Here is a 72,089-nt window from a genome sequence, read left to right on the forward strand (position 1 = left end):
AGATACCTTAAAGACTTCCATAAGAAACCAGTACAAATGTTCAGCTGGTGTTGCACAGCAATGGGAGGAACAGAAACCTGTGGCAACTCTGACGCAGTCAATGTTGTGGAGTGATAGGCCAGTGAATTCCCATTATGAAAGAAAAACAGATAACACAGGATGATAATGAAGATAATGTGGCACAGAAAGATGCTCTGGAACTTTCTATAGAATGCCTGCAGGAAATGGGCAACAAAGAATACTCCCTCAGTTTAGAAGAAAATGATCTAAGAGAAGAGTTGCTTGATTTAATAGAGATAAACAGGCATATTCAGATCAATGAAAGAAATAGACTACAGAAAGTCAATACAATCCAAAAACTTAGAAATTTGCTAAAACAAATTAACACAGTAATTAGGACTATCCATAAAGATTCATGAGATATAACAGAAGTAAATAGGATGTTTTACTCTGTATCTAAATTAATAACATATAAAGTCTTACCACAAAAACATAGGGTAGTAAGGGAAAGGAATGGGAGAAATTGAATGTCATCATGAATGTATTGAATAGAGAAAACTATAAAAAAATTAAGACAAGAAGTGTCACTGTTAGAAGAGAATAGAAGAGGGCACAAATTAACAAAAATACTCATAAAGATGGAGGTGATAATAGCAATCCACAGTATCAGAACAGATTAGGATCTATTGTGCATTACCGCAAATAATAAACTACAAATCTTAGCACAAGCAGCAAACATAGAAGATATGCAGATAAATATAAAAGTACAAAATAAGCAGTTTATTGTTGACCCAAAAAGCTTTATAGAGAATTAGGAAACAGGGCAAAAGGAATTTAAACGCCACCAAAAAATACAGAAACTGATACATTTCGGAGAAATATCTCTGAAGATTCTGTGGAAAATATGCTAAATGGATAGAAGAAGTAAAAGAAAGAATACAAGTTCGAATGTACAGGATATGAAATGGGATGAAGTAATGGCAGAGACATTGAAACAAAGTTAAGAAAAGCTCCTAAATGGAAAACTCCAGGCCCAGATGTGGTACCTAACTTCTGGCTAAAAGTATTAACATCTTTACATGAACATTTACCCATGAGTAAGGACTATTTGTATGAACATCCTGAACAGAGACCAGCCTGGTTAGCAACAGGAAAAACAATGCTCCTATTTAAGAGTCAACCTGCAAGCTATCCAAACATTTTAGACCAACAATTTGCCTCCCAACGATGTATAAACAACACACTGGAATTGACGCAGACAACGTTTATAGTCATTCAGAAGAAAACTCAGTCATGGCAATAGAAGAAAAAGGGGAATAAAAGAAAGTCATATGCAACAAAGGATCATTTGATGTTAAAGTCATAATGAAGAACTGGGGAAAGAATCTAAGTATGGCATGGACAGACTATGGATAAAAGAGTGCTTAAAATGTGTAAGATACACCCTAATTTGATCAATTAAATTACAGTGACCATAAAACAGTTGCAAGCCACTTTGCATTTTGGCCATGATAAAGGACAAATTATTATTCCAGGGATAAAAAGTCAAAGGGAGATATTCCAGAGTGACTCTTTGTCACAGCTGCTCTTTTATCTTGCCCTTAACCCATTAAGCTGTCAACATAACAGATTAGGTTATGGCTACAATTTAGCTCCCAGAAAAGAACAGTGTAAAGATGTCAGAATTTATTTTTGTGGACAATTTAATGCTGTATCGTTCATCAGATGAGGAACTGAAAGCACAACTGCAAGTGGTCAAAACTTTTTCACATGATATAAGAATGTCAATTGGTCTTGATAAATGTGCAAAAACAACCTTTAAAGATGAAAAACTGCAGCACCAAGAAAACAATGAATGATGAAGGATCAGCAATAAAACACGAACAAATGCAAATAAAACTTAGCAAGAAATATTTTTAGAAGACTTAAATTAGTAATGAAAACAGTGTTGACATCCAAGAACAAAGCCCAGGCTATAAACCAATTTGCTCTTCCTGTCCTAAAATACACTGTTGGAGTAATTGACTGGCCCCAAAAGGAGTTGGATAGGTTGGACAGGAAAACAAGAAGGACCTCATCTTCCATCATTCCCCTGCTTCTCCAGTAATTCTTCCTTTTTTCCCTAACACTCACACTCTGCTTCCTATGTAATTTGCAAAAATGTACTAGTCTAATATAATGTACTAGACTACACTTCTTAAGTTTATGCATCATAATATGAATTTACTTCCAGTATTACTTTGTAATGTTACTTTGTTAGTCTGTACCATCTATATGATCCATCATAAGTATACAGAATTTCTAATGTATGCTGAACTTTTTTGTAATTATTTGCTTGAACTTTTTGCATTGTATAACTATCATTAATAACCTACTGTATTGAGATTGTTATGGAGCTTTTCTCCCCAGGACTCCATTGAAAACGGGTTCATTTTGGCCCAATGGATTATCCTGGTAAACCAACTGCAAATAAAATAAATAAAAAATAAAATAATGCTTCATGCTCATCAAATGATTTGCAAAAATCAGTGCTTACCAAGACTGCATATTTCCCGTTCCGAAGGAGGTATGAGACTCCTCAAAACTATTTACATGTATAGATCTGCAATTGTGGGACTGCATTCATATTTGCTGACCTCATAAGACCCAAATATAATGAAAGTTTAAAAACATGAGGAGAATAAGTCTAAGATAAATTCCTCACTTAGTTTAGCAGAAACATATCAGTGTCAAGTGGGAATGGAAATCAAACCAGAAGTAGATAAAACTGAGGCAGCAAATGAATGTGCCAAAAAAACAAATGAAAGAATATAGGGTGAAGGATCAGATGAGAAGGCAAGAAATGTGGAAAATGCATAAATATAGCTGCAAGTATTGAAAGCTCTTGGAACAACCTCATGCTGATCAGGATCAAATGCAGGAATGGTTAAGCAGAGGTGAATTTAAACCAAAAGACGAAAGGCTAATATTAGCAGCCCAAGATAGTGGACTACATAGATGTTGGTTTATAAAGTCCATTGGACATGTGGGAGAAACAGACAAATGTATGGTTTGTAAAATAGAATTGGAAATAGTTGCACATCTTGTTGCTGGTTTTCATATACTAATGGCAGAAGGACTGTACACTGAATGGCATAATAATGTGGCAAGACTGCTGCACTGGGGATTGTGCAAACATTATAATATTGAAGTAGCTGAAAAACAGTGGAAGTGTGAGCCATGAAGCATTATATAAAATGATGGAGGTTATATTACATGGGATCACCCATTACCAACTGTTCAAAAAAATAGATGAGGGAAACCAGATAAAGCAGTCCATGAAAAGAAGACAAAAGTAGCATTGATCATTGAAATTACTACACCCAGTGACCATAGTGTCTTACATACAGAGAGACACAAAGCCATAAAATAGAAGGATTTGCAGGCAGAATCTGGCTAAAAGTATTAACATCTTTACATGAAGGTTTAGCCATGAGTAAGGACTATTTGTATGCACATCCTGAACAGAGACCAGCCTGGTTAGCAACAGGAAAAACAATGCTCCTACTTAAGAGTGAACCTGCAAGCTATCCTAAAAACTGTAGACCAACAACCTGACAATTCCAATAGCAATAGGAGTAATGGATCTTATAAAAAGGAATTTACAATCATACTTAGATATGTTACCAATATGTGTAAATCCATATGAATTACAGAAAGAGTTATTATTGGGCACATTGTGGGTGTTGCGAAGAGCACTTCTGACTATCATCAAAGACTGAAACAATATTAATTTCATCAACTTTAATCATACTTTGATTTAGGAATGGGGTCCATTCCCATCATAGTATTGGAGACCCAAAATACTCGGAGAAATTAAAAAGAAAGAAACTATAACTAAATATTTGAAATCATTAAATGATAATGTGATCCCACCATACTCTGATACAAGAGTATCCTTCTGTAAGTTTGGGCATGCTGAATAATTTACTTCACTGCTCTCCCCCTGCCTTTGTCCCGATTGTTTTGATATTAGTTCGATATAACTACTTGCCTTGCTGCCAAGTTCCAGTCACATTGTTGTTAGTCCTGCCCACCAATCTTTTAATGTCCTGAGGGGTCAGGTGTATATCCTGAATGCTGATAGTCTTGCTGTTCTGAACTCCCACCCAAGGTGGGGTCACTATTATGGGAAATGACCACATATTTGGGATGTACAACCTCAGAAATCGGGATATTCCTGGACCCCTTTCTAACCTGATGACTCACTTTAGGAGGCCAATCAGAATTAAAATTAGAAGGTCAATAAGCAGCAGCACCTCTGTGCTCTTTCCCGTCCCTTTCTAACCTCTTCTTCTTTCTTTCCTTAATCTCGTCTACTTGCCTGTCGATATTATAAAAATTCCATCATATTTATGCTTGTGCATAGAAAATACACTCCCACTCAGTATAAGAATTATCTCCCAAAAGCTCCTATTTAAAAAAGAATTAAAACTCCGTGCCAGGCCCCAGCTTGACAATTATAGCCTTCCCAACCTAATCAGCTACTAAAATTAATCTCTCCTCTTCCCTTTCTGTTACTAAAATATGTTTTCATTACGGTGTTGTCTTCTTCATAGTTTAATTATACTTTCTATCAGCCCAACTACTGAAATTATCCTATTTATTCATTGATACATTTAATTGACATTAATAGTGTTTTTTTATGTCGTGTGAACCTGTATCTTAATTCTGTTTGCTCTTGACTTGAGTTATTGGGTGTTGACAATTTAATCAGTGGGTGCGAAAACCATGTAACTTATTACAATTGGTTTAATTTTGGACCACTGTATCTTAGTCTGGAATCACATCTTGTATATTACTGTACATATATGATCACTGTGTATTTGTCAAATACTTTGCATGACAATATTTGCTGTTTTGGAGCTTTTCTCCTCAGGTTTCCACTGAAAATGGGTCCCTGGCTCAGCTGGACCAACCCGGTTAACAAATGTCAAATAAAATAAAATAAAATAAATCCTGTTTAACAAAATTATTGAGGTCATTTACTTCCTTAATTAAATCTGTTATCAGTCGTTCATTATGTTTAATCATAACACCCAATAACTCAAGTCCTTGTCTGTTGAATGATGTCAATAACTATTTATAAAATTCCCTGTACTATTCATTCCAATTTGGAACTTGGTATACCTGAATCCTTTTGGGAGTCTACCATGATGTACACATTCCTCAAAAAAAAAAAAAAAAAACAATTGCCAAGTTGCAAACATTTCCCCTTTAACAACTTCTTCCTCCAAAAGTTCAATGTTCATCTCAACAGTCTGTCCATTACCGGATAGTGGAGATTAAACCAATTGTAACAAGGTACAAGGTTTTCGCACCCACTGATTAAAGTTATACAAATCATTGTATAGTTCACTACCACTCTGTCCGTTGCTAGTGTATGTCTCTGGTGGACCTCTGTCCATAATCAGCTCATGTGAATAAACACATGGTCCTGAAGTAGAAGGAAAAAGCAACCCTGAACAGGAAACCAACAAATTATCTTAGTCTGGAATCACATCTTGTAAATTACTGTACATATATGATCACTGTGTATCTGTCTTACCACTAAAATTACATTCTGGTGGTCTTCCCTGTAAACCATATCCAAGGGAAGTGTCCTCCATATTGGTACTGATATGCTGATTGAGAGGAGTTAACAAATTCAAGAGTTTGATACGTTCACCAACCACATTGGAGCATCCACTGCATGTCTGCATTGAAACTACTCCACTAAGTAACAACGCCAGTAATCCAGAAGCTGAATCATACACTTCTTGTGAATCCATGGTTTTAACAACAAACCATTCAACTGAAAACTCAAACCAAATCGCAAAAAAACAGCTGAGGGAACACAAAAACTAAGAAGAAACCATAGTGAATGATCCTTCTAAAAACCAAAATTTTAATACATCGAGCAGTTGCTAAGCACTTATAGGTAAATTCCATGTGCTTTCATCCACACCATCAACAGGACTTCATCAGACCATAAAATACCTAATTACAACCATTATTTAAATTAACTGTAACACTTTTGTAATGAGTGCTAAGCCTAAGTCCAATGATGCCCCTACGTCCAACTCTAAACCTACACCTTAGTGACATTAAAACCTTCCCATAACACTGCCACTACACAGGACAGACTCAGACACACAAACATTCTCAAACACACACAAACAGCACTACATCTATCCCCTGACCTAACTCTTACCGTAAAATACGCAAACTCACATACAAAAACACAACACACATCCTTCACTCATACTAGAGCCTAACCCTAATTCACATATGCACAAACATATGTGGTCTCACTCCCAACCCCACTTACCTGTATCGACATTCCACACCATTGAAATATCAACCATTCAGTCATCAGTACTGTCAATATAAAATCACACTCCTACATTGTTTTGGACAAATGTACATTCGGTAAAATGCAGGGTACCTATATCTATATCTATCTATCAATAGACAGACAGATAGATAGACAGATACACAGAGACAGACAGATAGATAGACAGATACACAGAGACAGACAGATAGATAGATGGATAGATAGATAGATAGATAGATAGATAGATAGATAGATAGATAGATAGATAGATAGATAGATAGATAGATAGATATAGGTACATTTCATTTGGTCAAATGTTCAAAATATCAAATGTTCTTTTGCTGGCTTAAGATATGGAATTCCCTTAATGTTTGCTTCTGTAAATACAAGATCACAGTACAGTGGGGAGTAAGAATTTCACTTTCACCACTATTGTGCAATCTTAGAGTTCATATATATACATAATTAGCAAGGGGTGTGGGGTACAGGGTGATTTGACCTTTGAAAAATATTTTTTTTCATAATTTTTGTTTTGATACTTTCAGATCATTTTTATTCATAAATTTTAGTGTTCAACATTTTGTTAGGCAAATGTCCTTTATTTCAAAGCACAGTGGGCATTCTGAGAAGCAGTAGTCCTGTGAGACACTTGTTAGGTTTAGATTTTCCCCATATAAAACTGGGAGACTGCAGTAGCAGCACTTTCACAGCCAAGCATATATTCTGCTAAGAACACATAGCTCTGAATATAACCCTATTAAAGTGGGAGAGGACAGCAGCAACTTTACACACTATTCCACTCATACTGCCGAATACACTCATATTCACGACGGAGGAGGGCAATAACAGCTCGGTGTGCTGTTAAAATGTGCACTCCTAATCAAGAAAAAGGATGGATGTTGAAACGTCAAAAAGAACTAAAATCTGTCTTTCAATAGAAGGAAAAGAAGAACCTGTTCATTATCAAAAACTTAATGCTGAGCCTTCCCAGAAAAACTCATTTGTTGAGTTAGGGAAATAAATCACTACAGAAACAGAGACAAGTAAGTGAGGTACCAGGAAAAAAATACTTAGTGAAAGAAGCCACTACAGAAACTGATAGGGAATAACCCTTAGAGCATAATATGAAATGTTATCAAGATTACAGGCACTAAAGTAATAAAGAATGCTTGTGTGGAGACAGAAAGAGAAAATACAATGGCAAAGAATTCACTAAGCAAAAAGAAAACCTAGTGAGAAACCTGGGATTCCAGTGTAATGTCTAGACACTGGCTAGTCAGAAAACTGTTAGCAGCAGGTACTAAGATAAACTGATGTTACTGTAGTAAAAGTTAAGGAATTTTGAAAAAAAAACAGAAGAAATGTGCTGCTAGGAATTGCCTTTTGTGGAGAAACAAATAGGAGAAGATCAAAGATCTATACCCTCCATTTATATCACAATATTCATAAATGTGCTCATGACTTAGGTTTGAGGATAAGGAATGAACATTTTAAGAAAACAAAATGGGAGGACTGTACATTAAGCAGAGACAGAGAAAACATAGCCAGACTAGAAGAAGAAAGTCGAGTAAAGTGGTTCTATCCTATTACCCGTATTTTAAGATAAAGAATGATGTTGTAGACAGAGTAAATATAGACAGAGAAGAGAAACTGCATTAACTGTTAGCGCCAAAGCCTTTTAGGGCACTTATGAAAAAACTGTGTCACACTTCTGAAAACACTTAGGGTTGGAGAAAACCAAAGCTAGAATGTTAGCTAGATTTTATTAGTCTGGGGTTAAAAAAAAGATTGCAAATTTCTGTGCAGCATGTCAGAATCACACAAGACTACACCACATCCAGTGTTCAGAAACCCATTGATACCTATCCCTTTTATGTCCAGGGAAATGCACCAGTTGTGCCAGTGAAAACAGTAAAGATCTTCAGTATACCACTTCAGACTGATGGATTAATGAAGTGCTTTAATAAAAACTGTCAAGTCTCTTCAGACAAAGGTCATAGAACACGATAGGAGTAACTGGGGTCAGTTGTTTCCCTTCCTGCTATTTGCTGTAAACGAGATACCATATGCTTCAAAAAGATTTAACCTGTGTTGTCCAACAGGTGGATCTAGGGCAACAATCCAACTTACCCAAACATTTAAACTGCCTCTCAGTATTTTTTGAATAGACTTTTACCTGCTGGACATGGTAATGTACCCTCCCAAACCTTGTGAAGTATGGTAAGTGGTCACTGTTTGGTGAGTGGCCTCTGAGCCAAAAATGTTGAACAACTGTGATTTATCCCATTTTGAGTTATTATATGGGAGACATCCCAGAGGCTTGTTAGACAGCAAAGGAGACTTGGGATGAATATGATACCCCATGTAACAGTAAAATAACACATTTCACAGACTTACAAAATAGATTAAAATTTGTTACACCAATAGTGAAGAAACATATGCAAAGGGCACACAAAATACAGTGTAGGTTGTATAACATTTTTTTTCTCAGGAAGTTTAAAATAGGGGAAAAGTGTTAGTGTCAACCCATTCTGCTGAAAATAAAATCATAAGAAGATGGTGAGGGCATTCTGAGGTAGAAGAGAAAATGAAAAAAGTGAACTTCAAAATGCAATAAAGTGAAAAAGAAAGTCCATAGCAGATATTATCACATAAACCTGTTAAAACATAAAGAGAAGACAAAGCTTCCGTAGTCAGCCAGTATGGAACCTGAGATAAACACCAACTGTGTAGTACTACAGAATTCTATCCGTATTATTTAAATCGAGGAAACTTTGTCTTAGGCCCAAAAAACAAGAAGTGAAAGAGGTCATACTAAGAAATTTACATTTTTTTGTTTTGTTTATTGATGCCCACTAAAAGAAATGTTACTCAGTTTCATATTGAAACAGTGCCAGAGAAAATTATATAGGGTACCAGACTTCCAGAAAAAAAATCAATAAGAGAGGAATTGAAAAAGATGCTTAAAATGGCAGTTATTGAGGCATCACAAAATAAATGAAATAACCCACTTGTTTTGGTCCTTATGCAGATGGCTCAATGCAATTTTGCAATAAGTTCCAGGAATTGAGTGAGATAGCCATGCTTAGCACTTAGCCAGTGACCAAATGGATGCGCTCATAGAGTGTCTAAGCAAATAAAGATTTGTGACCACTACAAATATGACAAGAGGTATTGCGAAATTCTCTTTACCCCTGAAGCTAAAAGTAGACAGCATTCTCTTCCCTTGCAGGACTATCTCATTAGTCTTATCCTATGGACTTTTTAAAGCCTCATTGATAAAGGTCTGAAACCTCATAATACATACTCAGCTAAAAACCTTGATGTGGTAGTTTATTCAGAAGAGCAGAGAGCAGGAGTTACATTTGACCAACTGCAGTCTGTGCTGAGGTCATTAAGATAGCAGGACTTAATTCCAAAAGTAAGCTCTTTTTAACAAAAACCCATACTTAGGTTATGTGATTGAAAGAAAGGTAATTGATGGATACCTAGCACTAAGTATTAAGTGATATCATTCCTATAGCTAGCAGGCTATTATAGAAAGTTCACCCTCGCCTTAACTGCTATACTCTATCCTTTTAGGGCACGTATGAAGAAACTGTATAGTCACATTTGTGACAGATCATATGAAAGGTAAGAACTCCATCCAGCTAAGGTGGACATTAGCAGGAAATGAGCCATTTAAACAACTGTAAAACATTTTGTGTTCAAAGCCAGTTTTGATCATCACTGACTTCAAGATGCCCTTTGCCATATATGCCGACACATCTGAAGTAGTGCCAAAGCTGTATTTATCAAGAATTACAAAGTAAAGAACATTCAGTCTGTTGTCTTAGCAAAGACTAAACAGGAAAGATAGAGTGTGCTCAGTCATTCAGTGAGAGTGCCTTCCTATTAAATGGGCAGTCAAGTCATTATAATAATAATTTTTAATTCATAGGCTCACCTTAATTACTGAACTTGCTCTCTTCTAATGGCTACATAAACATAAGGATGCCAGCAATAAACATGGCAAGTGATATTTATCTCTGCAACATTTCTTTTTTATGGTTAAGCATGTGCTGGGTATTAAGAACTCCAATGTATATGGCTTATGCATGTCCCATAACACATCCTATCTAGTAAAGAACTAGAGGTTCTATGCTGGGGTGTGTGTGGAGTAGTAAGTGTTAAAAAGCTGTTGGAATGCTGTTTTGGAGTGGAAAATGTCAGTGCCTTGTGAAAACGCTACTTTGCATTGAAAATACTGTTTAATGTTGAGCTGCAATGTACATAATGTATACTAAGGTATGCAAGCAGTGGAGAGCATGTATACTAAGATAATGCAAGCAGTAGAGAGCATGTATTACTAAGGTATGCAAGCAGTGGAGAGCATGTATACTTAGGTATGCAAGCAGTGAAGAACATGTATACTAAGGTATGCAAGCAGTGGAGAACATGTATACTAAGGTAATGCAAGCCATGGAGAGCATGTATACTAAGGTATGCAACCCATGGAGAGCATGTATACTAAGGTATGCAAGCTGTGGAGAGCATGTATACTAAGGAATGCAAGCAGTGGAGAGCAGGTATACTAAGTTAATGCAAGCCATGGAGAGCATGTATACTAAGATATGCAAGCAGTGGAGTGCATGTAAACTAAGGTATGCAAGCAGTGGAGAGCATGTATACTAAGGAATGCAAGCAGTGGAGAGCAGGTATACTAAGTTAATGCAAGCCATGGAGAGCATGTATACTAAGATATGCAAGCAGTGGAGTGCATGTAAACTAAGGTATGCAAGCAGTGGAGAGCATGTATACTAAGGTATGCACACAGTGGAGAGCATGTATACTAAGGTATGCACACAGTGGAGATCATGTATACTAAGGTATGCATGCAGAGGAGAGCATGTATACTAAGGTATGCAAGCAGTGGAGAGCAGGTATACTAAGGTATGCAAGCAGTGGAGAGCATGTATACTAAGGTATGCAAGCAGTGGACAGCATGTATACTAAGATATGCAAGCAGTGGAGACCATGTATACTAAGGTATGCAGGCAGTGGAGAGCATATATACTAAGGTATGCAGTCAGTAGAGAGTATGTATACTAAGGTATGCAAGCAGTGGAGAGCATGTATACTAAGATGGAGACCATGTATACTAAGGTATGCAGGCAGTGGAGAGCATGCATACTAAGTTAATGCAATCAATGGAGACCATGTATACTAAGGTAATGCAAGCTATGGAGAGCATGTATACTAAGATATGCAAGCAGTGGAGTGCATGTAAACTAAGGTATGCAAGCAGTGGAGAGCATGTATACTAAGGTATGCAAGCAGTGGAGAGCATGTATACTAAGGTATGCAAGCAGTGGAGAGCATGTATACTAAGGTATGCAAGCAGTGGAGAGCATGTATACTAAGTTAATGCAAGCAGTGGAGAGCATGTATACTAAGGTAATGCAAGCCATGGAGAGCATGTATGCTAAGATATGCAAATAGTGGAGAGCATGTATACCTGGTTAATGCAAGCAGTAGAGAGCATGTATACTAAGATAATGCAAGCAGTGGAGAATATGTATACTAAGGTAATGCAAGCAGTGGAGAGCATGTATACTAAGGTAATGCAAGCAGTGGAGAGCATGTATACTAAGGTAATGCAAGCAGTGGAGAGCATGCATACTAAGGTATGCAAGCAGTGGAGAGCATGTATACTAAGGTAATGCAAGCAGTGGAGAGCATGTATACTAAGATATGCAAGCAGTGGAGAGCATGTATACTAAGATATGCAATCTGTGGAGAACATGTATACTAAGATAGTGCAAGCAGTGGAGAGTAAGTGTACTAAGGTATGCAAGCAGTGTAGAACATGTATACTAAGGTAATGCAAGCAGTGGAGAGCATGTATACTAAGGTAATGCAAGCAGTGGAGAGCATGTATACTAAGGTAATGCAAGCAGTGGAGAATATACTGATATTGGACACCAGCAGAACACATAGTTACAAGGAAGGGTTTCAGCCCAGTACTGCATAGACATTTGCCTTTCATTGCACAGGTAGTATTATCTGAAAGAAGAATTTGTCTTTCAGAGTAAGGAAAGTATTTGTCGCAGAGTAGCAGAGTACTACAGAATAAAAGAATAAACCAAACCAAGCCCCTAGGAAAAAAAGGTTAAACAAGTAATGTGTAATGTTTTTAGCACTTTCACTTTTTTAAAACATTAAAAAAAAACAACGAAACAAGCACTCTGTACAAAACACTATCCCACAGTTACATGCTTAGACACAAACACCAATAGAATTCCTTTCATCCCATACTAAAGCCAAATATTTAAAGAAATACAAGTCTATGTGTAAACCTGCTAAACCCTCCTTAATTTAAGAATACATTTAATATTAATCCCACATATAAATCTTCACATTGCATCTGCCACTGTATTTCCTTAACTTCTAATAAACAATCTAAACTACCCTTTTTTTCCATCCCCAGGCATACCCATAAAGAAAAAAATAAACTAAGTTTTTAAAATGGGTACATGCTGATGAATGCCTAAGAAGGGCTGTAGTATTGTATTTGTATTTGATAGCATATGTATATTCATAATTTGCAATAAAAATGTTAACATGAGTATTGTATGAATAACAAAGGTTTTAAATTTAATTAATTTTTATTCATTCTATTTTTATCTTTTATAGAAGACTTTTGATTTAGCAGCTCCTTTTATTTTAAATAGTTGATTATTTTAAATACTTGATTAGCTTATTGTTTAATTATTTACTTAATATGAACGAAAAATGAAAGACAACGACCGATAATCTCACAGTCATGGACTCACCAATGAGTGCACGACCACCTCTACTTCAGATAAAATGTTTACTCCACAAACACGAATGAAGACCACAAGTAGTAAAAAACAAACAAACAGTTAAGCGCTTTCACCCACAAACACAGTGGGCTTCATCAGAACATTTTTTGCTAAACTTAACTCGCCTTATATTTAAAATTTGGCGCCAATAGTCAACAGATGCATAGCTTTCTAACATTTATCCATTTAAAGCATTTAAATCAATACCTGCATGATAATCAATATTTTCTAACTCGTCCGCGTCTACCGTATCCATTAGAGGCACTTCAAAAATATATGTAAAGGAGTGTGTTTCCACTAAAGAAACCATATCTCCTTCCAAAAAAACAAGAACCTAAACATTAATATATATTTCTATACACTTTAAAAATGTAAGTACTGAAACGAGTACCATAAAAAAGCAATAAAAGTCAATAAAAAACATTGAAAATCCTATCCTGGGCTTATAAAGCTGACAAATTTTGCATTAACAATATATAACAATCTAATAAACAAACAACAAAAGAGTATATAATAAAACTATTATATACCCAAAAACCCATCTGATGAACTTAATATAAGATTATGCTGTAACATAGGTGCTGAATTCACTTCTTGCACTATTGAAATAATGATATACTGTAATGTATAAAAATTAATTAGAATAGACTACAATAAATATAATAATATATATAATAAATAATGGATTAATTTAGTTTATTAATAGATGTTAAATGTGAGATACAATTAATTAAAATATGTGATTTCTACTAACACCTAAATTGTTATAACCCTACTGTACACAATTGTTATTTCATACACATTCTTTCATCTTTAAGAATTTATTTCATCTCTAAAATATTATTTCATCTCTAAAATAGGTTTACATGGGATATGATCATTGAGGCTTGGTGGAATAGCTGCGTCCAGCTATAATTGCCACCAAACCTCCTTGAAACTCAACAAGGCTTTGTGGTCACTCCCTCTGGGGTCCATATTGATTGTTTCTAAGATGGCAAATTTAAAATTATGCGTGTCCCCCATCTTTTCATTTTGTCTGTATAAGGCACTGGTGGAGTCCTTCTTCCTAATGTTATACACATGATCGTAAATTCACTTTCTAAAACACCTCTCCGTCTTACCTATATAATAACTTACACATTTACTACACTTGGCCAGGTATATGAGCCTTTTAATACTACAGTTTCCATGTTTAAATTTGACTATTGTCTTAAGTCCATTTTGGATAGTCATCTGTTCTTTTTCTATTATGTACGTGCATTGGTTGCATGTACCACATTTGGTGGTATGTGTTTTGTTTCCATTCTTAAAACCCTTCACTCCTGCTGAATCTTGTTCCAACAAGCTTTTAATATTCCTTCCCATTTTATAAACAAGTCTTGGTTTTTGCCCATTATGTCCAATAATGTGGAATCCCCTGAAATCAAATACCAAAATTTGTTTAATATGTTTACTACATTTCCTGCTACTGGGCTATATTGTAATATAAAAGACCTCTGGTGGAGAATTGTCTCATTATCATTCTTGATCCTAACTTTTTTAGTCTGGTTACTCTCGAATCCGGATCCTTATAAGGGTTTAAATTTTGTACCCCATTCTTGAATAACATATTGTCCTATATTTTGCATCATTTTCAATGGATACCCTCTCTCTTGAAATAATTCTGTTATAAATTTAATTTCTTACACCATCATGTTAAAATCTGAGGTCCTATGAGCAGCCCGTATGCATTGCCCTTTGAATATATTGTATTTCATATTTTCTGGATGACAACTGCTATATTCCAAATAATCATTGGAAAAAGTGTTGTTTCTGTGTATTCTGGACTTGAAGCTACCTTCCTTGTTGTGTATATAAGTGCCCAGATAAGCTATTCATCCTATACTATGGGAATATGTGAATTTGAGAAATTCACTACTAAGGTTAAGAAATTGTAAAAAGGCATCTAATTTTTCCTTGCTGTCATCCCATAATATGTAAATATCATCTAAAAATCTTGAATAGTGCTTGATACTCTTGAAAAACCTACTAGGAAATAAGATGGAGTCCTCCCAATCTAGCATGACCAGGTTGGCAAATATGGGAGCACAAGCTGCTCCCATAGCTACACCCCTGGTCTGCCTGAAGTACTCACCCTCAAAATAGATTAAATTGTTATCAAGAACTATAGACATCAATTCCAGAATAAGACATGTCTCATCCCAGGTCAAATTAGTGTGTTTGGTAATGCTGTTACAAAAAGCATCTAATCCTGCTTGTTTCGGAATGCATGAAAAAAGGTAACGTCAGTAGTGACAAAAATCAATCCTTCCTTCCATGCTTGTGTGTGGTAAGTACTTAGAAACTCCCATGAGTCTTTCACCATGTGTGATATCCTACTGTAAACATGTTTTAACCATATATCTATAAGTTTTCCCATAGGGAATGTTTTTGATTTGCTGCCTGAAATGATAGGCTGAAATGGGGGGGGTCTTTTGTATCTTTGTGTACTTTTGGTATGCCCACTAAGGTGGCTAATCTGGGGTGTTTAACTCTAAGGTAATTGTAAATTTCACTGGTAATCCTACCATCAATGTGAAATTCCTCTATATATGTGTCGATCCTTTGATAGGCTATATTAATCTCATTAATGGAAATTGATTCATAATTACCTGAGTAATAAAGAATATCATACATTTTTTGGTGTATTCAATACTGTCATATATGATTACACCACCCCCCATCCAGCTTCATCAGCCTAATGTTTGTGTCCTTTTGTAAAGCTTTTAATGTCTTCCTTTCATCTTCCATCAAATTACTTGTAAAATTTGTTTTTTTAATCTTATTGAACATTTGGTAAATCTCTCTAGTCACAATTTTCTCATATGTGTCCATCATAGGGTGACTGGGGGTATAAAAGTACTTTTTTTCTTTATCATAATGTCAATATTGTTTTTTTTTTTTATTATTAGTAATTACTTGGTGCATCTTTGGCTTGTCTTTAAATAAAATAGCAAGATTTATCTTTCTAATACATTTTTTGACCTCGCATAAACAATCCACCAAATCAAAATATGGGTTTGGTATGTATTTCATACCCTTAGCCAATAAATTGAAATGTGAATTATGTATTTGTAAACTTGAAAAATTATAAATGTTGAAGTTATTATATGTGTATATATTGTCCTTAACTACAATTCCATTATGTTGAACATGATTATCTAACACTTTATTTACTACCACTGTTTGTTCCTCCACCATTGCTTCTGTTTGGTTCTTATTGGTGTCTGATACTGCTGCTGATACCTGTTTCTGTATGGTTGTCCTTGCAGAGTTTCCTCCCTCTGAAAATGTGATTCATTGTTAAATTGTTGTTTACTATCCTGGAAATTACCTCCTGATTGTTCCTTATAGAATGTCTTATTAACATATGTACCTTTTCCTTTCTCCCTGCGCCAGTTGTAAACAGACCCTTGTTATAACGATCCAAATCTCTTGAATTTGTTTTATGCTTTCTTGCACAAATATTTTGTATCCATTTCTCCACTAAATTAAATTTAGTATATAATCTATCCCATTCTGAAAATAATAAATCATTGGTTATTTTGGTGTTAAAGGTTTCTGTTTCCTGTACTAATTTACAAAGTTTCTCATCATTGTATTTAATAAGCATTCTCATAAAATTGAAACCACATTCATTAAAAAAATTGATTAAATTCTGCACTATCATTGTCAGTCAATACTAAACACATGGGTACTTTAAAAAACCTCAGACCCATTGGGACTATTTTAATAGTAATACATTTATGCAAATATGCATTGTCAGCTTTAAGTCCATTTATTCCTTTCAATTTTTTGCCCAACAAATATATCATTTCTTTTAGACTCCTCATATCTTCCAAATTGGTGGGGATATCTTTCTGGTTCTGTGTCATTTTATCAAAATTATAATCAGTGGTTAAAAATGTATTGAATTGTTTGTCTTTACAAAATGTACCAACTCTTCCTGTATTGTCAACAGGGTGAGTATTGGAAAAAAACAGTACCTTTATTATGTTGTGTTGAGCTATTAGTAGCTGTAGAATATGTTTTTAATGGTAACACTCTCTTCGGCTTAGCGCCAGTGTGTTTAGCCTCTTCATCCACATCACAGATGGAAAAATCAAAAATAAAATCAGTAATGTTGATTTTACTACTGTTTAAAGGCTCAGTGATGTCTAAAACATTTGGACGTTTCCTTAGGACTACATCTAACCCCTACATCTTGTCTGTTTGGGATAGAAAAACTGTCATTGTCTATATCATTCTTTGCTTGATGTAAAGAAACAACTCTTCTCACGGGACTTTTCGTACGTCCAAGTGAGATATTCTGCTTCTGTTGTCGGCTATCCTGAGCAGATTTACTATTCCTAGTGTGTCCAAGATTAGCATTGTCTTTGTAATTACAGTTCAATACAAAAGGTGAATCAATAGCAGTACCTGAATGGTGCATGTTGTTAAACAACTCAAACAGTCGGCTGATTTCACCTTTTAATGATACAATCTCTTCACGTAATCTTGACATATCTTCCTTCTCCTCTGCAGTTTCTTTAGGTGAATTGACACCGGTGGTGTCCATGACTCTGTTGCAACAACTGAATATGAATGAAAAATGAAAGACAACGACTGATAATCTCACAGTCATGGACTCACTAATGAGTGTAGGACCACCTCTACTTCAGATAAAATGTTTATTCCACAAACACGAATGAAGACCACAAGTAGTAAAAAACACACAAACAGTTAAGCGCTTCCACCCACAAACACAGTGGGCTTCATCAGAACATTTTTTGCTAAACTTAACTCACCTTATATTTAAAATTTGGCACTAGTAGTCAATGTTAATAAGACATTCTATAAGGAACAATCATTTCCAGGATAGTAAACAACAATTTAACAATGAATCACATTTTCAGAGGGACGAAACTCTGCAAGGACAACTGTACAGAAACAGGTATCAGCAGGAGTCAGACATCAGTAACAACCAAACAGAAGCAATGGTGGAGGAACAAACAGTGGTAGTAAATAAAGTGTTTGATAATCATGTTCAACATAATGGAATCGTAGTTAAGGACAATATATACATGTATAACTTCAACATTTATAATTTTTCAAGTTTACAAATACATAATTCACATTTCAATTTATTGGCTAAGGGTATGAAATACATACCAAACCCATATTTTGATTTGGTGGGTTGTTTATGTGAGGTCAAAAAATTTATTAGAAAGATAAATCTTGCTATTTTATTTAAAGACAAGGAAAGATGCACCAAGTAATTACTAATAAAAAAAACAATATTGATATTATGATAAAGAAAAAAAAGTACTTTTATACCCCCCAGTCACCCTATGGTGGACACATATGAGAAAATTGTGACTAGAGAGATTTACCAAATGTTCAATAAGATTAAAAAAACAAATTTTACAAGTAATTTGATGGAAGATAAAAGGAAGACATTAAAAGCTTTACACCAGGACATAAACATTAGGGTGATGAAGCTGGATAAAGGGGGTGGTGTAGTCATATATGACTGTGTTGAATACACCAAAAAAAGTATGATATTCTTTATTACTCAGGTAATTATGAATCAATTTCCATTAATGAGATTAATATAGCCTATCAAAGGATCGACTCATATATAGAGGAATTTCACATTGATGGTATGATTACCAGTGAAATTTACAATTACCTTAGAGTTAAACACCCCAGATTAGCCACCTTGTAAAACAAAAAATTCCCCCACCGCTGTGGTGAACTGTCTCAAAGAAGAAAAAAAGCAGAAAACAAAGACAGTAAAATCACAAAATTCGGCTTCTTGCATTCAATGAAATCCATGGATTGGCGTTGGTTCAAAACCAGTTGCTGTTTAATGGTCAAACAAACAAGATGAATAAAACAAAGTCAAATAAAAGTCCCTTTAAATCTACACGATAAGCGCTTTTGATAAAAATCTTCTTCAGATCATAAGTTAAAATGGGACTAGCTTTCATTTTAAATAATATGTCTAATATGATTATCCAATCCTTTTACAAAAAAAACTACTTGCAACCAATCCATTCTGCTTGTTCTCCACCTTATTTGCATATTACAAATGCATACACTTCCGTTTCCTGCCTTTTGTATGCAAATCATTGCATGTAAACCAAGTTGCACTTTCATCCAATCATGAATGTCATAAAATTCATACACTTCCATTTCCCGCCTTTTGTATGCGAATCAAGCTGCATATTCATCCAATCAGCGATCTTGTAAGAGCAAACAGCAACCATTTGTCACTCTTGTTTACATCCACGTATTGACTTTATAAACTCTTCTCTTCACAAAAACTTTATCTACTTAAGGTACACACGTAGTATGCATCAAAAGAAAAATTAGGATCAGTCCATCTAGTCCACCTTCAACACATTTGCGAAGCCGATCGCTTCCATATTCAATTTTTAAATACACATCAGCGGTCCACAAATTAAGCTCATTTTTAACCAACAATGAAAAACCTTTGATGCTAACCTCTTTACAAAGGCTTGAAATTCCCTTTATAAGATCTCCGTATATAAATGCATGTCACCAGAATTTTATTAACAGATATCACAATAAAAATTATCAAACTTAATGTTGTCATAATTAAGAATAAGTTTACTACTTGTAAACACATCTGTTTGTGCCCAAGCTCAAAATAATTCCACTCTTTCTAAATAACTTCTCTTCATTTCCTTTATAGTATACGGAATGCCTGCAGATCACTACATGTTGGCAAGATATTAGTTTTATTTATCAAAAATCGTCACAATTATTGGGAAGACCGAACTGCCATGATGTTGCCATAGTTGGCAGACAATAAATAAAAATATATAAGTATATCAAGACGGCTTTTCTCACAGTGTGGACTTCTCATCATTTCCTTTATGATGACTTTTTGTTTATTGCATACAAGTAAATTTTATAGAAATATGTCGGCGGTTATTAAAACAAATGGCTTGCTGCAATATTGCCATAGAGAAGACATAGACAGTCAGTGGATACATCTATTAACTTTTCCCTTGATAGGAGCTTCTTAACATTCCCTCTTATGGTCTAATAATTCCTTTCTACAGGCAAAGTTATTTATGAAGGCATATCCACAACCATCTAGTTCCTATGATGTAAATAATGCTTCAGCATGGAGCTAAGAAACAGCAACTGGTTTTGAACCAACGTCAATCTGTGGATTTCATTGAATGCAAGAAGACGAATTTGGTGATTGTACTGTCTTTGTTTTCTGCTTTTTTCTTCTTTGAGACAGTTCACCACAGCGGTGGGGGAATTTTTTGTTTTACTGGATTTTTTTGCTGTAATTCTCCCTCCGCACATGGCTAACGATATTCCTATCAGGAATAAGAGCAATCATGCAAGTCTGGAATTCATTCATGGAACCAGTATGGACAGTATTGAAACTACTTTGAATCCATTGTTGAACCTTCAATTTGATACCAATGAGGCAGTAATGCAGAATAACACTCCAGAAGATTTAGATAATGCCAATTTTGATGCAATTTTTAAAGATGTTGAAACCATAGCTTACAAGTTAAAAAGATTAACTTGGCAAAGATATCACTTGGAAGCATGCCTCCATCATCGTATCATACCTAGGGGCATGCGTGTAAAATGTATGCCCAGTTATGGGAATCAACATCCTGCTTTGCTTGCAAGTTGGCAAGCCATCAACATAGAAACTAGTTTTTGTTATATTAAATTACTCCTTGAATACTTTAAACCGGAGGAAGAAAAAATTGCACAGTTGATTAAAGAAAAACAGACAGAACTGGAGAAGGTAAACTTAACTACTTATCAGATTAACAAGTTGGAAACACTGCAATTTAATTTGAACATCTATGAGTCTAAAGTGAAAGAGCAAAAAATTAAAAAGCTGAATAGAGATGTCATGGATTTTAAACAAGGCAGGATTTCTGAATGGCCCAGAGAGGAGCATCCAGAAGAGCAAAGGCACCAGATGACTTTTAGTAAAAGAACTAATATTACTAATACAGTTGTGAATTCCATATCAACACTGATGGCAGATGAGGACCAAAATATTAATCACTCATTGCAAGACCAACAAGGGATCATTCCAGATGTCAGTCCAGGAAATTCAACAGGAACAATGTTAACTGGAGCTATACCTAAGAAAAATGGTACACATTTACCTTTGAATACATCTTTACCAATTTTTTGAAGCAAAATCAATTTAAGGGCCACCGATCACAGAGCCAGGACAGGAAAAGGAAGAAACCCTATATGGAGAAAGATCTTTAGTAATAAATATTTCCAAACATACCATTACTTCAGCTGAATCATCTGTTTTACAAAAAGGACTAGCCTTTATTCCATCATTTAGGTCAGACTTAGATGAATTTGTAATTGACTTAAAAATGCTTTGGACGAAATGTGACTTTAAAGAATATTTTTGGTAACAAACAGGAACAGAGTAATAAGTTAAAGAAACCAAGCACTTTTGTTCCAGTAAGTCATCCAGCTGTGGAGCTATTTACTAGGCTCTGCACGAATGAGGTTACAAAGCTAAGAATGGATCCCTGTATTAAACATTACAGAAATATTACCTTTGAAGAAAAGGAAGCAATATATAATCTGCAACGGAATCATGATGTTACCTTGAGACCAGCTGATAAAGGAGGAGCCATAGTAATGATGGACACAGTATGGTATGTCAATAAGATGAAGAAGATGTTGGAAGATCCTAAAACATATATTGAGGTGTCACCTACAGCAATAACTCAAGCAATGAATAAAATTAGTTCTTGCTTAAATGATATGCTTTTACAAAGGCAGATTGACAAGGACTTGTTTGATTTTTTGGATGTTCTTAAACCAAATATTCCATGCATAAATGGACTTCCAAAGATACATAAAGATTACAAGGATCCTCCATTACATCCAATAGTTTCAGGCCAAGGATGGGCCACTGAGAACCTGTTGCTGTATGTGGAAAAGGAATTAAGAGAATTCTTGAATTCCTATGCAACAGTGCTAAGAGATAAAGAGATACAGATGATTTTTTGAACAAATTAAATAGATCTATGGAAAATAAAGTAAATGAGGGTGACCTTCTACTAACAACTTTGGATGTTAATCATCTTTTCACTGCTATTCCAAATGATATTGGAATAGAATCCATTAGGAGGACTCTATCAACTAAGAAAACTACAGCTGAAATTCGGCTCATCTGTGACCTGTTAGAATTGATTTTGGAGAATAACTACTTTATATATGGAGAAAAAAAATATTTACAGAAATGGGGGTAGCTATGTGAATAGTTATTCCAATGTAGTTCTTGTTGAATGGGAACAACAATATGTATTGAATACCATAAATCCTTGGCATAATAATATTTTATACTATGGACGCTTTGTTGATGACTTGTTTATCTTATGGAAAGGTGATGAGCAGCAATTTAAACAGTTTCATAAATATCTTGACATGACCACTTCCTTTTTGACCTTCTCATCGGACTGTTCAAGGCAAAAAATCAGTTTTCTGGATGTCAGTATTAGCTTTAATGAATCAGGAACTTTGGATTTTGACTTATATAGAAAGAGTACATGGAGGAATCACTATCTATTAAAAAGTAGTATGCATCCAAGACATATTACCAGGAATATAATGACCAATGAGACAAACAGGATTAATAAACGCTGTAATCAAGAACCAGCACGAAGTAGAGAAATACAATTCTTACAGGAAAATCTAAAAGAAAGAGGGTATAAAGATCAAGATTTATGTCATCAGAGTATAGAACAGAATAATAACAAGTAAATGCCAATATTAGATTCTCTCTAACTTATAGTACTGACAATTCACAAATGTTGAGAGTGATAAATCAATTTTGGCCGGTACTGACACAGGATCCACAGTTAAAGGATATAGTTGGGGAAAGACCACAGTTCTGTTATAAGAACAAAAAGAACATAAAAAGGCTCTTATGCACCAATAAGTATAACAGCAATCCAATAAAAGGGCATAAAGGTACCTTCACATGTGGTAACTGTAACATATGCTCACTAATTGATAGTAGCAATCAGTTTGTGCATCCAGTCACTGGCAAAAAGTACATCTTTAATGTCAAGGCAACTTGTAAAAGTAGTAATGTCATTTATTTGGCAACTTGCAAAGACTGCTCTTCCTTCTATATAGGAAAAACCAATCATTTTTTTAAAAAAAGAATACAAAGGCATCAAAGAGACATAATCAATAAAGATATGCATAATGCATTAGCTTGTCATGTTGACATGAATAGAGGACACACTTTTAATGTATAAAGTGATAGAGAATATTTTCATTGGACCAAGGAAAGGTGACATCGAAAACTTAACTGAGTTAAGAGAAACTAAGTGGATAATTAATCTGAGGGCTGATCAACATCCTGGTTTAAACAGTATCGTTCCTCTGAAACCAGTTTTGAAACTTAAGAGGCCAAATGTAAAGAAAGGACGAATATATTCCAGAAGTGCACCTTAAGAATATAAATTGAAAAGCTAGACGACAGATGAGGATTTTTATCACTAGTAAATTAACATGATAGGAAATCTTCACATTTTGTTTCTTAGCTCCATGCTGAAGCATTATTTACATCATAGGAATTAGATGGCTGTGGATATGCCTTCATAAATAACTTTGCCCGTAGAAAGGAATTATTAGACCATAAGAGGGAATGTTAAGAAGCTCCTATCAAGGGAAAAATTAATAGATGTATCCACTGACTGTCTATGTCTTCTCTATGGCAATATTACAGCAAGCCGTATGCTTTAATAACTGCCGACATATTTCTATAAAATTTACTTGTATGCAATAAACTAAAAGTCATCATAAAGGAAATGAAGAGAAGTCCACACTGTGAGAAAAGCTGTCTCAATATACTTAGATATTTTTACTAATTGTCCGCCAACTATGGCAACATCATGGCAGTTCGGTCCTTCCAATAATTGTGACAATTTTTGATAAATAAAACTAATATCTTGCCAACATGTAGTGATCTGCAGACATTCTGTATACTATAAAGGAAATGCATAGATGTTATTTAGAAAGAGTGGAATTATTTTGAGCTTGAGCACAAACAGATGTGTTCACAAGTAGTAAACTTATTCTTAATTATGACAACATTAAGTTTGATAATTTCGATTGTGATATCTGTTAATAAAATTCTGGTGACATGCATTTATATACGGAGATCTTATAAAGGAAATTTCAAGCCTTTGTAAAGAGGTTAGCATCAAAGGTTTTCATTGTTGGTTAAAAATGAGCTTAATTTGTGGACCGCTGATGTGTATTTAAAAATTGAATATGGAAGCGATCGGCTTCGCAAATGTGTTGAAGGTGGACTGAGCCTAATTTTCTTTTGATGCATACTACATGTGTACCTTAAGTAGATAAAGTTTTTGTGAAGAGAAGAGTTTATAAAGTCAATACGTGGATGTAAACAAGAGTGACAAATGGTTGCTGTTTGCTCTTACAAGATCGCTGATTGGATGACTATGCAGCTTGATTTGCATACAAAAGGCGGGAAACGGAAGTGTATGAATTTTATGACATTCATGATAAAGTGCAACTTGGTTTACATGCAATGATTTGCATACAAAAGATGGGAAACGGAAGTGTATGCATTTGTAATATACAAATAAGGTGGATAACAAGCAGAATGGATTGGTTGCAAGTAGTTTTTTTGTAAAAGGATCGGATAATCATATTCAGACATATTATTTAAAATGAAAGCTAGTCCCATTTTAACTTACGATCTGAAGAAGATTTTTATCGAAAGCTCTTATCGTGTGGATTTAAAGGGACTTTTATTTGACTTTGTTTTATTCATCTTGTTTGTTTGTCTATTAAACAGCAACTGGTTTTGAACCAACGCCAATCTGTGGATTTCATTGAATGCAAGAAGCCGAATTTGGTGATTTTACTGTCTTTGTTTTCTGCAGATTAGCCACCTTAGTGGGCATACCAAAAGTACACAAAGATACAAAAGACCCTCCATTTCAGCCTATCATTTCAGGCAGCAAATCAAAAACATTCCCTATGGGAAAATGTATAGATATATGGTTAAAACATGTTTACAGTAGGATATCAGACATGGTGAAAGACTCATGGGAGTTTCTAAGTACTTACCCCACACAAGCATGGAAGGAAGGATTGATTTTTGTCACTGTTCACGTTATCGACATTTTCTCATGCATTCCGAAACAAGCAGGATTAGATGCTTTTTAAAAACCTATTGCCTTTCTCCCTGTGCCAGTTGTAAACAGACCCTTGTTATAATGTTCCAAATCTCTTAAATTTGTTTTATTCTTTCTTGCACAAATATTTTGTATCCATTTCTCCACTAAATTAAATTTAGTATATAATCTATCTCATTCTGAAAATAATAAATCATTGGTTATTTTGGTGTTTAAGGTTTCTGTTTCCTGTACTAATTTACAAAGTTTCTCATCATTGTGTTTGATAAGCATTCTCATAAAATTGAAACCACATTCATTAAAAAATTGATTAAATTCTGCAATACCATTGTCAGTCAATATTAAACACATGGGTGATTTAAAAAACCTCTGACCCATTGGGACTATTTTCATAGTAATACATTTATGCAAATATGCATTGTCAGCGTTAAGTCCATTTATTCCTTTCAATTTTTGCCCAACAAATATATCATTTCTTTAAGACTCCCCATGTCTTCCAAATTGGTGGGGATATCTTTCTGGTTCTGTATCATTTTATCAAAATTATAATCAGTGGTTAAAAATGTATTGAATTGTTTGTCTTTACAAAATGTACCAACTCTTCCTGTATTATCAACAGGATGTGTATTGGAAGAAACAGTACCTTTATTATGTTGTGTTGAGCTGTTAGTAGCTGTAGAATACATTTTTAATGGAAACAATCTATTCAGCTTAGCGCCAGTGCGTTTAGCCTCTTCATCCACATCATAGATGGAAAAATCAAAAGTAAAATCAGTAATGTAGATTTTACTACTGTTTAAAGGCTCAGTGATGTCTAAAACATTTGGCCATTTCCTTAGGACTACATCTAACCCCTACATCTTGTCTGTTTGGGATAGAAAAACTGTCATTGTTTATATCATTCTTTGCTTGATGTAAAGAAACAACTCTTCTCACGGGACTTTTCGTACGGCAAAGTGAGATATTCTGCTCCTTATCTGATGGCTGTGGATATGCCTTCATAAATAACTTTGCCTGTAGAAAGGAATTATTAGACCATAAGAGGGAATGTTAAGAAGCTCCTATCAAGGGAAAAATTAATAGATGTATCCACTGACTGTCTATGTCTTCTCTATGGCAATAGTACAGCAAGCCGTTTGTTTTAATAACTGCCGACATATTTCTATAAAATTTACTTGCATGCAATAAACTAAAAGTCATCATAAAGGAAATGAAGAGAAGTCCACACTGTGAGAAAAGCCGTCTTGATATACTTAGATATTTTTACTAATTGTCCGCCAACTATGGCAACATCATGGCAGTTCGGTCTTCCCAATAATTGTGACGATTTTTGATAAATAAAACTAATATCTTGCCAACATGTAGTGATCTGCAGACATTCTGTATACTATAAAGGAAATGCATAGATGTTATTTAGAAAGAGTGGAATTATTTTGAGCTTGAGCACAAACAGATGTGTTCACAAGTAGTAAACTTATTCTTAATTATGACAACATTAAGTTTGATAATTTCGATTGTGATATCTGTTAATAAAATTCTGGTGACATGCATTTATATACGGAGATCTTATAAAGGGAATTTCAAGCCTTTGTAAAGAGGTTAGCATCAAAGGTTTTCATTGTTGGTTAAAAATTAGCTTAATTTGTGGACCGCTGATGTGTATTTAAAAATTGAATATGGAAGCGATCGGCTTCGCAAATGTGTTGAAGGTGGACTAGATGGACTGATCCTAATTTTTCTTTTGATGCATACTATGTGTGTACCTTAAGTAGATAAAGTTTTTGTGAAGAGAAGAGTTTATAAAGTCAATACGTGGATGTAAACAAGAGTGACAAATGGTTGCTGTTTGCTCTTACAAGATTGCTGATTGGATGAATATGCAGCTTGATTTGCATACAAAAGGCGGGAAATGGAAGTGTATGAATTTTATGACATTCATGATAAAGTGCAACTTGGTTTACATGCAATGATTTGCATACAAAAGGTGGAAAACGGAAGTGTATGCATTTGTAATATACAAATAAGGTGGAGAACAAGCAGAATGGATTGGTTGCAAGTAGTTTTTTTGTAAAAGGATCGGATAATCATATTGAGACATATTATTTAAAATGAAAGCTAGTCCCATTTTAACTTACGATCTGAAGAAGATTTTTATCGAAAGCTCTTATCGTGTGGATTTAAAGGGACTTTTATTTGACTTTGTTTTATTCATCTTGTTTGTTTGTCTATTAAACAGCAACTGGTTTTGAACCAACGCCAATCTGTGGATTTCATTGAATGCAAGAAGCCGAATTTGGTGATTTTACTGTCTTTGTTTTCTGCAGATTAGCCACCTTAGTGGGCATACCAAAAGTACACAAAGATACAAAAGACCCTCCATTTCAGCCTATCATTTCAGGCAGCAAATCAAAAACATTCCCTATGGGAAAACTTATAGATATATGGTTAAAACATGTTTACAATAGGATATCAGACATGGTGAAAGACTCATGGGAGTTTCTAAGTACTTACCCCACACAAGCATGGAAGGAAGGATTGATTTTTGTCACTGTTCACGTTATCGACATTTTCTCATGCATTCCGAAACAAGCAGGATTAGATGCTTTTTTAACAGCATTACCAAACATACTAATTTCAGCTGGGATGAGACATGTCTTATTCTGGAATTGATGTCTATAGTGCTTGATAACAATTTCATCTATTTTGAGGGCTAGTATTTCAGGCAGACTAGGGCGGTAGCTATGGGAGCAGCTTATGCTCTCATATTTGCCAACCTGGTCATGCTAGATTGGGAGGACTCCATCTTATTTCCTAGTAGGTTTTTCAAAAGTATCAAGTACTATTCAAGATTTTTAGATGAGATTTACATATTATGGGATGACAGCAAGGAAAAATTAGATGTCTTTTTACAATTTCTTAACCTTAGTAGTGGATTTCTCAAATTCACATATTCCCATAGTATCGGAGGAATAGCTTATCTGGACACTTATACACACAACAAGGAAGGTAGCTTCAAGTCCAGAATACACAGACAAAGCACTTTGTCCAACGATTATTTGGAATATAGCAGTTGTCATCCAGAAAATATGAAATACAATATATTCAAAGGGCAATGCATACAGGCTGCTCGTATGACCTCAGATTTTAACATAATGTTGGAAGAAATTAAATTTATAACAGAATTATTTCAAGAGAGAGTGTATCCTTTGAAAATGATGCAAAATATAGGACAATATGTTATTCAAGAATGGGGTACAAAATTTAAACCCTTATTAGGATCCGGATTCGAGAGTAACCAGACTAAAAAAGTTAGGATCAACAATGATAATGAGACAATTCTCCACCAGAGGTCTTTTATATTACAATATAGCCCAGTAGCAGGAAATGTAGTAAACATATTAAACAAATTTTGGTATTTGATTTCAGGAGATTCCACATTATTGGACATAATGGGCAAAAACCAAGACTTGTTTACAAAATGGGAAGGAATATTAAAAGCTTGTTGGAACAACATTCAGCAGGAGTGAAGGGTTTTAAGAATGGAAACAAAACACATACCACCAAATGTGGTACATGCAACCAATGCACGTACATATTAGAAAAAGAACAGATGACTATCCAAAATGGACTTAAGACAATAGTCAAATTTAAACATGGAAACTGTAGTATTAAAAGGCTCATATACCTGGCCAAGTGTAGTAAATGTGTAAGTTATTATATAGGTAAGACAGAGAGGTGTTTTAGAAAGCGAATTTACGATCATGTGTATAACATTAGGAAGAAGGACTCCACCAGTGCCTTATACAGACATATTGAAAAGATGGGGGAAATGCATAATTTTAAATTTGCCATCTTAGAAACAATCAATATTGACCCCAGAGGGGGTGACCACAAAGCCTTGTTGAGTTTCAAGGAGGTTTGGTGGCAATTGTATCTGGACGCAGCTATTCCACCAAGCCTCAATGATCATATCCCATGTAAATCTATTTTAGAGATGAAATAATATTTTAGAGATGGAATAACATCTTAAAGATGAAAGGATGTTTATGAAATAACAATTGTGTACAGTAGGGTTATAACAATTTAGGTGTTAGTAGAAATCACAATATTTTAATTAATTGTATCTCACATTTAACATCTATTAATAAACTAAATTACTCCATTATTTATTATATATATTATTATATTTATTGTAGTTTATTCTAATTAATTTTTATGCATTACAGTATATCATTATTTCAGTAGTGCAAGAAGTGAATTCAGCACCTATGTTACAGCATAATCATATATTAAGTTCATCAGATGGGTTTTTGGGTATATAATATTTTTATTACATACTCTTTTGTTGTTTGTTTATTAGATTGTTATATATTGTTAATTTAAAATTTGTCAGCTTTATAAGCCCAGGATAGGATTTTCAATGTTTTTTATTGACTTTCATTGTTTTTTTATGGTACTCGTTTCAGTACTTACATTTTTAAAGTGTATAGAAATATATATTAACTTTTAGGTTCTTGTTTTTTTGGAAGGTGATATGATTTCTTTAGTGGAAACACACTCCTTTACATATAATTTTGAAGTGCCTCTAATGGATACGATAGACGTGGGCGAGTTAGAAAATATTGATTATCATGCAGGTATTGCTTTAAATGCTTTAAATGCTTTAAATGGATAAATGTTAGCAAGCTATGCATCCATTGACTATTGGCACTAAATTTTAAATATAAGGCGAGTTAAGTTTAGCAAAAAATGTTCTGATGAAGCCCACTGTGTTTGTGGGTGAAAGCGCTTAACCGTTTGTCTGTTTTTTCTACTTGTGGTCTTCATTCGTGTTTGTGGAATAAACATTTTATCTGAAGTGCAGGTGGTCGTACACTCATTGTTGACTCTGTGACTGTGAGATTATTAATTAATTACTTGTAACAAAATGATATAAAAGGGTAGGGGTAGATGAGCTTTTTTAGGTTCATAGGTTCATAGGTAGGTACTAGGCTATCTGCCCAAAGGCATTTATAAGCCTAGCCAGAATGTGTTGGCTTTCACCGCCCCCTTAGATTAGTTCCCTGTGCCTCTGTCCAGCAGAGCCACTGAAGTGATCCCCGGGGTAAACTTTCTGTTTCCTATCCATTCATCAAGATTTCTCTTGAAGAGTGTTAGTGAGGAGCTCTGCCTAATGTAGATTGGAATCTTGTTCAAAAGCATGGGAAGTCTCTGGGACAGGAATCTACCCTTCCAGCATGTCCTATTTATTGTTGTGGTATGGTTTCGATCCCTAGAGCATGTGGCTTGAGGGGATATGGTTTCCTTTAGATGGAGTATGTCCATCAATTCTGGGTTGGACATGGCCTTGTATGTCAGGCAGTGATCACCTCTGAGTAGGCGGTATGCAACTGAATACAGCTGGAGTTTATTCAGTCAAGCTGCATAGGGCATCTGTCTGTGGCCAGTGATCCTCTTGGTGAGGTACTTCTGCGGTCTTTCCAGCTGTTGCAGGTGTCTTGTAAGGTACATCCCAAATGGGGTGTTGTACTCTATGCTGGGTCTGATGAGTGATGCATAGAGGGGCACAATGACCTCTTTTGATCTGGATGCAAACCCTTTTGTGATTAGGTGGGCCACATAGAAGGATTTTCTAACAACTTTCTCAATGTGATTATCAAAGGTGAGATTACTATCTACTTGGGTCCCCAGATCCCTTAATTGTATTCCATATTTAGGGGGCTACCATCTATGTGATAGCTTGTGGGTACTTTGTTTTTTTTCCAAAGGGGATGACTATGCACTTTTTGGCATTTAGCTTGAGGCCATGGTTTTGACACCAGGTATCTGTCTCAGTGAGACTCTTTTGGAGGATGCCAGTGTCAGCCGGTGAGTGAATTATAGCCCCTAATTTGCAGTCATCTGCGAACTTGGTCAGCCATAGTCCTCCTGTGCTTGCCTGTACCTCTGAGAAGTATATGCCGAACAGGAGGGGTCCTAGGGCTGAGCCCTGGGGAATGCCACTTGTAACCGGTTTAGAGTCAGACCTAGCTCCCACAACTCTTACCATGTGGGTCCTGTCCATGAGCCAGTTGGCAACCCATCTTGTGATGTAGGGGTTTATGTTCAAGCTAGTGAGTTTGTCTATAATACCAGAATGGGGAATGGTGTTGAAGGCCTTTGCAAGGTCTAGGTAGGCTGTGTGGACCACCGTTCCCTCATCTATAGCCTTGGTAACTGTCTCAAAGAAGTCCACCAGGTTTTGGAGGCATGATCTGCCCTTAACAAAGCCGAACTGGATAGGGTCCAGTGTTTGGAGGTTTCCAATGTCTCTGTAAATGAGATCCATGAAGATGTGCTCCATAGCCTTGCAGAACAAGCTAGTCAGGGTGATAGTTCCTGGGGTCTGTTGTGGCTCCACCTTTGTGGACCAGAATAACCATTGCTTTGCACCACTCTATAGGCACATAGCCTGTGGAAAGGCTGAGTTTGAACAGTGTGTTTAGGTGAGGCATTAGTTCATCTTTGAGCCCATGTAGGATGCAGCCTGGGACACCATCCAGTCCCATTTTGCTGTGTATTTGGCTTTAGAGAGGGCTGTTTTAACCTTAGTGTCTGGGATTTTAGGGGCACTACATTCTTCTGGTATGGTTATGGGCCCTTTTGGGGGGTGAGAGGGAGGTGAAGTTTGCACTGAACCTGTCTGCCAGGATGTTGGCGATATCAGTCGATTCAGTGTATTTTGTGCCATTCTGCACTAACTCTGAGCAGATCTGGGAATAGACACTTAAATTCTTGATGTAGCTAAAGAATGCCTTGTGGTTATCTTTGGAGTCCTTGGCAATTTTTCTTTTGAAGCTAGCCTTGGATGATTTTATGAGGGATCGTAGTTTCTTGCTGATACTGATCAAGTATGTCTTCCCCTCTTGGGATTTTACTCTTTTATGTACTAGTTTCCTCCTTCTATTGTATAGCTTGTTTATGGTAGGGGTCCACCAGACTGGTTTCCTTTTCTTGGAGGAGTGAGTCTTGGTTTTACTTGGGATAGCATGATCCATGCATTCTTGTAGATGCCCGTAGAGTGCATTAGTAAAGTTTTATCATGGTGATCCTGTTAAGTGTTTTATTTCTTTTTGTTTGGTTCATGCATGTATTTGTATTTTATACTATTAAAATATTCCTTCAGTTCCTGGGCTGCTCTACAGTTTTTACATCTTGTTTCTCTCTGCAGTGCCTTTTTGTATTGTGTTTAGCTGTGATGAGATTTGGGTGGAATCATAGACAGTGATTATGCTTTGTGGTGTTGATATTCATAATTTGCTTAACTTTCTTTTGGTTTTAAGTATGTAAAAACCAAAACAGTTAGTACACACATCAATGTACACTACTCTTTCTGAATATAACCAAATCTTCAGTTTGGTTGATAACTTGTTTCCAAAGAAGAAATAAAAACAATAAGGTCCCTTGATGATATAGTGACTGTACTTATACATTTCACAAATAAAAATTCCAAAATTATTGTTTTTGTTTGTCTATTTGTTTTTTTATTCTTAAAAAAACTGGAAATTTCAAAAAATCTTCTAAAGAAATTACTTCTGTTGTTAATAAAGAAATGACCAATCCTTAACCGTGGCATGCAAATCTGAGTTTCCCCGCAGTCATTTTTCTAACCACAAATAATAATTTTCCTACTATCATTTGAATCAGCCAAATAAATTACAGAATATGCCAAACTGTAATTTCTACTTTCTCTAGTCGCAATTTTAGTTTCTTGGTTGAAATATCAGGTTAAGAATATGACGATAATATGAGTATCATTTTACCCTTCAAAAATTCCAAAATGTTATCAACAAATTCTGGTTTATATTTATGTAACAGTAAACATTTGCCTCAGCTGTTTCAGTTCATCATAGTTTTTTTTTTCTGATGATGTTCATTTCAAAACATGCATAGCTTGCCCTTTACCAACATTTATTTTAATATACAATGGGCATACCAGCCAGGATTGAATAAGCATTCCAAAATAAAGGACTCATGTAAATCTTTGTGGCTAAGCTGCCTTATTCAATAAATATAACTATATCAAATATACTTATTTTACCTAGTTCTAAGACAATCTCAGAGATGTGGTGAGACTGTTCAGATATAAAACAAAGTCACTGCAATGTTCTTCACTTCCAGATTAACAAATGCAAATAGCAATGCATGTCTTTATAATAGCACAATAAAGTTCATAAAGAGCCCCTGCTAAGAAATTGTGATTCCCATTCTGCCAAAACTGAGACAGAAAAAGCTGGGGCCATATTATTACCTATAACTACTTCACCTTTGTAGGTAATAATTTTTATTAAATGAGAAATAAATTGCTAAGCACAAGTTCGGTGAGTACACCACATAGTTCAACCTCCCTAGCAGTACATTCACTTTTTGAATTTAAGTAATTTCTCAATATTTCATTTCCTTCTTGTTTTGAAATAGATGAGTACAGAGCTTCAGCAACAACAGTCCAAAATGAATAATGTTCTTCCCAATTAATTACTTTTAACTCATTAAGAAAAAAAAAGCTATCCCTCAAAATGGTTTTACTCTGTTTACAGTTATCTTACATTTAAAATCCAAATGCGCCACTGTTTTCAATCTTCAGATTATGGGTGGACACAAAGAGATTAAATGGAGGCTGAGTTTTGGAATTTTTGGAATTCAGAAAAAAAGGATATGATCAAATGAGTCAGTAATACTAATAAACAAAATGAAATACAAAAGCAAATTTAGAACTTAAAAAAGCATATAAGAAACCAATGAAAACAAAGGGGAGCCGGCAACTGTAGAAAAAACAATTTACTTAGCACTTTTGGTAAAAACAATGCTTCACCTTCTTCAGATAAAAAATAGATCAATTAAGGCTGTTTAAATAATCTTCCACTTGGTGATTAACGAATTACAAAACATCTAATTAACAAATTAAACTACAAACAATCATAAGAATTAAAGATACAGTCCATATACACACAATGTTACAGTCTTAGTAACAAAAACCTTTTAAAAAAAAACCTAATCTGCCATACTAGCTCGTCAATTTCCAACAGAAGTTGCCGAGGACCACCTGTTAAGTCAGGACGTCTGCAATGTAAAACTACAAATCTGAAACAGTGGTCTGGGTACTCAAGTATGTGTTTTGCCAAGGCGTTATTTATGTCTTTTTAGTGATAGCATAAACGTTCTCAAATACACGCTGTTTTAGTTTGATGAGCTAGTGTGGCAGATTAGGACAACTGCCTATGTATTCCCTGGCCTCAATGAACAGATATCTATTAAATGTGTGCTCAAATGTTATCTTTGAGACGTTGAAAGGTTTAGATAATTATTTATTTATTTTCTACTGGATCTTTATATATTATCTTTTTTAGAGTTATTTTTCAGTGGGATTTGAACATATATTATTTTACATTTATTTTGATTATGTATGTTGTGCTTTTTAGTTATTATTACATTTGTGACTATAGAAGGTTTTTTGAAGCTCTGAGTTGAAACTTTTTTGAAAAGGTTTTTTTGAAAAGGTTTTTGTTACTAAGACTGTAACATTGTGTGCATATGGACTGTATCTTTAATTCTTATGATTGTTTGTAGTTTAATTTGTTAATTAGATGTTTTGTAATTCGTTAATCACCAAGTGGAAGATTATTTAAACAGCCTTAATTGATCTATTTTTTTATCTGAAGAAGGTGAAGCATTGTTTTTACAGTAATACTAATAAAGCTGTCAATGTTTTAAAAACAGACATTAAGGTCTCTCGTAGTAACCATTCTGCACTTAGTGATTAAATTTAAAATTTCAATCACCTTTGATATATATACTTGTTGTTGTTCATTATTTGAATGTCTGTCCTTTTGTTAGTCCTCATCAAAATTAATCAATCGACATCAGGCAGCTAAAGACTCAAAAGCCTTAAAGTTCTTCTTGTGTGCTGAGATAAATACTAATAGTTTAGTACCTGGGGATACTGTTTTTCAGGTAGATGGATTTTTTAATAATGCCTAAGGACAAGAAATGAAATAATGCTTAATGAGAAATATTTTTTTCAGGACAACCAGGTCAAAGAAGTTTAATTCAGCAGCATATTGAAACTGTGCTGAGGGAGATAAACCTTAAAAACCATACAGAGTGCCAGAGTCCCAAAGAAAGTAAGCATGTAAGAAAGTGAAAATGATGCTTAAATACGGAGTTTTTGAGTGCTCCCAATGTGAATGGAATATTCTAGTGGTCTTGGTGTCTAGACCAGATGGTTCCATAAGATAGTGTAATACCTCCTGGAAAATGAATGAGTTATCAAGGTACTTTTTTTAAACAAGAAACATCTTTATTAAATTATCATGTATAACATATAGGCAATCATACATTTATATAAATGAAAACAAACCATATGGACATACTTTTAGTTGAAAACATTACACCTCACACACCATGTTGACATAGTTGTAGATGCAAACATTACACATCACTTATAATCTATACAGTCATTGTCAGTCAAACATTACATAGTTCATAAAAATCCTGTCTTCTTTTAAAACTTGTTCCTCCTCTGCATGTATTGTTCCTACAATTTAAACCATGAAAGTGTAGCGTTACTGGGATAACCGATAAACAAAAAATGTAACATTAGCAGCATGAAAGAATGATTCCCAAGTCCATATCCATAAAGACACACTCTTTATTTACACAAATACTTTGAGTTTGATTTAGCGCTTTTGTTCTAAAAACACAGGACTTCATCAAAAATAAAGAATCTAATATGTCCCCCCCTGCTTGCTAATTAGTTACTATCAGTATACAATTATATAATCAAATGAGTAAAGTAAAACTAGGTAGCAAAACACCATAACTTTAATGCAAAATGTAAAATAATAAATAAATATTTTTAAATACATATTACTAAAATGTTGTTCACAGACCCCCACTAAGAATAACCTTAAAAAGTTATTATAAAAATTGTTAAAAATATATACATATTTTAAAACATATCACAATGTAGCAGATCTCATAAAAAACAGGTTGCATAGAGATACTTTCATTTATACTAGGTTCCTAAAATACATGGAACTTAAATTGCCATTTAACCTCTTTAGCCTCTAAGTTTACCTTCATGTCACCACCCCTAGGGTTACATTTTATCTGCTCTAAAATAGTAAACTGTGCACATATTCTAGAATGTTTGTAAAGTGCATTGTTTTCATTTATTTTCCCAATTTTATAATTATGCTAATATATTTCTTTATGGCAACGTCTCTCCATTTTGCCCACATAAAAAGATGGACAACCTGTATACATAGCAAGGTAGATAACAGCTTTAGACTGAAATTTTCCTTACAAAATTTTACAGTGGAAAATATATTATTCTCTAAAATCAGAGTTTTAACCTCTAATATGTAGGGACATTTTTATAATAAACTTTTAAAGGTTAATCTTAGTAGGGTCTGTGAACAATATTTTATTAATATGTATTTAAAATATTTATTTATTATTTTACATTTTGCATTAATGTTATGGCGTTTTGCAACCTAGTTTCTACATTGCCCATTTAATTAAATAATTGTGCACTGATAGTAACTAATTAGTAATTATTTTTAGCAAGCCATGGTTGTGTATAAAAGGGAAGACGCATATTAGATTCTTTATTCTGCTGATGTTCGGTATTTTTTAGGACAAATGTGTTAAATCAAAATAAATGTTTTTGTGTAGATGAAGAGTGTATTTTATGGATATGGACTTGGGAATCATTTTTTCAGGCTGCTAGCATTACATTTTTTGTTTATTGTTCCCATAATTCACATTTATTTTTCCTATGTAATATGCTCCTACCCTTTTCTAAAGATCCCACTTCTAGTTGTTTTATCTCTAATACTATATTTACTACTTCTAGTAACAGTTGGTTTAGACTTTGATGTCCTTTTTTCTAGTAATTGCTTTTTATCAGCCACTATAATTAGACTCATTGAGGCCTTACTGTGTCTAGACAATTCAGATTCTGTATCATAGCTCAGAAAAGACCCTTTCCTTAGTTACAACAATTTGCTCACCCAATATCTCTGCAGGGATTCTTTAACAGCTGTCAGCTCATTACAATCCCAGAAAGTATGTTCCAAGCTACCTCTTTCTTCCTCATCACACCTCCAATATCTGCTGTCTACTTGAAGAAAAATTCTTTGGCATCTACTTGGAGTATAAACATGTGTATGTAAACACTTCCAAGCATCTAGTGCCTAGCATGTGCAAGCTCATGCAAGGGCTAAGCAAGGTGAGTTTTGACCATCCTATATGTGACCATTAAGTATTTGGGCCACATACTATGAACACCATGACAGATGGTTTATCCTTATCGCATGACTCATACTCAGCAGTACTGAATTGAGTAAGGGGTGTTCTATGCTGAGACAGGATCAGTGGGGCATCATAGAGTACATATGGTATTGCTGCTCTTAGCTTTGCTTTTTATTCCTCATATTTAAGTATTTAAAGTATCAGTAAAAATAAATGTCCAAATAATAAGACTGATTTTTACAGGCTAATGCATTATAATATGTACTCAGACGAACTGTTTAAAGGGATGAAACAAATGTTGGCCCATATTATTGCAAGGTAGTAAGTGAAAACATATTTTAACTAAAATAATTGTATCAATTTATTCTAAAGGGGCCCAAATAAATAATCTGTGGTTTGAATATGAAGATTATAAAGCAAAATTATGGGCAATGCAATGTGTGCACTTTTGTTTCAGGATAGTTATATTCTGGTAAATAATAAAGTGACATTATATGATACTAGTTTTTGTATTAGTAAAATGTGGTTTTAATTATTTTGGAGAAAAAAGTTTCTCCATAAGGTTAAAATAGCATTTTAGAAATATTAAAAACAGGGTTATAGAAAGGCCGTTATTGTCTGTACTTTTTAAATGTGATAATGGGAATACAGTTGAATTAATCAGGCGTAGTATGCTATTATAACAATTCTGAATGTATAGATACATATGAGAAGAATTAATCAGGTGTAGTATGCTATTATAACAATTCTGAATGTATAGATACATATGAGAAGACTTTATCAAGATTTAAAGAGACATGTTTCATATTAAAGTATAGCACACGTTGTCCATGTGGATTAAACAGAGAATTGGCAAACAATTACTAAATAATGACAGTACTGAAAACAATTGTTTATTGGTTGCTTTTAATTAGATATGGGCGGTGTAGTTTACTCATTTGTATTATTTCCAGTGAAGACTAAAACTGTAACTGACAAGCTGCTGCTTTTTGGTTGTAATTCCATAGTGCTGTGATAAGAGAAACAATTGAGTTATTAATCTGACAGCTGTCAGGACTTGTATTTCAAACTACCATTCATTATTTAGACAAGGATTGCTTAAAGTAATAGTGGTTTGATGTCTACTATGGCAGCTTTCAAATCAGTCACTAAATAACTACAAGAACTCAATTGTTTCATTAACTCTGAACTGCTGCAGTTTTTATCTCTCTCTCTCTTCATATATATGTGCATGCATATATATATATATATATATATATATATATATATATATATATATTTTTTTTTTTTTTTTTTTTTTTTTTTTTGAAAGGAGTAAAAGTAATATGTTTGTGTAGCTGCCATGGCATTCAGAGCAATGGTAGAGATTAGAGAGCCACCACATTCAAGGTGTGCTTACATTTGATATTTCTAACTGAAAAATAAGAAAGCACACAGATTGGTTAAATGGTAAAAGCATTTCACTACATGAATATCAATAAACTATTGCATCCAGCTTAGGTAAATCTTTTAACTGCAATGGTTTGCTAAAAGTCAAGATATTAATTTGTTTGATACTGATAAAAACAGCTATCAAACCATGGCAATTAAAATATTTACAGAAACTGGATGCAATAGTTTATCGATATTCATGAAGTGAAATGTTTTTAACCATTTAACCTATCCGATGTTTACATTTGTTCAGGCAATATACTAAACACGCACATACACAAACACATACACAAGCAACACATGTATCTCTCTATCTGCCTATGGATACATAGATATATCTCTGCACATACACATATATGGTATTGTTCTCATGGTATAATGCTTAGGTTGGTATAAGAAGTCGAATAGGCAAGAGTTTGAACATTGCCAGTGCATTTGTAAATATCACAGTACAGCAAGTAATGGGAATTTGCCCTTTCCCCGATGTTGTGCAGTGTCATAGTTGGCATATTTGTAGCTAGCGTGGCTACAGAAAATGCAGGCCCCCATAAGTGGGATGCAGGGGATTGACCCTTGCAAAAAAAAACATTTTTTCTACATGGTAGTTCATTACTTGATAGAACTGTGTTCAATTAGGTGCTTTTCAAGCTAAGCATCAGCACAGACACTATGCTGACTTAGAGCTGGGTGACAGCATTAGATTTTGCAATTGACCTCTGGGCTGGGATATGACTGAAAATTATTCTTTGTATCAGTCAACTTACATTTGAAGAAATAATCAAAATCAGAGGTATTTTTGGACAAGAAGAGATACAAAAATCAACAGCTTCCACACAAAACTATGATCTAGTAAGTTCCTTTAACATTAAAGGGTTTCCCATCATCAAATGATGTCTGTATAACCAAAAAGACATGAGATGCAAAATTATTAGTAGATGAAAATGTGTGGTTACTCAGAAAGCATGCTCCTATATTACAGCTGGAATAGGTTCCAAGACTGGTTGAGATGGGGACAAGAAACAGCAATGGTTACTATGCAACTTTGCTAAACAAGGTTAGTTTTTGTTGCTGATTTTTCTGTTATTTTTTATCATCCTCTGTTGACCATCATCTTTACCTCCTGGCCACTGCTTTGATCCATTTATTCCCAGTTGTTGAGACCAGTGCAGCTCACTTATTCCTTAGGGACAAAGATCAGGTGAACCCGGATAGAACCATCATCCATCATGTACATGGAGGGATTTTGTGTGTGTGTGTGTGTGTGTGTGTGTGTGTGTGTGTGTGTGTGTGTGTGTGTGTGTGTGTGTGTGTGTGTGTGTGTGTGTGTGTGTGTGTGTGTGTGTGTGTGTGTGTGTGTGTGTGTGTGTGTGTGTGTGTGTGTGTGCACGTGTGTGTGTGTGTGTGCGTGTGTGTGTGTGTACGTGTGTGTGTGTGTGTGTGTGTGTGTGTGTGTGTGTGTGTGTGTGTGTGTGTGTGTGTGTGTGTGTGTGTGTGCATGTGTGTGTGTGTGTGTGTGTGTGTGTGTGTGTGTGTGTGTGTGTGTGTGTGTGTGTGTGTGTGTGTGTGTGTGTGTGTGTGTGTGTGTGTGTGTGTGTGTGTGTGTGTGTGTGTGTGTGTGTGTATGTGTTTGTACGTGTGTGTACATGTGTCGGTGTGTGTATGCACGTGTGTGTGCATGTGTGTGTGTGTGTGTGTGTGTGTGTGTGTGTGTGTGTGTGTGTGTGTGTGTGTGTGTGTGTGTGTGTGTGTGTGTGTGTGTAAAAATGTGCACATGCATGTGCTATGTCCTATCCTCTCACTTTACATGCCCAGAACATGATCAATGGGATGGTTTGAAACTGAGGTGTATAATTACTGTCCATGTGGCTCCACATGTGAAGTAATCAAAGCCCAATCACCATTTGTAAGCCACATCTAGGTGTGAGATCTGACCCCACCCCCATGGACTTCAGCCACTAAAAATGTACACAAGTATATGCTTCCCATAACCTTTTCTTTGAGAGATCAGAGCAGGCACTACCCTTTCAGTCCTCGCTTCATGCTATCAGTGCATCCATTGCCAGGGGATGTTAATCAAACCCAGATCACTTCAGCCTCGGTTTATTTATTTATTTTACATTTGTTTACCAGGAATGTCTGAGTTGGAACAAAGCCAATTTTCAGCAGAGGCCCATGGAGAAATGCTCTTGATGCATGTTTTTGAATTGTGGTAGGAAACCTGAGCTCCTGGAGGAAACACAACAAACGCAGGGAAGACATGTAGACTCCACACAGAAGGCACGCAGCCAAGAATCAAAGCAGAGAACTTCTTGCTGGGAGGAGACAATGCTACCACTGCACCACTAAGCCATCCTTACATTTACAGCTCTATTTCTCTATAACCCCAGAGCTAGTCTGATTTTTCTTTATCAGTAGATGCCTGCCATTTATTTCTGTTGCCAAGAACAATTAGCAGGCATTGGCAATGTCATTTATCATGGGAAATAACTTGACAATATTTACTTGACTGCTAATTAAGCATATTGATTTTCTCTGCCCCATTTATCCATTTGATGAGTCATTTTAGCACCATTGTGACCGTGATATTTATGTATTCATGCCATGGAAACTCACATTCAGTTTCTATAGTTGTACTAGCAGGAGGTATAAGCAATGTGTAGCTTACAGAATAATTGCATTATTATTAAGTCCAGCTAGCATACAAGAAGCTAAGATTGTTAAATAAAGAAAATATGGGATTCTACAAAATATTGCATTATTTTTTTTTATCTATTTTCCGTTAGTTTGATGTCACTAGGTTTATAAACTGTTTTCAGTGGAGCACTTATGCAAATATTTGTATAGTCCAGACAAAATTAGGCCAGGAGACTGGGAAAATTCACATATTATATTTCCTTTTGGAAGGGAGGAGTAAGGATGATGCTGGAGGTAAAGACAAGCACTGTAATTGAAACTGCTTTGGAAATAGTTGCTACAACAGAGGATTCGGTAGCTGTGATTTCTGATACCAGTTGGTCTATGCCTGCACGTTGAAAAGTTCTAAGCCCTACCTAGAAGGGAATGACATGGAGCCATGAAACTTACAAGTTATTCAACATATACACCCTGAAGTTTAACACACTTGGCACATCATGTCTGAAGTTTCTGTAACCCTACCAAAAAAAAGGCTGAAGTCTGGTCACTGAAGTACTGCTTCACTGCTGCAATCACCTCTGAATCAGTCAAAAATTGCCACCCTTTCAAACTCTATTTAAGCTTTGAAAACATGAAGTAGTGAGATGCAGCAAGATCTGGTGAGTAGGGTGGATGGTCTATGCACTCAAACCCGAATTTCATCAAAACATCCACCGTTTTGCCAGCCTTGTGAACAGGTTGCATTGTCTTGCAAAAAGAGAACTCCTTTCCACAGCTTTCCTCTCCTTTTTTCTTTGAATGCCTCCTTTAATCAGCACAGCAAGTTACAGTAGTATTCTGCATTAACTCTTTGGTCCCTTGGGAGATAGTCATTTCAACACCTTCCTGATTTTAAAACACTGTGGTCATGACCTTTCCCCGCTGACTTTCGAGTCTTGAACTTCTTTGGCCTTGGTGAACCTGAGTGCCACTATCACATGGACTGTTGTTTTATCTTAGGATCATACTGGTGTAACCATGTTTCATCAACAGAAGCTAGTCATTCCAAAAAATTGCCACCAGCTCAACAAAAATGCCAGAAAATCAACTTAGAAGTATCCAGTCAACATCTTTTCTCATTGGCATTCAAACATTTGGGCACCCACTTGGCTGGCAGCTTCTGCATACCCATCTGCATATGGATTATAAACCCAGCACATTAACTGGATAGCTGTAGTGTCACCGCAATTGTTTTAGCTGATATTCACTAATCTGCCAAAATCAGGTCATGGATATGGTTAGCAATTTCTGGAGCTGACACCATTTGAGGCCTCCCTGACCTTGCTGCATCTCTGGTCTCAAAATCCTCATGCTAAAAGTTTGCACACCACTTCTTCACAGTTGGGTAAGAAGGGCACTTGTCACTCAGTATTTGCATCATACATTCATGTATTTCCTTTGGAGTTTTCTTCTGCAGGGATAGGAACTTCATTATGGTTCAAAGTTCCACAGTTGAAAATTCCACACTTTTCAATAACATGGTACAATCAATGATATGAAACAGTGTCAAAACATAACATTACAGTTTTACAAATTGGCACTTTACAAGATAAAATAACCCTGTTTTCAGCTACAGAGGTAAAATAATGCTCAGAATTCAGAAAGCTGATCGGACTTAGAACTTTTCAGCACCCCCTCATACATACAATCTGTAAATGTATATAATTGCAGAGGGAGATCCTCAGGCATCAGTCGATACATAATAGCAAGTTACAGCAACACTTTCCAAATAAATTCATGTTTCCAAAACAGATGCTGCACTTAAAAGTAACTTTTCCACCCACTCACTTTACTGCCACCTTGAGATCTCTCTCAGCACACTAACGCCCATGGTGGACTATTGCTCAGTTTTGAAGCTTCTAACATAGCAGTCATGATAATCAGGAACCAGCTAATGAATATGCCTGAACTGCATGCTTTTTTCTCATTGCTGCAATGACTAGTCCCATATTAAATGGTTTGCTGATTTATGTGCACATACATGAGCACCTGTGATTCACAGTGAGCAAGCAGGGGTGGGTCAGTGAGTCCTGGGTGAGCATAGAGAAATATATTTTAATTTTGTATCCCACAGACATGCGGTCACAGCTAAGCAACATGATGCTAGTACAAACTTATGTGACAGCAGTCATACCCTAATGCCATGAAACTAAGCTGAACTTTTGTGTGCTAAGTAGCGGCAGCACTATGACTAGTCAAGCTAACATGCTGACAAATATTATTTATCATGTGCCAATGAAGTCAGCATGCATGAACATGAGAGGGCTAGCATAGATATCTGGAATGTGACCTGGTGAATAGCCATGGACTCCAATGGTACTAAACTTGAAGGTTTCCCAGGTGGTGCAGCAGAGAAAGCAAGTTCTTTCTACTTTTATTGTATACAGCCCACACAGAGCATCTGAAAGCACCTGCCCGGCACAGTCTTGGCCATGTGGTGCTGGATGCCACAGGTATACCCTGCTCAGGTGAGCAGTGCTGGCACTACTACAATGACTTGTGGGATCACCATTCTGACCTGCTTAGATGGTAGGAACAAGTGGTCAGAGCAAGGGCCCCTGAGAGGAATTGTAATTACTTTTAATAACTGACTCTCATTTAATTTATCTTGTCATTTAGATATGGTAGCAGTGGATATGAAATTTAGGATTAGTTTATGAATTCCATTCTTTTACAGCTTAGGGGGATATTTTGGAGAGCACCGTCCTGCACAAAAGGAGAATGCAGCCACTGTCCAGGCAAAGGGATGTGTATGATGCTGCCTTGTATATTTTGCTGGCATTCCTTATACGTCTGCTAGCTCAATGTGCATACTGCAGGAGACATGCCCTAAGATGACTGTCATATCGTGGAATGCTCACCCATAGACATGTTACTATTTAGTTACATTATTACCTGTTACATATTGCAAGGAGAAATAATTGTATCTGTTTTCTTAAGATACCAATTTTATACAGATATGAAGTGAACTGTGCAATGACAGTTATAACAATTGTACAGGTATAACAGTTTAATGCAACAACATTTGTTAGGATAGTAAACCAAAGCATAACACCTGCAGGCACTATTTTTCACATACCCACAAGCAGGAAATGTGACACAGCAAACTTTACAGTGGCATTTTCTCATTAGGACATGGGCCAATCTGCCTGGATCTATGAAAGACTTGATAACTGCCCCGACAAGTATAGTTGCATGCAGCATATTAGCACAGCATAATCTGGGTATACATTTTTTTGGGGGAGGGGATGATGATTATATTAGGAAAGGAAAACATGTATTGTACTAATTTATCATGGAAGGGCAGTTCTTGTAAGCAGCAGTTTTTCTATGTTTTGTGAGTTTTTGGTATGTAGATTGTTGTTATGTTGTGACTCCATACTGTTTGTTGGATGTGATCCCATGGACAACAACTTCCTCAATTTTCAGTCCAAAATAGTTTCTACTGGGAATTGTCTCCACAAATGTTTGCATTGATGTAGTGCTCTGTTATGTGAATTGTTGGAGTCCTTTTTCTGGTAGGGTGCTTGCAGAAAATCCACAGACATGGTAATCCATATAGACCATAGTTTTTTGCACAAACCTTATCCTACACACAAACACACACACACACACACACACACACACACACACACACACACACACACACACACACACACACATATGCACCCACACCCACTCCTGGTAATAAGAACTATGACTATGCTCACACGCCTGCACATACTAACATATAGCCAGTTTATAATGCAGATAGAGGGAAGACTGTGACACACCATCCTATCATATTTCATGCTTGTTCAATATACATATGTACACTCCTCTGATAAGTTGTATGTAACATATGTATTAGTAACACTTATTTTTCCTCCCTCTCCCTCTGATTGCTGTTTTATTTCTCTCCAATTATATTTCTATTTTCAACAGTATCTGCCACAGCTGTGTCAGTATTGTGGCCCAGGTGACCACCAGTCCAACAGTCCCAGCCTTCATCTGTAACAACTCCACTTCATTCCAGGCCTGCCTTCCCATTATGGGGGGTAGGCAGGCTGGTAACATCCAGTGTGGCTGGCATCTGACAGTCGCTAACTGGAAGAGAGTGGGCTATTCCTGTGTGGATACTAATACGGGGTGTGCAGTTTGTAATACACAGTTTGTGGCAGAATTGGTTGACCTGTGGCTGCAAGCCCACAATAGCCACCTAGATCATGTCCTTGAATGGCTTATAAAGTCACCATTACTGGCTATACCTTCATCACCTCAGGCAGGGCCCAGTGGGTTGGATGGTCTCTCTCCCTTGATCTAGCCCAGGCAGTGCAAATAAAGGAGGACATGCCATCCGTGTGTTCCCTTTACTTGCATCTTGCATGCCTCCCCTGTTTGTTGTCCAGTCTTCCATATTACCAGTATTGTCCCTTTGTCTGGATGTATATAATTCCAGTATCAGTCCCCAGTGTGTCACCACCTTCCCTGTCAGTTGTCTGTTTTATGTTTGCTTGTTTGTGTTCTCATCCCATCTAAACCTCAACCTTTTTCCTGTTCTTTCTTTTATCTTTATATCCTTCCCAGCCTTTTCTTTTTCCTGGAAATAAAATATTTACCCTAATGACCCTCTTGACTCCCATTCTTACCTGCTCTGTTCGCTTGACTCTCCCCATAGATGATGCTGTCTCTGAGTTCAATAAAATCTTCCTAAGTGTTCTAAACACAATAGCACCCCTCGGAATAAAGAGTCAAAGCTGACCCTGCCCCAGGGCTGTCCTTAGCATCTAAACAACTCATGAAACAAAGAGACAAAGCATAAGAGGTCTGCAAAAAAAAAATAAAAATAAAACAGCTCCTACTTTACCAGCATATAGACCTCTAAGAATCCTAACAAAACATCTTATCACAAAGATAATAAAACGTACTACTCAGCCAATTAAAACATACAGACGAATAATTCAAAACTGTTCTGGGCCTCATTCCATAAACTTTTAAAATCAGGACAGTATATACAGCCATCACCAAATACCCAGAAACAAAATGATACCATAGCCAACCAAATCACTACCCACCTTATACAGATTGTACAGTCATTAACTAACCAGACAACTACTCTTGAGGTCCCTACACAATCAAATGACCTCCTTCAACATTTCTCCTTCCAGCAGATTCCCACAGATACCATCAAAAAAGACCTCAAACAATTAAAGGATAGTGCAACTGCCCCTGACAATCTACCTAGCAAATTTCTTAGAACACCAGCTGAGGCTATTGCATATCCATTTTCAATTGGTGGCCTAATGGTTAAGGTGCTTGCCTTACAAACACAAGGTGCAGGGTTTGAGTCTCACAAGGGATACTTGGCTAGGCTTAAAATGGCTCGCAAGAGCAGTTAGCCTAGTACTAATCTATGAACCTAATTCTGGTAAGTCAAGCCATAACTGAAAATAAAGTCCACTCACAATGGAAAAAAAAAACACTCATTATTTCACTGCACAGAGTGGCATCAATGCAAATCTTTCAAAGTATATGTCAGTTGCTATTTTATCTTCCCTAACAGAAATATTACAAAAATGAACAGTCAAACAGATAACTAGCTTCTGCATTCATCCCTTCAAGGCTTCTTTTCTAACCACAGCACAATTACTGCTTTGCTGAATTGTGTTAATATTGTGTCTCCCCCATCCTCCTAGAGTTATCAAAAGCTTCTGATACTGTCTTCCACAAGGAACCCTTACATAAACTCTCATCCTTGCGGCTTATCAACTATCCACAGCAATGTTTCCATAGCTATCTCTCAAACAGAACACAAGTAGTGAACTAGAAAAGTTATCACCTTCTTGCCAGTAAGTATTGGTGTCCCACAAAAATCTATACTAGGCCCCATAATTTTCCACATATTCATCAATGAGCTCTACACTGCTACAAAAAATGATACCCTAGTTCAATACGTTGATGACTTGACCCTAATCTGCTGTGCCAAATTTCTCTATAAACTCCAATACATTACACAATGATCCTTCTTATCGATTAAAAAGGGCTAAATAATTCACAACTACTTCTAAACCCTAAAAACTAAATTACTGTCCTAAACCCCAAAGTAGATTTCTACCAAACAACGCTATTCATTATCGTCTTTGGCAACAGCACCATGGTAGAACAAACAAAACACACAAAATTGCTAAGTGCCATCATAGATGACTATTGAAATTCAACCACAATACGTCAGACAAAGGTACTGTCCCAATCTTCACTAATCCTAAAGTTTCACAACTGTCCATACTTAAGCAATGCTATAATAAAATAGCCAAAATTAATAATAAGCTCTAACAACAGAACACACCACTGCCTAGCCTTCAGAAAACTGAACTGGTTAGAGATTACATTGCCTATCCCTTTTTTCAGCTAACTACAACAGACTTCTCTATATGCCAGAAAATTGCCCAGCCCTTAACAGCTTAATACGACACTGTTCTCCCAGTAGAACACTAGAGGAAATCTCTGACTATAATTAAACCATCTTATACTTTAGGTGGCTCTGTATTCAAATAGCTATAGAATGGAGCCACATCCCACTACCACTGCAATCCATTCACAATGCAAACTCATTTAAAACACAAGTAAAAGTTCAGCTATCAGATTACTGGATCTGATCCTGTACATCTCTGGGACAAATACCAACTGCAATCCATTCACAACGCAAACTCATTTAAAACACAAGTAAAAGTTCAGCTATCAAATCACTGGATCTGATCCTGTACATCTCTGGGACAAATACCACTGTTATCTTGAGCTCGTTGTATCGTTAAACCATTTCTTTTCATTCAGAATCCTATGTCCCCCCAACCAGTCTTCACCAGTACCTGAACTGAATAGTTTTACTAGCATCTCTCCCAGCTATATACATTTTACTGCCACTGCTCAGCTCCATCTCTGTACTTCTGATATAAACTTTATGTTATACATTTATAAATATGTATTTATCTATATGATTACATATAATTGTCTCCTAACCTGCTTTACACCCCACCTCTTAACTACAATATTAGCATTTCCTGTCCAACATAGTTCCTTCCTTGACTTCACTTCTTTGAATTAATACTGCTAATCACACGATCTATTAACTTTTTGACAAGCCCACTAAAACAGCTCTTCATATGCTGAATGTTTTACATGTACTAATGCGCAAGTTATCTTTTATACTGTAATCTAATTAGCAAATTAATGTGTAATTGCTATTGTACTTTATGTGGTGTGTATGTATATTACTGAATGCATGTTTAAAAATGATTGTAATATATTGGAGCTTTTCTCCCTGGGGCTCTGCTGGAAAGGGTTTTTGACTAAACTCAGTTGGACAAACTTGGTAATCAAAACCAATGAATAAAATAAAATTAAATGTTTCCCTAAATTCATGTGCATGCATTTTCACCCCTTTTTAAGGTCAAAAGATAGATATAAACATTGCTGCAGGTGCTGGCTTGCAAACTTTGTTATAGCATAGCTATGTAACACGTGCACTGATTTACACTCTCACATGTCACTTGCTCACTACAGTTTGTAGGAATCTCTCTATGTCATCTTGGCCTGACATTTCCACGGGTAGGTTTTCTAATTAGTGGAGGTGTAGACCAAGAAATTCAAGTTAGTTAATTGGTTCTGGGTTGTATTTAACTACAAAGTCATTGCACTAAGCATGTTTCTGAACTCCTCAAAGCCTTTACTGAATAAAGTAGTAGAAAGAAGTTGAATACTTAATAATAATGCACCCATGGAAACAAAATCTAAGCATCTCACAGGACTGACTTTATTTGCCAGTACTGAACATAATATAGTCATTACCTACAATGTATATATTCAGAAAAAAATGAGCTTGATTTATAGAATGATGGGTACATTATGTTTTATTTAGTTTGTTACTAATTTGTTTAGCTGCCTATTTCTATGTATAGAATTGTCAATTGTTTTGCATCATAACATCTTTCAGAAAGATGGCCACCCCAGCAATTACATTGTCAGTATCCTCCTTAGAGCAGACTCTGTAGTCTGGGATTTGGAAAAGTGTATATGCAGTGATTTGGCATTTGACAATCATATGTCAACTATAGTGAGGAAATCATTCTGTGTTGCACAATTTATAAGCAGGGGTATGACTTCTAGACCCAAATAGGTCATTGTTCCATTGTAGTCTGCTCTTTTAAGGCCAATCATTGTGCACAATGCCCTTTTCAATATGCACCTGGCCAGCATATGCGGCAACTGGAGTGTCCACAAAGATACCTCACAAAAGGAATACGTGGGATGGAAAATAAGTCCTATGTGGACCACCTCAAAGCCTTGTCCTTATATCAGTCTACAACAGGCTGCTGAGAGGTGACCTATGTCTGACCTGCAAATCATCCTGCTATCCAATGCTAGTAGAGCTGCTGTATATGAGTAAAATAAATATAATCAGGAACAGCCAATCCAGGGACCTAAACTTTGCCTACAACATAAATTGTACATACTGGAGGGATGTGTAGGTGCCTCAGAGGCCCCTCCTTCTCTGAAACAAGTTTCCCATCCATAGGAAACAGAATTCATCCTACACTTATTCAAGTGAAACTTGGATGAGTGGATGGAGAACCATAAACATACCCCTGGTCTGGCAACTACACCTCAACTAGAAAGAGAGAGAGAGATAGAGAGACACAGAGAGAGAGAGAGAGAGAGAGAGAGAGAGAGAGAGAACTTGTAAATGCTTAGCTACCTATGCCCACATTTGGAAAGGTGCCAGGTTTATCCAATATCTGGGACAAGTCTGCCATCCCACTGGTGAGTAGGACCTGTGATACTGGGTGGTCAGGAATTACTAGATCAGAGAGTCTGTTTGGAAGCTGTGGTTCATGGGAACATTGCTTTGCAACTTAAAGCAAATTATGAAACTCAAGGCTGTGCAAGTTGTAAATTATATATCATCTGTAAACATAGTCTTCACAACAACTTACATGTATAAACATGGGCTTCGCAACAGCTAAGCTTGTTGTTATATTAATATAAACTATAATACTTAATAGACTACAAATCAGTAATGAAATATAATTAAACCTTTACTTTTTAGATGTCTCTTGGGTTCTTCCATACCATGTAACCTTGGTTGCGTGAGGTCCTCCACTGTGCTGGTATTACTTCCAATTGAGTGAAGGTCAGTTACAATTAATGGGGCTACAGGCTGATAATGTTCTGTCCTCTGGTTTATACACTAATGTGTAAAACAGACTCTGATACATTTGTCTCACATAATACTGTCAACCCAAAGATCAAGTTTTTTTTTTTTTTTTTTTTTTTTTAATACAGTTGGAGATGTAATTTCCAAATGAGGAGTAGCAACTTATTCTGTAATACTGGGGTGGTCTGAATCAGAAACATCTTGCTTTCACAAATTTTAGCCAGGGTAACAGAAAGTAGAAAATTTTCATGCTTCAGTGTTTTAGAATTAGTGCATAAATGTAGACCCATTGTTGTTCTTAAAACAACCCAGTTATAGGCTTATGGGCCAGAGAAAGCATACCTCTTAAATAACAGAAATTTAAATTATGCAAAATCAAAATTACGCAGGTTCATACTTACATACATACAAATGTTTCAAGCATGGGCATTAAAGCCATTCTAGTTTGCCAATATGCCAAAACACTTGTTCCCATAATAAATGCCCAGGCTGTTCTTAAAAATATCTAAACTAGTACTTGCTTTAATGTAATTCGGTAGTCTGTTCCATGCATCAGCTACCTTGTCAGAGAACCAATTAGTACACTTCTCATTCCTATAGAATGTTCTATAGGTTATCTGATGATTCTCTAGTACTTTTTGATAACCCCAAACATTCATGTACATTACTCTTGAAGTCTAATGCATGTTCTTGCATGAAGGAAGTCTGTCAGTCAATTTCCCTTTGATATTCAGGCTTGAAAGGTGATGGCCAGTGTTACAGTTCCCTGACATGTCAGTATTCAGACTTGTAAGGTGACGGCCAGTATCACAGTTCCCTGACATGTTGAAGTTCAGACTTGTAAGGTGACGGCCAGTGTCACAGTTCCCTGATGGGTTGATATTCAAAGTTGTAAGGTGACTGTCTAACGTACAGAGCCATGTCCAACCCAGAATTGTTGAACATGCTCCATCTTAGCAAAACCAAACCTACTCGAGCTACACGCTCTAGGGATATAAACCTCAACACAACAATGAATAGAACATGCTGGAGGGATAGATTCCCTTCGCAGAGACTTCCCTTACTATGGAACAGGGTCCCGATCTACATAAGACAGAGCCCCTCACTATCACTCTTCAAGAGGAACCTTGATGAGTGGATGGGTAACAGAAAGTTCACACCGGGGATCACACCAACAGCACTACTAGATAGGGGCCAAGGCTACTAACTGCTAGTACAAGGGTTTAGGGAACTACTAAAGGGGCGGTGAATACCACACAGCGTGGCTGGGCTAATATATGCCTTCGGGCAGATAGCCCAGTACCAACCTATGAACCTATGAGCCTATAAGAGTGAATCTCAAAAATCACTTTTCTCCTTTAAAATTCTTTTTGTAGGGAGGCAAGCCCTCCTGCACCCACATGTGGAGGCAGACCTGATGCACCCCCATGTGGGTGCAAGTTCCCCATAGCCCTCGGCTCCGAAATCTTCATATCTCAGAGAAAAGGGAATATTCCAAGAAATGCCACCTCAGACTTATTATATACAAGTCCAGTCTTTCTGCCATTCAGTCTCAGAATTTCAGGACTCACTGTTGCAGGTCCCAGCATTCCAACTGGTTACTGTCACATGTCACTTGTGTTATAATATGGCATTTGATATATATATATAGTAGATCATTTGTAAATACTATGGATCGAGAGTCCATGGTGCAAGTCCACTCATTATTCTGTTCAACGTATCTTCCAAAAAACAATTTTATATTTTGACATAAAACATTCTACACCATTAATGATCTGGCAACTTAAAAAGCAATCCAGACCCCATTAGAAAAACAGGAGCAGGCTAAAGCAATATGCATATTTCCGCAGTCGAGACCCCTTACTGATGTCGCTAAACACACAAGAAAGATAACAGTAGGGGAGGCAGGGATAGTTTAACCACATTGTTGTAGGCACAAATTACACATACTTCACTAAGCTTGTTAACATAATGTACAGCTTAGTATTAATGACTCAAGATCTAAAATAGTGGGTAGAAATACATTTATAAACTGCAGAGATATATTTTGGTCAATAGCATACATTTTGAAAACTTAGACATATATTTTTCAGTGAAAAACAGTCATAAGGCAAGAAACCAGTAATTAGCCATTTCATAATTTCAATGCAATTTCTAAACTAAGAAGGTCTGTTCAGACTACCGTGACTTAGTTAAACCAAACCGCTTTATTGCTTTTCCAAGTGAAAGGTTTTGGAATAATCTAATATGATCTTTTTAGTAAGGAGAAGAACACCATTCACTCACAGGATGTCTAAACAATGTGGAAGATTCTGGAGAATGTATGTTTTGTCTCATTACAGATATCTGTAGGAATTTTTTTCAATATTTGACCACTACAGGTACAGATATGTTTCTTATCCCCAACATTATCTAGTAAATCATTTTTTTCTGCTGACAAACAAGGGAATTTCTACATTATTCAGTGAAGCTTCTGTATCACTTCCATCTTCACAGACTGATTTAGTAACACTGAATTTTGTTCCAGTCTAAGCACTGTGCACATTTTTCAAGCAAACTGAGGCCAACAAACATAGAACAAGACAGGGGACATATATGCACCCCCACTATGTCAAGTCCATTTAACACCATAAAAGTAACTCCTCATATAGACTTGATATACAGGTACAAAACCTCAGCTTGTGAGATGTATTAAATCTTTGTTTCTAAGAACATATTCTTGGCATTTTAGCTTTCAAATGTGAGATACAATTCAGAATGTAAATGTTCACCTCCTTGACATAATCACCTTTGTTGGAGATGAGCCTGTTATCCAGTGACGAGTAATCTTGTATCTAAACAAAAACGATAATAACGTCATTCCCACAGTTTCACCTTCTATTATTTTCATACATCCCTTCAAAGTCTAAACAACCCTGTTTGTCAGCCCAACAGCCAAAGCATCAAATGGTATAATAACGTATGTGATGAATTCCATTTCTTTCAGAAATGTTTGTACAATCTACACTGAAGAAATACGTTATATCATTAGACATTATCTTTCCTGGAATATCATGTCTGCTACAGCATTGCCTCAGTTTTTAGAGGTTTCATATGACATAATCAAATTGTTTGCAGGCCTGCCATCTGCACTGAGCATGCAACTATCAAAACAGAAACATTCTTTAAAGGGATGAACTAGCATAATTACATGATCTGAGGCCCTAGTTTCTTCAACTTATTTCAGAAGGTAGATAGCTCAATCAAATGTTGATTTATTGCTTGATGTTCATCACACATCTTTGCCTCCATTAGAACATCCCAATCTGTAGTTTAATATTTCTTCTTGAAAATCTATGTGGATTAATCCTAATTTGAACAAATTTACCATGAGTTTTATACAGAGTAAATTAGCTGGCAATCTAACAAAGCACACTGTAATAATCAACTGGTAATGGCAATTGTTGACAACTAGTGAGAGTCACAATGTAAGAAAGTTGTGCAAGGTTGAAAGTATTGAGGGGAAAAGCTTCCAGTTCTTTCAGTATATCTTGTTTATGGGTAACAAAATATGTTATCAATCACAATAAATGGATGAGATCGGGGCACTTATTCTAGTTTAAAACTACCTTTCCCAGATAAAACATACACTGGTAAAAAGTATGTTTCCATGTACTGCTGTCACTTCTAAACACTGAATGTGTGATTCAGAACAACAGCAGCCTTAGAATAGTCTAATGCCATGACAAGTGAGCTGGAACTGACCTAGGTCTAATGCCATGATAAGTGAGCTAGAACTGATCTAAGTCTAATGCCATAATAAGTGAGCTGGAACTGACCTAGGTCTAATGCCATGATAAGTGAGCTAGAACTGATCTAGGTCTAATGCCATAATAAGTGAGCTGGAACTGACCTATGCTTATTTGATTAGAAGAATCTGATGTAAACAGTTTGAATATATTTATATATGGGACACAGACCTAGTAAAGTAGAGCACAGCCCACGACTCATCTGGCACTCTGAATATTCACCCTTACTGCAAACTGTGCATTATGTCCTTTGTAATGAAACAAAGAGAACTGTACACAGATTATTTACCTTTCTAAGGTATTGTCTGGCTTGCATGCATCACAAGGCTGTGTATGGATGCACTTATGGGAGGCCCAGGAGTTCAAAATGTTTTTGCCCAGGATGGGACACGCCTGGTTTGCTGTCTCCACTGAATGTTGTCTTCATTTCATTCCCTACTTGAATTCCATTGTGTCCCTAGGGATGAGTACATGGTTGTTGCACTGCACAAGAGGTGGCAGACATGGCATATTTCTCATATGTTTTAATCTTATGGGTGTCCTTCTTTTAACATACCTTTGCATCCATGAAACATTTCAGGACTCAAAAGCATAAACGTAGGTGGTATTTTAGCTACCCTATAATAATATCCTCTTAATTTAGCAGAGATTGAAGGATATATTTTAAAACATTGCAGGTAGCAGTGATGACCCAACTCTGAACCAAAGGTTGCCACAATATCTTTTTTAAACTCCTTTGTCTCTGGTATTTCTGACTCTTGTCCTGAGTGTTTTGGGCATCATTTAATTCTTCTGAGGTTAGGCCACTTCTGTGGTGGTCAGAGATTAAATCTAGACTGTGAGGCAAATAGCTTGGGTTCCTGTAGTTGGCTTGCGGATGGAGTAGCCAGAAGTGGGGGATGAGAGAACTGTAAGTGTCACTCTACTGAAGGGAGTTAGGGATAACAGTAAATGATGGCCTCTTATTCAAGTAGGTAACATCCTCACATTGCACCTCCTGCATGCCATATGCTGAAGTACTTGCTGAGATGAATCTGGAGGAATATTAGGGTACTCAGAAAAAACAACCAATCCTCTGAGGCTGACAGTCAACTACTGGTAAACTTTTGTTCCCAAAACTTTGCTGGGAGATAAAATGCATTATAGGGGCAGTGGGACAAGTTGGATGTTTGGGTGCGGGAACCAAAAAGTGTGTAGTATATTTAGTGTTGTTTTTATTTCTGTAGAACATAATAGAAGAGCTATCCTACGTCATTATGACATAATTCAATGCTTCTTATCTATTTATCAATCAGCAGTGCAAGGCATTACATCTAAGAACTTGAGAAACTCAGCAAAATAGCCCTCATTAATTCATACAACTATACATAAGCTGATATAGAGTGACTGAACTGTCAGTCCTGTATGGTCAGGTATGCAGCTAACACCTGGCATTTCCCATATTGTTCATACCCTTCATCATTCTTCATCTGTTCTTTTACCTTTTACTGATTACAAAGAGACATACTTAAATAACAGGGAATCATCCATATAGTCAAATATTTGTAATACTGTAAGTTTTTTTCCACCAGCAGAAGTGATTGAAACTCATTTTATTGTTTCTGCCAGTGTTAAGTTTGTGCAAGGCTGTGAACAGTGGTGATAGGGAAATTTGCTGTTTCACTAATATAGAACAATTTCAATATCAGTATATGTAATTATCAGGGGTGTGGGGTGCATAGGGGCTTGTCCCACTGAAAAAAAATAGGGGGTTCAGTTCTTATGTGTTTTGATCCTTTTACATCAATATTTTTATTTTGATGCATTTGTACTTCGAAATTTCAAAGTACAATCCATAAGAGATAGAGTAATGACGATTAAATGGTCAGGGTACATCTTATTAAATGGTCAGGGTACATCTTATTAAATGGTCAAGGTACATCTTATTAAATGGTCAGGGTACATCTTATTAAATGGTCAGGGTACATCTTATTAAATGGTCAAGGTACATCTTATTAAATGGTCAGGGTTCATCTTATTAAATGGTCAGGGTACATCTTATTAAATGGTCAGGGTACATCTTATTAAATGGTCAGGGTACATCTTATTAAATGGTCAAGGTACATCTTATTAAATGGTCAGGGTACATCTTATTAAATGGTCAGGGTACATCTTATTAAATGGTCAAGGTACATCTTATTAAATGGTCAGGGTTCATCTTATTAAATGGTCAGGGTACATCTTATTAAATGGTCAGGGTACATCTTATTAAATGGTCAGGGTACATCTTATTAAATGGTCAGGGTTCATCTTATTAAATGGTCAGGGTACATCTTATTAAATGGTCAGGGTACATCTTATTAAATGGTCAGGGTACATCTTATTAAATGGTCAGGGTACATCTTATTAAATGGTCAGGGTACATCTTATTAAATGGTCAAGGTACAGCTCATCACTGATTGTGCCTAAAAATATTTCATAGTCAGGAGACATCTGTAAAGTTGTGATAATGGGTAATTTTTTCCAGTTGTGCATCACCATTTCTCTCGAAAGGGTTGAGACTTACATGTTGAAAATGTTCTTTAGAATCACCTGTCTTCCCTCTCCTTATTTATAGTTAGAGAAAACTAGCAGCAAACCAGAACAGTGGAAAACAAGCTCACCCTTTGCAGCATTGTGTGCACAGGTACCTTCTTTTCTTAGAAATACATGTGAAACACTGACAGAAAATGTTAAAGGTGACCAGTCTTTCAGGACAGTTTGAGTATTTAGGTCCGTGTCGTTTCTTATCCTTGCAGCATTTTGATTGCCTTAAGCCATTCATCCCTAGTGACATCTCCCGGTGGTTCTCTTGGATCTGCTGACTAAATGCAGAGAGCATTTAGTACTTTTCTGTCTACTAACTATTGCTTAACAGTGCTGAACTTTTGTGAAAACAGAACAGGAACATATGCTGAGAACACCATAGACCATTTAAACATTTGTGAAAACAGAACAGGAACATATGCTGAGGACACCATACACCATTTAAACATTTGTGAAAACAGAACAGGAACATATGTCGAGGACACCATACCCCATTTAAACATTTGTGAAAACAGAACAGGAACATATGTCGAGGACACCATACCCCATTTAAACATTTGTGAAAACAGAACAGGAACATATGTCGAGGACACCATACCCCATTTAAACATTTGTGAAAACAGAACAGGAACATATGTCGAGGACACCATACCCCATTTAAACATTTGTGAAAACAGAACAGGAACATATGTCGAGGACACCATACCCCATTTAAACATTTGTGAAAACAGAACAGGAACATATGTCGAGGACACCATACACCATTTAAACATTTGTGAAAACAGAACAGGAACATATGTCGAGGACACCATACACCATTTAAACATTTGTGAAAACAGAACAGGAACATATGCTGGGAACACCACACACCGTTTAAACATTTGTGAAAACAGAACAGGAACATATGTCTTGGACACTATACACCATTTGCAAGTTACATTTCATGATTTAAATATTTTTGAATCTGTTTTAAATTGTTACCATAGTGAGAAATAGAAATAAAATCTGACTAGCTCTCATCAGTGCCATTCCACACTGAAGTCAACAAGCCATCTTTATTAATTATCAGATAAACAAAAGTGAAAGCATTTAAACGTCATCATGCTTGAACCTGGACAAATTCATAATGCAAAATCCAGTGAAATGCACAACACTGAACTAAAGACCATCAGAGTGACGTGAGCCTTTGAAAAAGACAATGCTTACAAAAAATGCTACATGTGTGGATTACAATGATGCTAGGTTAAATCGCATCTACTTTTTGGTCAAAGTCCATCTTTTCAAAGTTACTTCATAGGCAGTTACTAGGCTTGCTGTCCAGGGGGCCATTGAAGCAGTTAGCCCCAAATCCCCTGTTGCTCCCAAGCTCTGTCTAGTTAAGTGACTTGCTTAAGGCCACACAGTAGGCAAATGAGGGCTAAAAGAATCAAACAGTGGATATAACGCATGCCTTCAGACTTATCATTAGTGTCCACCTTAGCCCTTATAAGCATGCCTTCAGACTTATCATTAGTGTCCACCTTAATAGCCCTTATACGCATGCCTTCAGACTTATCATTAGTGTCCACCTTAACAGCCCTTATGCACATGCCTTCAGACTTATCAATAGTGCCCACCTTAAAAGCCCTTATACGCATGCCTTCAGACTTGTCATTAGTGTCCACCTTAACAGCCCTTATACACATGCCTTCAGACTTATCATTACTGTCCACCTTAGCCCTTATACGCATGCCTTCAGACTTATCATTAGTGTCCACCTGAACAGCCCTTATACGCATGCCTTCAGACTTATCATTAGTGTCCACCTTAGCCCTTATACGCATGCCTTCTGACTTATCATTAGTGTCCACCTTAACAGCCCTTATACACGTCTTCAGACTTATCATTAGTGTCCACCTTAACAGCCCTTATACGCATGCCTTCAGACTTATCATTAGTGTCCACTTTAGCCCTTATACGCATGCCTTCAGACTTCTCATTAGTAGCCACCTTAACAGCCTTTATAAACATGTCTTCAGACTTATAATTAGTGTCCACCTTAACAGCCCTTATACACATGCCTTCAGACTTATCATTAGTGTCCACCTTAGTCCTTATACACATGCCTTCAGACTTATCATTAGTGTCCACCTTAACAGCCCTTATACACATGCCTTCAGACCTACCATTAGTGTCCACCATAACAGCTCTTATACGCATGCCTTCAGACTTATCATTAGTGTCCACCTTAACAGCCCTTATACTCATGCCTTCAGACTTATCATTAGTGTTCACCTTAACGGCCCTTATATGCATACCTTCTGACTTATCATTAGTGTCCACCTTAACAGCCTTTATAAGCATGCCTTCAGACTTATCATTAGTGTCCACATTAACGGCCATTATACGCATGCCTTCAGACTTATCATTAGTGTCCACCTTAACAGCCGTTATATCCACGCCTTAGGACTTATCATTAGTGTCCACCTTAACAGCCTTTATACGCATGCCTTCAGACTTATCATTAGTGTCCACCTTAACAGCCCTTATACGCACGCCTTCAGACTTATCATTAGTGTCCACCTTAACAGCCCTTATACACATGCCTTCAGACTTATCATTAGTGTCCACCTTAGCCCTTATAAGCATGCCTTCAGACTTATCATTAGTGTCCACCTCAACAGCCCTTATACATATGCCTTCAGACTTATCATTAGTGTCCACCTTAACAGCCTTTATACGCACGTCTTCGGACTTATCATTAGTGTCCACCTTAACAGCCCTTATACACCTGCCTTCAGACTTATCATTAGTGTCCACCTTAGCCCTTATACGCATGCCTTCAGACTTATCATTAGTGTCCACCTTAACAGCCCTTATACACATGCCTTCAGACTTATCATTAGTGTCCACCTTAACAGCCCTTGTACACATGACTTCAGACTTATCATTAGTGTCCACCTTAACAGCCCTTATACGCATGCCTTCAGACTTATCATTAGTGTCCACCTTAACAGCCCTTATACACATGCCTTCAGACTTATCATTAGTGTCCACCTTAACAGCCCTTATACGCATGCCTTCAGACTTATCATTAGTGTCCACCTTAACAGCCTTTATACACGTCTTCAGACTTATCATTAGTGTCCACCTTAACAGCCCTTATACACATGTCTTCAGACTTATCATTAGTGTCCACCTTAACAGCCCTTATACACATGCCTTCAGACTTATCATTAGTGTCCACCTTAACAGCCCTTATATGCATGCCTTCAGACTTATCATTAGTGTCCACCTTAACAGCCTTTATACACATGTCTTCAGACTTATCATTAGTGTCCACCTTAACAGCCCTTATACACATGCCTTCAGACTTATCATTAGTGTCCACCTTAGCCCTTATACACATGCCTTCAGACTTATCATTAGTGTCCACCTTAACAGCCCTTATACGCATGCCTTCAGACTTATCATTAGTGTCCACCTTAACAGCCCTTATACGCATGCCTTCAGACTTATCATTAGTGTCCACCTTAACAGCCCTTATACGCATGCCTTCAGACTTATCATTAGTGTCCACCTTAACAGCCCTTATACACATGCCTTCAGACTTATCATTAGTGTCCACCTTAACAGCCCTTATACACATGCCTTCAGACTTATCATTAGTGTCCACCTTAACAGCCCTTATATGCATGCCTTCAGACTTATCATTAGTGTCCACCTTAACAGCCCTTATACACATGCCTTCAGACTTATCATTAGTGTCCACCTTAACAGCCCTTATACGCATGCCTTCAGACTTATCATTAGTGTCCACCTTAACAGCCCTTATACACATGCCTTCAGACTTATCATTAGTGTCCACCTTAACAGCCCTTATACACATGCCTTCAGACTTATCATTAGTGTCCACCTTAACAGCCCTTATACACATGCCTTCAGACTTATCATTAGTGTCCACCTTAACAGCCCTTATACACATGCCTTCAGACTTATCATTAGTGTCCACCTTAACAGTCCTAGTACACATGACTTCAGACTTATCATTAGTGTCCACCTTAACAGCCCTTATACACATGCCTTCAGACTTATCATTAGTGTCCACCTTAACAGCCCTTATATGCATGCCTTCAGACTTATCATTAGTGTCCACCTTAACAGCCCTTATATGCATGCCTTCAGACTTATCATTAGTGTCCACCTTAACAGCCCTTATACACATGCCTTCAGACTTATCATTAGTGTCCACCTTAACAGCCCTTATACACATGCCTTCAGACTTATCATTAGTGTCCACCTTAACAGCCTTTATACACATGTCTTCAGACTTATCATTAGTGTCCACCTTAACAGCCCTTATATGCATGCCTTCAGACTTATCATTAGTGTCCACCTTAACAGCCCTTATACACATGCCTTCAGACTTATCATTAGTGTCCACCTTAACAGCCCTTATATGCATGCCTTCAGACTTATCATTAGTGTCCACCTTAACAGCCCTTATACACATGCCTTCAGACTAATCATTAGTGTCCACCTTAACAGCCCTTGTACATATGACTTCAGACTTATCATTAGTGTCCACCTTAACAGCCCTTATACACATGCCTTTAGACTTATCATTAGTGTCCACCTTAGCCCTTATACGCATGCCTTCAGACTTATCATTAGTGTCCACCTTAGCCCTTATACGCATGCCTTCAGACTTATCATTAGTGCCCACCTTAACAGCCCCTGTACACATGCCTTCAGACTTATCATTAGTTTCCACCTTAACAGCCCTTGTACACATGACTTCCAACTTATCATTAGTGTCCACCTTAGCCCTTATACGCATGCCTTCAGACTTATCATTAGTGTCCACCTTAACAGCCCTTGTACACATGCCTTCAGACTTATCATTAGTGTCCACCTTAACAGCCCTTGTACACATGACTTCAGACTTATCATTAGTGTCCACCTTAACAGCCTTTATACACGTCTTCAGACTTATCATTAGTGTCCACCTTAACAGCCTTTATACATGTCTTCAGACTTGTCATTAGTGTCCACCTTAACAGCCCTTATACACGTCTTCAGACTTATCATTAGTGTCCACCTTAACAGCCCTTATACGCATGCCTTCAGACTTATCATTAGTGTTCACCTTAACAGCCCTTATACGCACGCCTTCAGACTTATCATTAGTGTCCACCTTAACAGCCCTTATACGCATGCCTTCAGACTTATCATTAGTGTCCACCTTAGACCTTATACACATGTCTTCAGACATATCATCAGTGTCCACGTTAACAGCCCTTATACACATGCCTTCAGACTTATCATCAGTGTCCACGTTATCTCCAATATCCTACAGATCTCATAACTCCCATCCTTCTCATTTTTATTTAGAAGATACCATAAAATTTGTAGTGATTCTCGTCATTTCACATGTACTACACATAAAACAGTTATGTTGCGCTATTTACATCCTCCTTCCATAAATTTTAAATAAACACTTTTTAAGGAATCCAGAAAAGTCCATTGAGTGTATACAAATCATTCTCTTCATTAGCCAGAGTCATTCACAATGGAATCTTATCAATGCCTGATCATATCAGTGCCTCTGTGTTATCTCTTTCCAACCATCTTCCCTTTGCTGTACACATGCAGCAAGCAATTAAAGTGCCTTTTGTGTTTAAACAAGTTAATGCTAAAAATCCACATAGTTATCCTCCGTTCTTGTTTCCCCTCTATATATTTCAAGCCACACCCTCCCTAAAACATCTAAGTAATATAAATGATGTTAAGTGCATCACTACATGAACATAAATGCTCCTAATTTCTTGAAACCTATGACAGTCTCAGATTTTAAAACAATAGATTCTCAGTGCACCCTATAACTTTTGTATCAGTTCCTGGATTCACCCCATCCAAGACAGTATTCTCTTATCTGCAAAATACTCATCCATACTTAATTAAACTATTTCAACACCTCAGATGTATCACTTTTCAAAAGCCATTCATTTCATCTTTTGTCTATAAACCCCCCCTTGTGCTTCATGGAAATGGCCATTTATACCCATCATCATAAAAAGTAGAATATACGCCACAAATCAATGAACCTCATTGTGAATTATATTTACTCACACAGTAATTTTAATAAATTTCAAAAATATATATTGTACAGCCTTCCTTCCTCTACTTAAAATATAAAACAAAATAGAATGAATGACAGCCAATAATTTTCCAATTATTCATCTCCATATACATAAGATACAGGTCTCACCCGTTCTAAAATATCACTTGTGATACATGTAAAAACAGCAACCTAAATGATTAAAGAGATAAATAATTAACCATATATAAATGTTGCATGCATCATGCATTAATCTGACCATATGTAAGCACATTTAACTTTGTAATTCAAACATGTACCCTTCATTAAATGTATATCATCTCTGAATGATATGTTACCTCAACAGTAGTAAGTCTGAGTAAAAATAACTAACTAATCCCACTGTTATTGCAAACATTTCTAGTATTACAACCATATTAGACCAATCAACTAACCTTTAACAAGCCATCTCAAGCCAAATGTCAACATGGACTTTTTAGTAATTCTATCACAAATTTGAAATAATAATAAATGCTACTAAACTTATAACATAAATAAAGCATATTTAATTGCAAATATAAAACAAATCCCAAACAGAATACTACGTCATACTGTAATACTACTCAACTGAACACAAATTTTGACTAAGCACCTTACTATTAAAGCCCTCATCACTATGTAAAAGTAAAGTCACCCATTTAGCCTTTCATTAAGGAGTTCCATGCTAGAATGAATCTTAACAGTGACTCTCCAAAGCCAAGAACACAGCATCCATGGGACCAGACAACATCCAAAGCTGCATTCTACATGAACTACAGAATGAACTGGCACCCCACCTAAGTACCATGTTCAATCATAGCCTCACCTCAGGCTTTGTGACTGCTGAATGGCACACAGTGACGGTTATCCCACTCCACAAGGGGGGAGCCACCACGGACCCCAAGAACTACCGCCCCTCAGCCAGACGAGCCTGGTCTGCAAGGCCATGGAACATATCATCATGGAACTTATAAACAAAGACATTGGTAATGTCCAAACTCTAGACCCCACCCAGTTCGGGTTTGTAAAAGGCAGATCATGTCTCCTAAACCTGATAGACTTCTCTGAAGCAGTCACCAAAGCCGTAGACAAGGGTAAGGTGGTTCACACAGCCTATCTAGATCTTGCCAAGGCTTTCAACACCATCCCCCACTCTGGAATTATAGATAGACTCACTAAACTAGGTATAAATCCCTATGTCACAAGATGGGTTGCCAACTGGCTCACTGACAGAACTCACACTGTGAAAGTAGCAGACTCCAAATCTGACTTCAGACCAGTGACAAGTGGAGTACCACAGAGTTCAGTCCTGGGTCATCTCCTGTTTGGTATCTACTTCACTGAAGTACAGGCTAACACAGAAGGTCTTTGGCTAACAAAGTTCACAGATGACTGCAAACTAGGAGCCATAATCGAAACTCCTAACAATGTGGACATCCTACAAAAGTGCCTCACTGAGACAGATGCCTGGTGTCAAAGACATGGCCTCAAGCTCAATGCCAAAAAGTGCATTGTCATCCCCTTTGGTAAAAACTCTGTACCCATGAACTACAACACAGGCGGTAGTATACTTAACACTGAAAGTGTGATAAGAGACCTTGGGACACAGGTGGACAGTAGTCTCTCCTTTGATAATCACATTGCCACAGTAGTCAGGAAATCCTTCTATGTGGCACACCTCATCACAAAAGGTTTCTCATCCAGAAAAAAAGAGGTCATTGTTCCCCTCTACTCATCACTCATTAGACCCATTAAAGAGTACAACGCCCCTTTTGGTAAGTACCTCACAAGACATCTACAACAACTGGAAAGGCCACAGAAATACCTCACAAAGAGGATTACCAGCCTCAAACAGATGCCCTACGCAGACCGTCTCAAAAAACTCCAGCTTTACTCCATCGCATATCGCCTACTCAGAGGTGATCTCTGCCTAACATACAAAGCTATGTCAAACCCAGAGCTGTTGGACATGCTCCACTTAAAGAAATTCCAGTCCCTCCGAGCTACACGCCCTAGGGACCTAAACCTTGTCACCACAATAAACAGAACATGCCAGAGGGATAGATTCCTGTCCCAGAGACTTCCCATACTCTGGAATAAACTACCTATATATATCAAACAAAGCTCCTAATTAGCACTCCAAGAAAAATTTTGATGATTGGATGGGAAATAGGAAATTCACCCAGGGGATCACCTCTGTGGCTCTGCTCGACAGTGGCGCAGGAAAATAATTTTCTTGGGTGGCAAAAGCCAGGGTACCTTTTTGGCTGGACTTGTATAGGCCCCAGGGCTGATAGCCTAGTACCTATCTATGAACCTATGAAACTATGACACCTCAGCTCTGCTGTCAGGTATATATAGAATGTGCCCACCTTTACATGTATTAATCTATAGTAGTACCTGAGTTCTAGATCAGTATGGTTCCTAGGTTCACCCATCTAAGGAACGATTCTCTTAAGCACAAAATGAAAACATTTCAACAAATTATTTTTAGTAGTTAGTGCAGAGGATAAAGGATTTGACTTGTTAGTGAGCTTTGATCTATAGTGTCCGAGGTTTTCTGCTCTTAGCCTCTATTTGCCTAGTGTAAAGCAATGTTCTCGTGAGTCTGAAAAAGGGCCATGGGGCTCGCTGCTCTACCTCAGTTAACAAATATGTTACTATTCAATGAACCCTAAAAACCAACGAAGAATAGCAAATAGGACTAAAAAGATTATTAAAGCAAATCAAATCAAGGAAATACATAATATAGAAACAAAAAAGAAAGTATCTGATTTAGAAGGAATATTAGAAGCTTTTAGGCTATTTTTTCATAAACTTAATAATCAAAATGAGAAAACAGAAACACATTCAGTATTGAAAGATTTTCTCAAAAACAATGTTAAAGTTAGGTTATTAGAGGAGCAGGTACAACTAATAGATAAACAAATAACAATGACAGAACTTAAAGCTGAAGTAAATAAGCTAAAATTAAACAAAGCTCCAGGTATAGATAATATCACCCCAGAAATGTTTAAATTACTATCAAATGAAGCTTTGCTGTTGTTATTGAATGTCTTTACATCAGTTAAAAATGGTAAAGACATTCCTCCTTCTTGGAAGTACACATTAATATCACCAATTCTGAAACAAAATAAAGATCCCAGTGAATGTTCATCATACAGACCCATTTCACTTCTTAATATAGATTATAAATTTTTATGGCAATACATGCTGCTCGAATAAAACAATTACTACCACTTTTGATAGAGGAGGATCAAACAGGTTTTATAAAAGATAGGATCACTTATGACAACATTAAAAGAATTCTTTCCTTAATTGATTATATAAATGTCACAAAAAACAAAATGAATGTTATTAGCTTAGACATAAATAGCGCATTTGATTCAGTGAACTGGGATTATCTGTGGTTAGTTTTAGAAGAATATGGCTTCTCAAACAACTTCACTTTGTTAATAAAATCATTATATGAAAAATCATTGGCTTATATAAAACTGGGATCTTGTCTGTCTAACTCTATTAAAATAACTAAGGGCACAAAACAAGGTTGCCCTCTTTCTCCGTTATTGTTTGCGCTAGTCATTGAACCCTTAGCAAATAATATACGTATGGATACAAATATTGAAGGAATACAACTAGACACCAGCCTAGAGCTTAAAATTCAACTTTTTGCTGATGATATTTTAATTACCTTAAAAATAATAATAGCAGTTTAAAAGCATTATGGGACTCAATTCAAAACTTTCAAAACTTTTCAAGTCTTAAATTCAATGAGAACAAAACAAATGCATTGCTTATAAATGCTAATAAAAAAGATCTAAATAAAAAATACCATAAATATATCTCTACAGATAATATAATTAAATACTTGGGAATTATAATAACTAACAACCTAGATACTACAATTGAAACAAATTATAAAGAGACCTTAAATAATATTAAAAATCTAATACAAAGATGGAATAAATTCTTCTTTTCAATGAAAGAAAGGCTTTATATAATTAAAATGATCATATTTCCAAAAATTCTTTATGTCATACAAGCTTGTTCTTTGCCACCAGCTAAATCGCACCTAAAACAATTAAATGATTTAATGGTAAGATTCCTATGGTATCCAAAAAAACCAAGGATAGCTATGAAGTATCATCTAGATGATTGGGATATAGGTGGCATAGGTTACCAGACATAGAAATATATTTGCATTCATCCATTATTAAAACAATATCATTATGGCTAAATACAAAATATACATCAAAATGGAAGCTAGTTCATGAGAGAATATGGTTAAAATCAGGATTTGTAGTAGCAAATAAGTATACAGATTTCATACCAAACAATTTTCTATGGCTGATGAAGGAATATATGATGATACATAAGAATAAAAATATAAGTTCCAAATACATTACTTATACATTAAAAATTTTCCAAAATCTTATTAATAGCAATCCTGATATTAAAGCATGGTCATTTATTTTATATCCAGTAGTGTACACACAAGGTAATATATAATAACATTTAATATGGAAGTAGTCAACATGCTTAAAGAAAAGGGATTAATATATTGGCATCAATTGCTAAACTCTGGAAAACCTCTGACAATAGACCAGATTAAACAGAAATTAAATATGGAAGATAGTTCGTGGTTACATGTACAAGAATTAAGACAGTATATATTAAGCAAACAAGAAACAATGCAACCATCAATAAGACAAAATGTTCCTAACCTTATAGAACATATAATATTACTAACGAATCAACCCATTACTGGAAAGGGATAATTATCATCTATTTATAAAACAAACAAAAAAATAAAAATGCATAATAATGACAAAATATGGAATTATTATAGATCAGTTAATGGACATGTGCCAAATGACAGAGATAAAAAACTAATTCTTCTCTCTCCAAAGCAGACATCACTTTCATTACATTGGAGACTTTTTACATGGCAATTCATACACAGATCTTATGTAACCCCTCATAAAATGGAACTTATGTTTAAGAAAAATATTGGCTGCTGGAGATGTAATTTATCAATAAAAGCAGACTGGCAACATGTGTTCTATGAATGCCATTTGATTAAACCATATTGGGATAAAATAAATTATTTTCTGCAAATGGTATTCAATGATAAATTTCAGATTTCCAAATCTATTATTTTGTTTAATGCACCTGTACCCGACTGTGTGCCAAGAACAAAATATGTAATCTTATGGACTCTCCTAGCTATTGCAAGGAAGAACATTGCATCAAACTGGAAATCCAAAGCTTCTCCAACTTTTAAGCAATTCATGAATATGGTGTCAGCAGTATCGCAATTGAAATGAACACTATTAAAGGAAGAACTGAAAGAACTACATCATTATACGTAGCATGGCAAAAGTAACTGAAATACTGGAGAATAATGACTGCAGCAGATTATAATCAGGAAACAATTGTATAGAAAGTCAATTATATGTCAACAATAGACACCCTTGAAATACTTTATTTTGGTTTTAATGTTTGATATCTGTTTAGAGGTTTTAGCCTACCTTTTTAAATAATTTGTAAATACTTCATTGTCATAAATAACCTGCATTCATGTTTTCTTGTTTTTGGAAATGAATAAAAAAAAAAAAAAAAAAAACAAATACAGATAAATAAATAAATTATAAAGCATTTATAGACCACAGTCCTCTTAGATCAAATAGGTCAAAAATACTATATGAATTAATATGAAACATAAAAACACGCAGAAGGATTTATGGTAAGAATTACACCAAATGCTCTCATTGTCTGTTAATCTGCTTTATACTACAAAAATGTCAACATTCATTTTCTGATAAATACTGAATATTGAAATGAATGCTAAAATCTTACTATATATATATATATATATATATATATATATATATATATATATATATATGTATATATATGGATTCACTATACAATCTCGAAATATTGAAATGTTGAATTTCAGTATTTCAAGACTGAATAGTCAAAAAACCACATACACGAAAACCCACAATCACGAACATTACAATCGCGATCATTCACACACACACACAAACCAGGACATAATCACACACACACATACACCTATCTAACTAAACAAACATAACAACACACACACAAACACACTTAACCTACCTATAAGCAGGGGGGCAAGCCCCCTGCACCCACCCCCTACTTATATATTCTAACTCTGAGGTCGCACTAAACACACAAACACACAACAAACACCACCGCACACACTCATATACACTAAAATCCCTACCCATTATCCTCAAACACACAACACTTAACTGAAACCCCAGTTAAATCCACAAACCGCAGCACACGTCACGAACGCGACACCACAATAGTGTCGGATTCGACATTTGCAGATTCGCCATAGTGTAGTTTCGGTTAACTGCACTTTCCACTATTCGGTCTCAACATACTGAATTTCGACATTTCCGTACATCAAGATTGTCTAGTGTATCTATATATATATATATATATATATATATATATATATATATATATGTATATATATATATATATATATATATATATATATATATATATATATATATATATATATATATATATATATATATATATATGTATATATATATATATATGTGTGTGTGTGTGTGTGTGTGTGTGTGGGTTACCTTCATTTCATCGAAAGCTGATTTTACTGGCAAACATTTTAGTCAGACCAAATGACTGAAACTTCATTTCACTGACACTTCATTTGACTGACAGTTCATTTGACTGACAATTAGTACTGGCAGCATCTAGAACACTGAAAGGCAAGTAAAAGGAATATATCCTTTTCCCCACTGTAGTGCGACCCTGGAGTTAGTATACATAGTTAGGGAGGATGTGGGGGGTACAGCCCCCCATTTACTTTGGTTTTACTAAACAATATAAAACCAAAAGCAGAGAATATAACATGAAAGTAAGTGAGGTGCTACGTCCCCCACACCTGCCAGTGTGGGGGGCTGTGCCCCACACACACCCTAAATATATATATATATATATATATATATATATATATATATATATATATATATATATATACTAATTCAAGGGTCACACTATAGTGGGGAAATAGACATATTCCTTTTACTTGCCTTACAGTGCTCTAGACACTGCCAGTACCAATTGTCAGTCAAATGAGTGTCGGTCAAAAGAGCTTTCGACGAAATGAAGTTAACCCATATATATATATCTATATATATACATGTATATATATAGATATATATATATATATATATAGAGAGAGAGAGAGAGAGAGATGGATCTTTATATAGTCTTTCATACTAAACTCAAGTAAAACATACCCACATAACTTTCAAAAAAAATTATATAATGAAATATGATAAACATCCATTTGTACACCACCCATTGTAGCATTGCATCCATCAACAGTTAAAGAATCTGAAAAATATTCAGTGATTAATTTTGCATATTGTCAAATCCTTGTGAGTTTTTAAATGATATCAGTAAGTGTTCATCTTTTTTACATTTTGAGATGGCATACAATAACAATTTAGATATTACAGTCTATAAAAATAGATGTATTATACATTTGGAGTGTAGCAGTATGCATCACCACTACTTGAAAAAGTGACTAGAGAGGTTAATGAGTTTGAGCTGAAATGTGTGGAGGTTACAACTTTTTCTTAAAGATGGAGCTTACTCATATTATATTATTGAGAAAGTAAAGAAGATATTATGAAATAAATGACAGATTTGCCTCAATTACTATACTGACATCCTCACAATGGTTAAAGAGGAGGGTGGAAGTGATTCCTTAGGACAGACCATCATGTGTCCAACTTAAACCACCAGAACCATAGGTAGAGTGGGGTGAAGGGGGCAGTTGCCCCAGGCACAAGGTGTCAGGGATGTGATCATAAAATCTTTTTTTTTAGAGTTCATACTCTGCAGATAAATACAACAGCAATGAGCAGATATGGAAGGCTTTAGGACCTGGTGCTTTTGAGCACTGGATTGGTAGATGAACTATTTTTCCCCTCACGTACAGCATGAGGGCATTAGGGACCTAATGCTCTTCCTTCAGAGGACCACCAGACCTGGAAGTGGCAGCAGGTACCAAATGAGACAACTCTCTGTATACCACATAAGCATTTCAGATCAGGAACACCATTAGATAAAAAAGAATGGTCACTCTCATTGACTTTGCTAGTTCTAATAAAAAAAGAGTTATCTATAATTAGTTTAGATTTGGATAGAGCCTTTGATTGTATACAATGGCCTTACATTACCAAAGGCTTAGAAGTATACAAGTTTCCTATTGATTTTATTTCCTTAATAATTATTTGTATTCCAATTCCTTTTCATCTCTTAAACTAGCCTATTACATATCACAATCTTTTATGATTATTAAAGCTGCAAAACAAGGCTGTCTTTTTCTGTCTCTTTTATTTGCCCTGTCAGTTGAATCATTTTACAACTATATTAAATCTAATAAAACTATAGTAGGTTTCGATATTGAGGATCAATATTTGTCTAACTCCAACTATATGCAGATGGGTTCCCCATCAGATTATTGAAGTTTCAAAACTTCAAAATTCATATGGCTGAAA

The sequence above is a fragment of the Protopterus annectens genome, chromosome 11.part0, assembly GCF_019279795.1.
Source record: "Protopterus annectens isolate FY-2018-M chromosome 11.part0, PAN1.0, whole genome shotgun sequence".
Taxonomy (NCBI): Eukaryota; Metazoa; Chordata; order Ceratodontiformes; family Protopteridae; genus Protopterus; species Protopterus annectens.